We start from the raw sequence: 72,089 nt of genomic DNA on the forward strand, positions 1-72,089 counted from the left end.
TAACTGTTAAAACCCAATTGACAGCTAAACTTTACCAAGTAATTAATTTGCACAAGCCAAAGTGATCTTTTATTCCAGAATGGGTATCACACTTACATTTTTAAAAAGAGAAATTTATACAATGATAATATATACCAGCCACTATGGCACCTGAAAGACATCTCAGTGGCATGGCTCCTCTCCACAATGTTTTAAAGTAGCAGCATTTGAAGGAACTTACCTTTACATTCAGTATAAGGAAGAAAATTTATATTATGTTGGGATATGGATGTTGTGCAATAGTATACATTACTACAAATATGAGTTTGTATGATCCATTTATTTGCAGAAGGTGATTTTTTTTCCACACTAACAAAAATTGATGCAACACAATCTGATCAATGGTATCAAATATATTTTGCAATTCCTCACTGTCAGCCTATTATTTAGAAAGGAATTTACAGGACACTGTATAAATCAACTAATCTTCAAGAACAGTTACCAACTGTTTAATTCACACTTTTTGAGATATACTTTATTGAAATGAGTTCGAGCTTACATTTGTTCTATTTGGCAAAATGTTACAACAATGACTGTAATAAAGCTAAATTCCATTTCAATGCATTTTAAATGTGGGTTAAAAATTAATCTTTTAAATGGCAAAAACAAAAACCTTTTTAAAAAATTGTGTGGACAAAATAAGTCACAGAACAGATTTTATGGATAACACACACACACACACACACACACACACATACACACACACACACACACACTACACCTCACTTTCAAAAATTTGGACTTGTTCCTGTCAATGAATATGGTTATTTAACAAATGGAAGAAACTTCAGAGTTCGTACTGAAAGCTGGTTTAAATAAAAACTCTCTCAAGCAAGTGACCTGTCTGACCGAAGCATTATAATGTGCTGGCTTAAATAATACTTTAATCAAACCCATGTTGCTAGACCATAGGTCACATCTTTCTTCAGAAAAAAAAGTTGTGTGTTCCATTCACAGTTTTTCATTTCAAACACCTTTCAAAGTATACAGAACCAACATAACCACCTCTCATTGCTTTCTGCACATTCTGTTCAAAAATACGTCTGTTGTTCTGCAGCATTTCAGCAGCCTCTTTGTTAAGTGGGTCTTCTGGATTAGGCTCCTGCAAAGAGTTTTAAATTAATAATCTAATTTTGAAATATACTTAAAAATGTAATTCACCTATATCCAAATAATACTTACTAAAAACAAATACTGTAGTCCATAAACAATAGAATTAATAGTTAACACTGGCTTCCAATCTTCTCGCAAAATGTTAAGGCAAACATTCCCTTCCAAGTCAATGTTCGGATGATATACTGGAGTTTCACATTTCACTTTAGGTGGCTCATGAGGATAGTTAGGACCTACTTTAAAGCTAAATACAAATTTTCCTCCCCGATAGAAGCCCTGGAAATAACAATAATAAATGCAACAACAATAGTCATCATATACTTTAAAATTATTAAACCACAAGTTCAAGGCAAATTACACAGGCACAAAGAAATAAAAAGAGGCACAATATATAAAGACCTAAAATATTGTATGGTAAGGTGTGTAGGGACTTCAGAAATTAAGTGACATACATAGCCCCATGCTAAGACCATTGCACAACAAGCGTAGTACACTGTCATAAGAGGGTGTCTGTTCTGGGTTTCCTGCAGGCACAGTTAGGCTGTGGTATGGATAAAAGTTACGTCACAGTGTGGGAGTGAAATGGTGCGGTAACTGATATCGTACTCCAAAGTTCAATTACTGAGACAGTACGATTCTTATAGGTAAAACATCCAAATTTCACAATTCTATTGGTATACGGGCAAAATCAAATTTTGTGTCCAGCACAGCGAAATGGTGCCAACAATTTGACCCAGGTTGCACAGACATCGGTGATGTTGATCCATAATACTGTTCAGATCTTCCACCATGCAATTCCATCCTTTTTTGGAAGACATCTTTATTTGTATATATGACTATAGGGCTTCTTTGTTTTTATTTATTTAATTTACCAGACCAGTATCAAGCACATGCTCATCATCAGCAGTCATATAGCAGATACATAGAAATGATACATAATAAATGGTATGTGCTTTATGTTATGGGAGTTGGAATGATTTTATAATTACATGTATATGTTTGGACTGTTCAGTATGTACTTATAAAGAATTTATGCTTTCTAGCACACACTTTTATGCTTATAAATGAGGCAAATCATACTTTCAAATGTAAGTGGCATATTTTGTTGTCAAAGATGCCAAAAATGTCAAAGGTATCATTTCTTGCATATTTTATCTTTGGTTTTTGTAATATGTGTAATCTCTATATTGTTCTCATCCAATGTTAAAAATGTGCTTGATATAAAAGTACAATGTGTAAATAATAACAGCACAAAGTTCATTACGTTTCATTTTATACTAACTGCATTTCTATATATATTATCATATGGGACTACCTAGAAGGTATATAAATTTAATAGAATATTTGAGAAAAATATCTGTGAATGCTTAAAAATAAAATGTTAAGTACTGAACAGTCAAACACAAAATACACACAACTAAAGATACATTACAACTCCCTAAACATATAGGCTATTGCATTTATTAGGTATTATTTTATGTATCTTCTACAGGACAGCAGAAGACGAGGATGTGCTCGATATGGTCTAATAAATTAAAAAAATATAAAACCAAGCAGCCCTGTCAAGACACACAAAAATGTCAATCATCAAAAATATGAAGGCAGAAAGAGGCTTAGAATACAAAACATGCAATCATTTTGGCAAGCTGACAGAACATCTTGGCATAAAAAGATTTTTCAACAATGAGAATGTTCAAGCAGTGGTTCTCTAATGGCAGATTTCTGTAGCTGAGGTACTGAACTGATTGGTAGAACATTCTTCCTGTTGTTTATAGATACTTGGTGACTATATTAAAAACAGTGTCACGTATTTGGCTCACTTAAGTGCAACACGGCATTCAATAAAAGTTACTTGGTTGCCATAATAATTTTTAGCTTACTTTCTAAAGTTCCCTCATATATTTAAGATTTATCTTAGTGCTGTCTCACAGATTAAAAGCCTCTTCTTTATTTTGTCATAACTATTAATATTCTATGCACTGAATTTGAAGGTACTTATAAAAATGGAAGAAAGATTAGGATTAATGTTAAATCTATAATGATATCATTACAGAAAAAGCAAGACTAGCACAGATAGGAAGGGCTAACAGGAACCAAACCACAGAAAATCTAAATCTGTATGAATACGGGAGAGTTTGAAGCTCCTTCTTCCAAACACAAATCAAGAGCTTTAACCTAAGTGTCTCACTCAGTAGAGAGATTTATGGTTTCATTCTGTGAAAGATAAGGGTTGGGTTGGGTGGTTGTGGGGAAGGAGACCAGACAGTGAGGTCATCAGCCTCATCAGATTGTATTCTCTGTTCCCACTAGGTGGAATACTTGCAATATTTGCCAATTTTCTTTTTATAGTGAACATACAGAGTGGTTATTTATTATATCTTCCCCCTCCTCCAGTTCTGCCATTTCTCTGGTTCTTTTCTTCTTCCTTTCTGCTCTTTCTTCTAACCCTTTCCCCTCAATCCTCTCTGCATCTGTCTCCCTTGGTCCTGTTTTTGTTGCTACTGTTTTGAAACTGCAACAAAGCAAATAGATAATATACTCCAATAAATACTTGCACATCTTTGGCTGAACTTTCTTCCAAAACCCTGAATTCGGGAAACTCAACATCTGGAGAGAGAGAGAGAGAGAGAGAGAGAGAGAGAGAGAGAGAGAGAGAGAGAGAGAGAGAGAGACGGGGGGGAGACAAAACGCTTCTCTTGTTCAGTATGTGTCTCCTTTACTCCTAAATTACTTACAGTTTGCCAGCACTTTTCTTGCAGTGTGTCTCCTTTACTCCTAAATTATTTACATTCTGCCAGAACTTTTCTTGCTATATGAATAAAACAAAGTTAGTACTATTATCTTTTCACTGCGTAGTTGCCAATTCTTAAACATGTGGGCACACTTGAAATCCCTGTTTTTACATTATTTCTATCCTTGATGAAACTGCCCCTGATTTTAAAGCCACCAAAGATCAATCTAGGTACTCAATTTTTGAGGAAACACTTCTAAATTAAAAACTATTATAATCAATCATTCACAAAATCTGAAAGTGGTGAAGGGATTTTATAAACAAAGCTACATTTTTATTCCAGGTAGAATAAAAGAGGATGGATGACTTCTCAAATTTTCTTACTGGTCAACACAAAGCACATTGTGGAGCCCAAAAAATTATTTTAGGAATTCTCCTCCTTGACAATTCGACACCCATCTTCCATTATTGAGACTGATGGAAATACAAATGTTATGTTTGTGTCCATTTTTGTATTGAATGGAGCTGGCTGCCTATCACTTGCTTTGCATGCATTGTGGCAGGCAGTTTTTGCGGTCTTTATCAAATGGCGTGCTCTCATTGTGTGGCACGCACGTACTGAGTGCCCCTGTCGTATGGCTAAGGGAACATAAACTCTATACGGATTTGTCATAACGTAGCAGTACTAATGTAAATGCATTCCAACACTTGCTGGGTCCAATTAAAATTTCTTTTCAGCTGTCAATTTTCTGTGTTTTATGTGCAAAAGGGTGTGCTGTGTACCAGAGTTTCACCAAATATTATCACAGCAATTGAGTATGACCATGTATAACGAAAAGTGATAATCGAATACTGAGTGTTATTGAAGGTCACAGATTTAACTGTGGAACACTAAATTTGCATGAAAGAATAGCTGTTGAAATAAGGCTCACATTTAGTCTGTTGCTGAAATTGCACTGATATTGGGAAACATTTAGGCCAGAACAAATGAAAAAGATTTAGGTTGAGGAGTATGACAACATATTAGAACTACCAATTTAGTTTACAATCAACAAAAAAATACAATCCAGGTACGTACGATGTAGGCTCTTGTGTGCATATCGATTAAATGAACTAACAGGGCATGTTACAGTTGATAATATTAACTGCAATAAATAATAAGAGGAAGGAACTGCAGGGTGTAATGATAAGCAGAAATGGGTGTCATTCACATAAATTTCTATCTGGCAATTATTCAAATAAGTAGGTAAGTCAAAGAAATGTATTTGTGAATAAATTATTTCTAACTTAAATAACAAATAACACATAATGCCACTATATATTTTCTTTGGTTAATTCTTGTACCAAATTCTGCAACTAGCGTTCTCCTGGCTCAGTGCAGTTTCTGTTTGATAAATTACTTATTAATAGACTGTACATAAATGTGCCGCATTAGCTCACGGTCCCAAAAAATTTAAAGACGACACTATAGTTTTAATACTCAAAAACCTGGCTAAGAATACTATAGATAACTTGAGACCATAACACTGCTGAATGTTGATTTTAAAATCTTCACTCATGTCTTAAGCTGATGGCTGAAAGCAGTAACAGGACAATACCAAACAAGTGTCGTGGGGGGGGGGGGGGGGGGGGGGGGAGGAGAGGGATGGTGATAATGATAATAATAATAATAATAATAATAATAATAATAATAATCTTCGTGCTGATATATCATAGCAGCAGTGAAAATCTGCTGAATAAACCGTACCCTGATATCCTTGCACTTCACCAAAGCCTTTGACTGAGTCAGTCACCATTTTTCCACACAACGCAATGAATGAATTTTCGATTTTGCTTCACAGAGGTGATAGGTGATACAAAATATTTTTAAAAATACTACCTATAATTATAAATAATCAGCCAAGCAGCAACACTGAAATAAAAAATTCAGTAAGACATGGTTGTCAGTGTCAGTGACACTTTTTGCAATCGTCAGTGAACTTCTGTTGGCAACTTTGCCCCAACAACTTCAAAGCTTGACAACATATCATCTGCAAGGTTTATGCTGGTGATGTAGGCTTCCTAGCTTTTAACAATAATGAGACAGCAATGACCTCTGTCATTACAAAGACATATGAGATGGTGTCTAGTGCAAAACTGAATATAGATAAGGGAAAATTAACATTTAGCCATTGAAAAGCTGCACAAGTACAAGGATCATTTAGAAAAATTAATAACTTGCAACACCTGTACACCATCTTCCGAAGGAATGGGCCAAATAATTTCTGCAAATTATATGAAATTACTGAACAGCGTACTTGCTTGCATTCAAAATCACAGGATCAGAAAACCCAGCAAATTAAAAAAATGCACTAGGTTAATGTGTCTCTAATACACAAAATTAACTACATGGCACGAGTCCTCCCATCAACTTGTGACATCACCAAATTAATTATGTCAGTGCTATGTCACTTTATAAGCTGCTGTCATATTTTTGAAGTCCAATACAACACGCTGACACTAGCAACCAAACAAGGTGGCTTCAACCTCACCTATGTCTACAAGAAGATGCTTAACAAGTGGAGAAACATGCCTACTAGCCTCAACACACATTTTATATATTAAATAGCTATGGTTAGCCTCATTCCACTTATCAACATCAACCACATACTGAAATGACTATCACATAAAGCATTTTCTTGTTGAATGCAGTTATATGCAAGTGATAACGCCAGATAACAAACTGACGAACATAAAAGAATTATACTACAAATTACTGGAGCACAATGCTGGGAACATATAGCAGAAGAAAAACAAGGGCACAAACTGGCAGGCAATATAGAACAACATTCGTAGTCAACAATTACCAATGGATGCGACGGCCCAGTGGTACACCACAGTCAATCGGAAAATTCCAAAGAATTCCAAACTATACACAATACACCTCACTGGTCCATCCAAGCAACCCACATGTATGCTTATTGACAGTGAAGAACACAGATTTACATGTATAAATACGAAAGCAAAATGGGCCACAATTAGACATAAGTTGGTGAGTATCAAGACTGCACTTCATGCCTTAACAGTGGACTTCCTCAACCCAGACAATGTTTTTTCCCCATAATGAAGAGGAATGCAGTGCACTAGCTAAAATGTCATTCTGATAAAGAATGAATTTGCCAAATTTTTACTCATTGTTTAAAGGGAAAGTTTTAACTAAAAATAATATTAAAGACAAATATCCTTCATGTTAGATAATAGTAAGATATTTAAAACAAAATAATAAAATCACTGGAATGGCAACGTGAATTCATTATTAGAATGTTCTTTAATGAGGAAAATTTTGCTTCAGTGTGTGTCATGAGATGAATGTAATGTACTGATGTTTGTAATACACTCCTGGAAATTGAAATAAGAACACCGTGAATTCATTGTCCCAGGAAGGGGAAACTTTATTGACACATTCCTGGGGTCAGATACATCACATGATCACACTGACAGAACCACAGGCACATAGACACAGGCAACAGAGCATGCACAATGTCGGCACTAGTACAGTGTATATCCACCTTTCGCAGCAATGCAGGCTGCTATTCTCCCATGGAGACGATCGTAGAGATGCTGGATGTAGTCCTGTGGAACGGCTTGCCATGCCATTTCCACCTGGCGCCTCAGTTGGACCAGCGTTCGTGCTGGACGTGCAGACCGCGTGAGACGACGCTTCATCCAGTCCCAAACATGCTCAATGGGGGACAGATCCGGAGATCTTGCTGGCCAGGGTAGTTGACTTACACCTTCTAGAGCACGTTGGGTGGCACGGGATACATGCGGACGTGCATTGTCCTGTTGGAACAGCAAGTTCCCTTGCCGGTCTAAGAATGGTAGAACGATGGGTTCAATGACAGTTTGGATGTACCGTGCACTATTCAGTGTCCCCTCGACGATCACCAGTGGTGTACGGCCAGTGTAGGAGATCGCTCCCCACACCATGATGCCGGGTGTTGGCCCTGTGTGCCTCGGTCGTATGCAGTCCTGATTGTGGTGCTCACCTGCACGGCGCCAAACACGCATACGACCATCATTGGCACCAAGGCAGAAGCGACTCTCATCGCTGAAGACGACACGTCTCCATTCGTCCCTCCATTCACGCCTGTCGTGACACCACTGGAGGCGGGCTGCACGATGTTGGGGCGTGAGCGGAAGACGGCCTAACGGTGTGCGGGACCGTAGCCCAGCTTCATGGAGACGGTTGCGAATGGTCCTCGCCGATACCCCAGGAGCAACAGTGTCCCTAATTTGCTGGGATGTGGCGGTGCGGTCCCCTACGGCACTGCATAGGATCCTACGGTCTTGCCGTGCATCCATGCGTCGCTGCGGTCCGGTCCCAGGTCGACGGGCACGTGCACCTTCCGCCGACCACTGGCGACAACATCGATGTACTGTGGAGACCTCACGCCCCACGTGTTGAGCAATTTGGCGGTACGTCCACCCGGCCTCCCGCATGCCCACTATACGCACTCGCTCAAAGTCCGTCAACTGCACATACGGTTCACGTCCACGCTGTCGCGGCATGCTACCAGTGTTAAAGACTGCGATGGAGCTCCGTATGCCACGGCAAACTGGCTGACACTGACGGCGGCCGTGCACAAATGCTGCGCAGCTAGCGCCATTTGACGGCCAACACCGCGGTTCCTGGTGTGTCCGCTGTGCCGTGCGTGTGATCATTGCTTGTACAGCCCTCTCGCAGTGTCCGGAGCAAGTATGGTGGGTCTGACACACCGGTGTCAATGTGTTCTTTTTTCCATTTCCAGGAGTGTATTTATTGATGTATTGTGTATTGAATATCTAATGTAGATTTTCAAAGATTGTAACCTAAAAGGTTTTTGTCACTCTTACATTGAAAAGACAATCCCGTGAGTATATTTGGGATTCATTGACTAAAAACAGTTTCTGCTTTAGCTGTGCCACTAATTGTAATAGCGCTCACAATATTTCAGCCCTGATGTGCAATTCGCATGTACTGTTACACAACCTGGTCCCATTAGGAAGACTGGAACACCGACCTTTAAATCAGTTTATGATTAGGCACTCCTGACAATTGCAAAGATTTCTTAAATCTCTGGAGGGTATGTTTGTTCAGTATCCATAAATTATCAACAGACAGATATTCTACAATAACTCTTCTACCTGTGACAATTTTTTCATTAATCGGCACCCACAAATTGCCCTTTCACACAACCATTCCTTTATTTCCTCACATTTGCTTGCAGTTCAGGATACATTTTGCTCACCTATTCTTCTGCACTATGAACAACATTATACAATTCACATTCTAATATAATCATGCCATTAGCATCTGTATCAATATGACCTCTGCCAATTTTCAGAACAGCTCCTGCAAACTTTTCTGATTCTGTGTCACTGTGAAGTTGTAGGCGCATACTTCTTGTTGAACTTAATCTTTCAACATGCTGCCATAAGGTTGATGCATTTACTTCATTGAAGTTAAGAGTATCTAAAACTGCCCGTCAATAATATGACAATCCCTCCAATGACAATTTAGTTGTTTTTAATACCTTGCACAGTGTGATTTAACGCTTCCATTGCTCTTGTATAAGAGACTGGACACTCATCTCAACCCACAGCTTACATTGTTGCAACATCTGTCAGTGTTATAAACAGGCATTTCTTCTTGAGCCGTACGTTCACCATCAAGTAGTGTGGCAGCTGTTCCAGAAGAGCCTACTGCAACAGAGCCTTTATTTTTGCAGATTTGGGCTGAGAGGAAATTTAAAAGAATCTTACCAGTTCCTCCCTGAGCATGTAGCAGTCTCAATTTATTGCATAACATCATTAAAAACTGTTGTCTGGTCTGCATTTAGTTGCAGAACGTATTATTCATGGAGTTGCTGCTGCAATGAGTAGTGTCACAGCTCATTTCTCATAATAAACTGCAACCAACTTTTTCATTTCTACCTGGTCTTCTCAATCCACAGTAATAAGATAAATATTTTGAAGTTGTTACGAGCTCTTCACTGTATCTGGCATTAATGGTTTTAAATCTGCACAACGGATATTCAGCTGTGTCATTGTTGTATTTTTTTTGCCACATTTTCTGGGTATTTGAAAGCCAACACGTTGCTACTAATGCAGCGAAAGTCTCTCATTTTGGTCATTGATCTGCACTGCCTGGCCTCCTCCATTGATGGTATTTCAATAAACCTTTTCCCTCACATGCCTATCTGAATGTTTATAATTCCCAAATTTTTTAAAGATCTATAAAAGACATTGGCCCTCGCACAAACCATAACATCATTTTCAAGTAAAAGCTTTCCATGTTGCTGACATGAACGTGAAGCATCTATGGACTTAACGACAGGCCAACTGTGAACATGGATTCTTTGAGCTCAATGTTTCCATTCTTTTCTTGATGTAACCGGCTATATCTCAGCAAATAGAACTTTTGCAAAATCATCTCTTGCACAAATATCAAAAAAACATGGTCAGTGTTGTTTTTGGCAGACTTGATCCCTGCTCGCGAAAATTATTTTCCTTGAAACCCATCTTTCCATCATTCTTTAAGTGAAGATTGAGGTGTGTTATGGTTGGATGTCCTTCGTACAACGCAAAAAAATGAAAGCCTCCACACAGCTTTGTTGCTGTGGACGTAATGGCCAGACTGCATACGAGTACTCTGTCTGCGGGAGTTGCAAGTTCCGTGTTTCTGGAGTTAAAAATAGTGTGATCACTGTCTTTGTTGATATATTTACAAATATATTTTCTAGCACACACTGAACCGCAGGCCTTCACACTGATATGCGCACTGAACAATGCTGACAAAATTCAGGAGTAGGGGACCAAACAACTATATTAACGCCACTAATGTAGCTACTATTCTGAAACTTTATCACTGCATCCAAGCCCTGTCTTCTGGTGCTCTTTGTTGGTACGGGGGATATCTGTTTTCATTGATGGCCTCCGCTTGAAGCCTATGTGGGAACTTTTTCGTACATCACCAATCTTCCAAGCAAGGAGAATGATGGTTGATAAGGTCACATGGACCATGTATATTTTTTACAATAATGTCATGTAGTATCTTGTCAATTAACAAATAAAGCAATGTCATTAATTTGATAAGGTGTCATCTTTTCTTGTAACCAAAGTAAAATATGCAGCTCTTTTGCAGTTCAATAGAACAGATAAAACATTGCACTTCTTGTTTATTTCTTTACTTCAAACTTGAAAACTTGTAACTATTGATTAATTTCTCATGGTTGGGATTCACAGTCATATAATATTTCTTAAAAGGCATCAGTCGCCGTTGACTGTCTAAAATATTTAGTGTTGCTATTGCAATTTTGGCCTTATGGCCATTTTCAAGTAACACTGCAAAGTTACATTCTGTCAGAATATAAAACTATCTGACTTGAGTACATGTCGTCATCAAAATGCAGCCCACATGTAAAGGCACAATGTGTCTGCCTGTCGTACAGCATTAAACAATGCCGTCATAGTGAGCCTTCAAGCATTTCAGAATGCTATAAGAGACACATGATGCTCAGCATCTAAAATGTGTCGGGCTTGTGACTGTCCTACTAACACTCTAGCTCTTAAGGCCAGATGATGTTCTGCATCTAAGTTATAGTGGATCTGAGATTGCTCCGAGATTTGTCAGGTTCCAGTAGCTTACACAGTTTGAGCTTTCTTAGAACTATGAGCTAAACCAGACTTACATTTTCTAGGCATATCATAAAATAAATACTAATAATACTACCTCCCTTAAGGCTTTGCAGACGTAACAGTCTTAACTATGGCTGACGGATTAACCACTGGATTTCACTATGAACGTTCACAATATTTCATCATAAAAACTGTCCAGCTTCACCAGGTGGTGTAGCACTTATTTTTAAAATTTCAGAAACCTTGCTAACAAATATGCATTTTGATTCACACTGTCACAGAATAGGTTTTAAACACTGAGCCACCGACCACTGCATTAGCATAAAAATAACAATAATAAAAAAAATCTGCATACCTACTTCACACTAAGTGGTTGATATTCTTAATTTTCTAAAGAAGCCTATGTTCTTTCTCAGTGTTCAAGCTATCCCCATGCCACATTTCATAAAAATCAGTTCATCAGTAAAATATTAAGCAGACAATGTCACTTCCACACTTATAACATTAGTATGGATTTTAGACCCATGCCTGCTGATGGATGAAAAACAGTGCTAAAAGTTATTACTCTCATAGTACATTACTAGAATGTGACAGTAATGAGTATACAGAAAGTAAAAGCAGTTAAAATTGCTTTGTGTCAATAAAAATACAAGTTAAAACATTACTATACAACTGTAATAATTATTTTCCACTCAAGATTGAATAAATTGCAAATACTGTCTTGTTTGGATTCTGAAAAAAGGCATTGCCCTGGTGACGACGACAATGATGATGATGATGGATGATGCTTTATAAGTTTAAATACATGTTGCTCTGGAATTCAGTAAGTATCTTTAGTAGATGGGCAGTTGAAGGAACAGGTATGACCACAGGGCGCATAAACTTTACCCAGGCACCTTTTTGTTCTAATCAAACTTCACAAACATTTCCCACCCACCACAAACTGTCATACATACATGTAACATACCATCCAGGTTTTAATGTTGTAACTGAAACAGCTGGGATTTCTTCACCTACTTCAAATGCATTAACAGTGAATGCTGCAACATCATTAGAAACTATGCTTACTCTGATCCTGTTTAAACCAAGGGGCGTATCTGACAGATTTCCCTTGTCCTAGAAAATTTTGAGGCAAGCCTTTTCCGCTCAAACTGAACTTATTCAATTCCTTTTTGTGTAACACTAAAAAGTAGATGCCTGAAGCATCATGGCAGAACTTAAACAGATCAATAGGCATCAATATTTGCTCAATTTTTCCTACCATTATCCTCAAATTCTCATTCAGCCTCATTATGAATGCATGATTTGCAATGGTATTATGACGAAGGCAGTTACTAATAGTACAGATGCTGATATTCTGTGGTTCTTTACCACCAAAACAAAATGCAATGGAATGGAATGTGGCTTCTGTTCTCCCAATGAAACCCTTTAACAGGATCTTTAGTGACAGATAAATAGTTCTCAGAAAAATCCATAAAATGATTCGGTACAAAACTACTGCTCATATTCTGTCATTTCTTCTGGATCACATCCTTTGAAAAAATCTACCAAATAAGCTTCCAGGAAAGTATTCACAGTGTTTCAGCATGCAGTCTTTTGATTCTGAATAGCACACTGTTTTCTTGATTAATTCCTTGCAGTCATCATCCTTGATATGAGTTGCAACCAACATCAGTTAGGCATTCTGATGTATTACATACACACATACAGTGTGTACTAGCAGCACCAACTGTAATATACCACTTCATAGAATTTTGAGAACACCAATTCAATACTACATTGCTTACAATGTTGATGAACATTTCTTTCAATGCGTATAGTAGGAGGCATTTCTGCTTATAAACGTTTCCACCATTTACTCTTACTTTTGTATTATCATTTTTGCTCCTGGACAGCTGAGAAAATTTATCATCTTCAAAGAATCTGAGGACTTAATGTTTGATCTTATCATCGAGTCTTTTTCCTTCTCATTTTGTACTAACTGCCAATATGCCATCCTCTATCTTTAGCGGCCTTGCCTGCTTTGCCATTATCGCTGTAACACTAATTCATTTTGTGTTTGTGCTAGGAGCCTGGGTCAAAATTTGAACTTTGTTGGAATGACTAACAATGCACTTTAATTTTTAGTTCATTAATTATTATGTCCATACCCTTACATTTATGACATTACCTCAGCACTTGTCTTTCCACAGCATCAGCAGAGCTCACACCAGTAGCTGCTGCTGCTATAGTCCTACTGATTTAAGGTTGTGGTTTCTAAACTTTCCACCCAGTGTAACCCAATGAAACCCTTTTATCAATTTACTGGAACTTTAAAAGTGAATCTCTATGAGATGCTAGCGAAGCACTCAATATTTAACAAGTGTCAACTGCCGAAGCTCCAACAGATACTACTGAATTAATCGCTATGTAGGAAGTCTCAACTGTGTCTGTTTAATAAGCAGACATTTATTCTTGCTCATCCTGAGGCCAATTGCTGTCTACATCTGGGACAAAGCTTCTGCTCTCCAGGCTTGAAACCTATTAGGAAACAGTTTTAGTCTGTCAACATGAAATGTCAATTGGCTGTAGAAACTCCTTAACTTTACGTTTGTTTTCCAGATGGATAAGAGCAGATATTTTGCATAAATCTAAGCGTAGTTTGGCAAAACCTGCTGCGAGTTATGGTGGGTAGCTAAGAAGACAATAGTTGATCTGTATAGCCAATAACAATGATGTTTTAGTTTCAATTAAGGGAGAAACAAATATTGTACTTTACCATAATATCCTTTAGCATGGTACATAGCACACTGTAATGGAACAGAAGTTTTGCACAAAAACATGAATACATACAAGCATATAATAAATGATTACCCACAAGTGTTGTGTTTCTCTGTATCTATAAAACATCATTTATTACATGCAACCAATGACGCTTCATAAATAAAAGGAAGTAAAATGTGTATGATATTAAAGCAAAAAGTCTTTTATTCAGTTACATAGACCACATTTCCAAGAAAATTGTACATAAAATAGGAACTAAGGAATGCCATAAAATACAAAAATGACAACACCACCACAGTTTTAGTCCCATCAATTTTGACAGTAACTCTATGTTACCGTCAAGTTTCTCACACTCTTTTAAACACATTCCTGTGCACACTTCTCTACAGAAGCTTCTCCATTCTACAACTGTATTCCCATATAATTTAGTTTGTCAGTAATGAAAAAGTTCCTGGGCCTTTTCACCCATAAAAAAGTAACAGAAAATTTTTTGCAAGATTTAACTTTCTTCCCTCAAACCAATAATTTTTGTGAGTGCTGCAAACTCACTCTATGGCCACTCCATTTGCAGCTTCACTACACCCTATCTGTACATTTTGTAAAAGAAATAAGATTCATATCTCCACCACACCTCGACATTTTCTACCGCTCTCTATAAATCCGTGAGGCATATACCACTGAATATTTTCTTCATGTTCTGTAAGGACAAGGTCCCTGTAACGAAGACATTCAGAGGCTGTAGATCAAAACACAAGAAAGTGAAATCGAATTGTCCACTCAAAAGTGTTGTTTTCTCAGGCTAAAAGTAATCTGTCTTGGTATTTCTTGCTGACTACTTATGAGAATACCAAATGCAGCATTAAGACCAATAGTTAGTTGCCTTCTCAGATGATTAGAGACTGACAAAGTCCACACAAAAAAATAAAGTTAATGACTGTAAAAATCTATACTCTTTCAGTCAAGTTTTCCTTTGGGTTGAGGGACATAACCTTCAATTTCCTCAATAAGAAGAATCTAAGCAGCACATAAAGAAATTAGTGGGACTTAAAGTACTACAGCTACATCCTCCGCAAGCCACTGTATAGAGCAAGACAGAGAAAACCCTGTACCACAGCTAGTTGTCTCTCTTCCTGTTCCACTCGCACATAGAGCGAGGGAAAAACTACTGCTATATGCCTCCTTATAAGCCCTAATTTATCATATCTTATCTCTATGATCTCTACGCAAAATGTACGTTGGCGGCAGTAGGATCGTTCTGCAGTCAGCTTCATATGCTGCTTCTCTAAATTTTCTCTGTAGTGTTCTACAAAATGAATGTCTTATACCTCCAGCGGTCCCCACTCGAGCTCCTGATGCATATCCGTAACACCTGCATGGTGATCGAACTTACTGGTAACAAATCTAGCAGCTCTCCTCTGACCTGCTTTAATGTCTTCTTTCACACCGACCTGGTGCGGACCCCGAACACTTCAGCAGTACTCAAGAAGAGGTTGCACTAGCATCCTACAAGTGGTCTCCTTTACAGATGAACCACGCTTTCCTAAAACTCTCCCAAGAAGCGAAATTTAACTACGCAACTTCCCTACCACAATTCTCACAAGCTTGTTCCAGTTCATATCGCTTCGCAACATTATGTCCAGATATTTAGAATGTGTGACTGTGTCAAACAAGTCACTACAAATGCTGCATCTGAATATTATGGGTTTGGTTTTCCTACTCTTCCCAATTAACTTACATTTTTCTACATCAAGAGCCAGCTGCTATTCATCACACCAAACTAAAAATTTTGTCTCCATCATCTTGTATCACCTACAGTTACTTATCTTCGACACCTTCTTGTACACACCAGCTCAGTGAACTATCACAGATTGCTGTCCACCCTGTTCGCCAGGTCATTTATGTATATAGAAAGTAGCAACTGTCCTAACACACTTCCCTGGGCACTCCTGATGTTACCCCTGTCTCCGATGAACAACCACTGCTGATGACAACAGACTGGGTTCTTTAGTTAAGAAGTCTTCGAGCCAGTCACAAGTCTGGGATTAAATGAAACAACAAGTTTACTGTTACCAGTCACTGTTTATCTCCACGAAGCGTTTCAAAGGTTTAAACCTCCATCATCAGGTGGATTTACATTTGTTAATATGACATTTATGTGTGTGTTGTGTTACGATTTTTTGGAGGAACTTGTGGCACTGTCTCCAGTGGTCACAGGTTCCTTTCACTGTCTTAAAACATCACATGTACACTGTCATAATCTGTAAACAAAATTTACAAACAATTTTGTAAACAAAATTTGCAAAATATGACAGTTGGAATCTACATCTACATTTATACTCCGCAAGCCACCCAACGGTGTGTGGTGGAGGGCACTTTACGTGCCACTGTCATTACCTCCCTGTCCTGTTCCAGTCGTGTATGGTTCGCGGGAAGAATGACTGCCGAAAAGCATCCGTGCGCGCTCGAATTTCTCTAATTTTACATTCGTGATCTCCTCGGGAGGTATAAGTAGAGGGAAGCAATATATTCGATACCTTATCCAAAAAAGCACCATCTTGAAACCTGGACAGAAAGCTACACCGCGATGCAGAGTGCCTCTCTTGCAGAGTCTGCCACTTGAGTTTGCTAAACATCTCCATAATGCTATCACGCTTACCAAATAACCCTGTGATGAAACGCGGCGCTCTTCTTTGGATCTTCTCTATCTCCTCCGTCAACTCGACCTGGTACGGATCCCACACTGATGAGCAATACTCAAGTACAGGTCGAACGAGTGTTTTGTAAGCCACTTCCTTTGTTGATGGACTACATTTTTTAAGGACTCTCCCAATGAATCTAAACCTGGTACCCGCCTTACCAACAATTAATTTTATATGATCATTCCACTCCAAATCGTTCCATATGCATACTCCCAGATATTTTACAGAAGTAACTGCTACCAGTGTTTGTTCCGCTATCATATAACTATACAATAAAGGATCCTCCTTTCTATGTATTCACAATACATTACATTTGTCTATGTTAAGGGTCAGTTGCCATTCCCTGCACCAAGTGCCTATCCGCTGCAGATCTTCCTGCATTTTGCTGCAATTTTCTAATGCTGCAACTTCTCTGTATACTACAGCATCATCTGCGAAAAGCCGCATGGAACGTCCGACGCTATCTACTAGGTCATTTATATATATTGTGAACAGCAATGGTCCCGTAACACTCCCCTGTGGCACGCCAGAGGTTACTTTAACGTCTGTAGACGTCTCTCCATTGATAACAACATGCTGTGTTCTGTTTGCTAAAAACTCGTCAATCCAACCCCACAGCTGGTCTGATATTCTGTAGGCTCTTACTTTGTTTATCAGGCGACAGTGCGGAACTGTATCGAACGCATTCCGGAAGTCAAGGAAAATGGCATCTACCTAGGAGCCTGTATCTAATATTTTCTGGGTCTCATGAACAAATAAAGCGAGCAAAAAACATGTTCTAAAATTCTACAACAGATCGACGTCAGAGATATAGGTCTACAGTTTTGCGCATCTGCTCGACGACCCTTCTTGAAGACTGGTACTACCTGTGCTCTTTTCCAATCATTTGGAACCTTCCGTTCCTCTAGAAACTTGCAGTAAACGGCTGTTAGAAGGGGGGCAAGTTCTTTCGCATACTCTGTGTAGAATCAAATCGGTATCCTGTCAGGTCCAGTGGCCTTTCCTCTGTTGAGTGATTTCAGCTGCTTTTCTATTCTTTGGATACTTATTTCGATGTCAGCCATTTTTTCGTTTGTGCGAGGATTTAGAGAAGGAACTGCAGTGCGGTCTTCCTCTGTGAAACAGCTTTGGAAAAAGGTGTTTAGTATTTCAGCTTTACGCGTGTCATCCTCTGTTTCAATGCCATCATCATCCCGGAGTGTATGGATATGCTGCTTCGAGCCACTTACTGATTTAATGTAAGGATTTTCAAGTCGGTACATAGAATTTTACTTTCGAATTCACTGAACGCTTCACGCATAGCCCTACTTACGCTAATTTTGACATCGTTTAGCTTCTGTTTGTCTGAGAGGGTTTGGCTGTGTTTAAACTTGCAGAGAAGCTCTCTTTGCTTTCGCAGTAGTTTCCTAACTTTGTTGTTGAACCACAGTGGGTTTCTCCCGTCCTTCACAGTTTTACTCAGCACGTACCTGTCTAAAACGCATTTTACGATTGCCCTGAACTTTTTCCATAAACACTCAACATTGTCAGTGTCGGAACAGAAATTTTCGTTTTGATGTGTTAGGTAGTCTGAACTCTGCCTTCTATTACTCTTGCTAAACAGATAAACCTTCCTCTCTCTTTTTTTATATTCCTATTTACTTCCATATTCAGGGATGCTGCAACAGCCTTATGATCACTGATTTCCTGCTCTGTACATACAGAGTCGAAAAGTTTGGGTCTGTTTGTTATCAGTAGGTCCAAGATGTTATCTCCACGAGTCGGTTCTCTGTTTAATTGCTCGAGGTAATTTTCGGATAGTGCACTCAGTATAATGTCACTCGATGCTCTGTCCCTACCACCCATCCTAAACATCCGAGTGTCCCAGTCTATAGCTGGTAAATTGGAATCTCCACCTAAGACTATTACATGCTGAGGAAATTTAAGTGAAATGTATTCCAGATTTTCTCTCAGTTGTTCTGCCACTAACACTGCTGAGTCGGGAGATCGGTAAAAGGAGCCAATTATTAACCTAGCTTGGTTGTTGAGTGTAACCTCCACCCATAATAATTCACAGGAACTATACACTTCTACTTCACTACAGGATAAACTACTACCAACAGCGACAAACACGCCACCTCCGGTTGCATGCAATCTATCCTTTCTAAACACAGTCTGTGCCTTTGTAAAAATTTCGGCAGAATTTGTGTCTGGCTTCAGCCAGCTTTCCGTACCTATAACGATTTCAGCTTTGGTGCTTTCTATCAGCGCTAGAAGTTCTGGTACTTTACCAATGCAGCTTCGACATTTTACAATTACAATACCAATTGCTGCTTGGTCCCCGCATGTCCTGACTTTGCCCCACACCCTTTGAGGCTGTTGCCCTTTCTGTACTTGCCCGAGGCCATCTAACCTAAAAAACCGCCCAGTCCATGCCACACAACCCCTGCTACCAGTGTAGCCGCCTGCTGTGTGTAGTGGACTCCTGACCTATCCAGCGGAACCCGAAAACCCATCACCCTACTACGGCGCAAGTCGAGGAATCTGCAGCCCACACGCTCGCAGAACCGTCTCAGCCTCTGATTCAGACCCTCCACTCAGCTCTGTACCAAAGGTCGGCAGTGAGTCCTGTCGACGATGCTGCAGATGGTGAGCTCTGCTTTCATCCTGCTAGCGAGACTGGCAGTCTTCACCAAATCAGATAGCCGCCGGAAGCCAGAGAGGATTTCCCGCCGGTATGCACACGGAGTGAACATTGGTTTTCTTCTCCTCTCTTGCTGCCATATCCCTAAGGGGCCCCATTACGCGCCTGATGTTGGAGCTCCCAACTACCAGTAAGCCCACCCTCTGCAGCCGCCTGTATCTTGCGGACTGATGGGCAACCTCTGGAACAGGACAAGCAGCCATGTCCGGCCGAAAATCAGTATCAGCCGGAGACAGATCCTGAAACCGCTTCGTCAGACAAACTGGAGAGCCTTCCGTTCAGCCCTCCGGAATGTCTTTCGCCCCCTGCCACACCTCGAGACGACCTCCTACTCTACCACGGGTGAGGGGTCAGTCTCAATGTGGACAGTATCCCAGGCAGCCACAGCCGTAGTCCGATCAGGGAATGCGTGGGACGAGCTGGCCGTCCCCGACAAACCCCCATCCGGACCCCCACAGTGATGCCCATTGGCAACAGCCAACACTGCCTGAAGCTGCGAGCGAAGGGATGCCAACTCAGCCCGCATCCGAATCATAAAAAGTAAGACTGGAATTTTGAAAAAATGAGATGGCCCCAGAAACTAATAATAAAAAGAATCAGTAATATAATCTTATTCAGCACAAAAATGTTTAAGTTTCCAAAAGCAGGAGATTGTAAGTTATGAGCACCTTTCATAAAATGTATCCACAAGTTGGTACTTTGGCATGCATGTAGATGCGAACTTGGACCTTTCCTACAGAAAAGGAACCAAAGGAGATATTGAGCTGCAACTCTGTACATACATCTGTTATATCTTTCTAAAGCTTTTGACTGTATGAGTCAAAAATGCACTTGTTGGGTAGGAATCACTTTACAGAATGGGACAAACAATGGGAAACTGGCCAAACTCCTACCTCCAAAACATAAACTGTCTCACCAACATCGAGAAAATTGTAAACAAGGACCATGACTCCAGTGCTTCAAGTAAGAACTTTTCAGGAATAATGTCGTAACACTGCCAGCTTGACAGATAAAGTGCAACCATGTCTATTATCAACTAAAATGAATATGTGCCCCAAAACAACGCAAGCACAGCTCACAAACTCTTTAAGTTATCTAGTTTGGAGGTTATATCAGTGCTATAATGGATGCCATAAAAAATACAAGGATCTCATAGGTTGTGTGGTGACTACTTACTTTAATGACTTGTTTTGATTTACACATCATTAGATTAATCAAGGTTAAGGAGAAAATCTCATTACTTTACTCCACACCTATTTATGACATGTTCTCCTTAATCCTGATTAATCTGGTGATGCACAAGTCGAAACATGTTATTAAAGAAAGTAGTCACCACACAAACTGCGACTTCCATGAATTTTTAGAGTGCCAATTATAGCACTGATATAATTGTCAAATTATGTAAAAATGAGTGCATACCTCTTAAGTGACTTACGTCACAACTGTTATCTATCAGTAATTACTGAAACAAAGCTTAAGTAAATACGAACTTTCTTGGAAAACAAAAGATGCGTCAAAAGTTCAAGTCTACCATCTTGAGTGACAACTCCAAGTCTGCGATATATCTAGATTCTAAATGAAGATGCTCACATTGAATGTTTAGGTTATTTTTATCCCCAAGCTAATGCATGTTTTATCCTGAAAAATACTAACCACAACACTCCTAAACATGTACTTCTATTATTGTGGTAACTGCAGGAGGAAAAAATGATGATGCCTGCAATAAAAGCCTCTATCTTTTAAAAATTAAGAAACAAACTACCTCGCATTGCATAAAAGAAGGTATTTTTAATGTACATGCCATTTAAATTGAACTTGCAAACTGGTCATGTGCAAATACAGAAGTAACACATACAAATTAGCAGAGCTATAAACCCTGTTCAAAATTAGCAAATGTTGCAGTAATTAAAGTAAGCGAATTTTGCAGGGAACGTTATACACAAAAAGGGTTTTTACTTAAACAACCTTGCCAGAAGAGAAATCGCTAATTTTATAATAGGAACTGAAACAAAAAGTACTGGCCCCACAATAGTGCTTAGTTACAAGAAACAAAATCGCTATGGAACAGCTTTTTTTTTTGTGGTTTTAGTGCGCACAACTACAGTGGTCACTAGCGCCCAGACTAAATCATGAATGCACTGCGAGACACAATGTTAAAACAGCAACTAAAAAGGACAACACTATCAAAGGCACATTAACAGGCAAGAGATTAAAAGAAAACAGCATAATCAAATGTCCTTAGACAGGTTAGTCAAGTGGATAAAACGAAGTATGTGAGCAGCTGCTCCTGGGTCATCTGCGAAAATTTCATCCAGAGTAGTTGGCAGGCCAAGATCAATGCACAGTGTATTAAAATTTGGACAGGACGTTAAAATGTGGTGTACTGTCAGCACTTGCCGCATAGGCAGAACGGCGCCGGGGCAGCCGTCAGCAGATGGCAGTGGCTGAACCGGCACTGTGCAATCCATAACCGGGCCAAATTGACCTCCTCCCGCTGATAAGGGCGTGAAGAGGTCGTCCAAGCCGTGGGGAGAGGTTTCTAGGCCTGAAGCTTGTTTTCAGTAAGTGTAGACCAATCGGCATGCCACAGCGATAAAATGCGCTGACAAATTACCCTGCTAAAATCAGATTAAGGCACACAACATAAAGCTGGCCGAGGCTGGAGGACCGCAGCCTTGGCGGCGGCATCTTCAGCTTCGTTCCCAGGGATACCGACATGGCCAGGAACCCACATAAAGGTAACTGGAGAACCATCGTCCACCAGCTGCCGAAGAGAGCATTGGATCCGGTGCACGAAAGGGTGAACCGGATACGGATTGCTGAGGCTCTGGATGGCACCCCGGGAATCAGAGCAGATGACATAAGCAGAATGTCGGTGGCGGCAGATGTAAAAAAACAGCCTGATAAGAGGGCAAATAGCTCAGCTGTGAAGACCGAACAATGGCCATGGAGCCGGTATTTGAAACTGCGTGCCCCGACAATAAAAGAACACTGACACTGTTGTTGGTCTTAGAGCCATTTGTATAAATGAAGACCGTATTAATGAACTTCGAATGAAGTTTGACAAACTGCGAGCGGTATACCGAAGCTGGGGTAACCTCCTCTAGGAGCGAGCTGAGGTCAAAGTGAACACGAACCTGAGCCTGGAGCCAAGGTGGCGTGTGGCTGTCGCCCACTCTAAAGGTGGCAGGGAGTGAAAAATCAAGGTGCTGAAGGAAGCGACGAAAGCAAACTCCAGGGGGTAGCAAGGCAGATACATACAACCCGTATTGACAGTCGAGAGTGTTGGTAATAGCCGACAGGCATACCGACAAAGCAGTATATCGCGCTGGTAGGTTAGCGGCAATTAAACCGGCTTCAGCATGAAGACCCTCGACGGGACTAGCATAGAATGCTCCGATCACAAGACGTAGCCCCCGATGTTGCATAGAGTTGAGGCGGCGTAAGATGGACGCTTGTGCAGAATATACAAAGCTCCCATAATCCAGCTTTGAGCGGACGATCGACCGATATAGGCGAAGTAGGACAGTTCGATCCGCTCCCCACGACGTACAGCTGAGAACAAGGAGGACATTTAGGGAACGGGTACAATGGGCAGCCAAATATGACACATGTGGAGACCAGCTAAGTTTCCTGTCAAATGTAAGATCTAAAAATTTTGTTGTCTCCACGAATTGGACAGCAACGGGACCGAGATGTAAGGACGGCAGGAGAAATTCTTTGTAGCACCAGAAGTTAATACAGACCGTCTTCTCGGCAGAAAATTGGAAGCCACTGGCGATATTCCAGGAGTAAAGACGGTCAAGACAATGCTGAAGACAGTGCTCCAGGAAACATGTACGCTGCGCACTGCAGTAGATGGTAGAATCGTCCACGAAAAGGGAGTCTGATACATCAGCTGGGAGGCAATCCATTATTGGATTGATCGCTATGGCGAAGAGAACGAAGCTCGAAACTGAGCCCTGTGGCACCCCATTCTCCTGGCGAAAGGTGTCTGATAGGACAGAACCCACACGTACCCATAACTGTCGATCCATTAAAAATGCACGAATAAAAAGAGGGAGGTGACCGTGAAGACCCCATGTATGCATGGTGCGGAGAATGCCCACCCTCCAACAGGTGTCTTAAGCCTTCTCCAAATCAAAGAACACAGCCACTGTATGGTGCTTGCGCAAGAAGTTATTCATAATGAAGGTCGACAAGGTAACCAGATGGTCAACAGCAGAGCGGCGCCCACGAAATCCACATTGTACATTGGTAAGTAGGCGTTGAGATTCGAGCAGCCAAACCAAACGAGAGTTAACCATTCGTTCCATCACCTTACAGACACAGCTGGTAAGGGAAATGGATCGATAACTGAAAGGCAAGTGCTTGTCCTCTCCCGACATAGGAATCGGGACAACAATAGATTTCGCGCCAGCATGTGTGAACATCACCCTCAATCCAGATGCGATTATAAGTACGAAGAAGAAAACCTTTACCCGCAGGAGAAAGGTTTTTCAGCATCTGAATATGAATAGAATCAGGCCCCAGAGTGGAGGACCATGACCGGGCAAGTGCACTTTCGAGTTCTCGCATGGTGAATGGGGCATTATAACTTTCATGATTCGAGGAGTGGAAGTTGGGTGGCCTTGCCTCCTCTGCCTGTTTTCGGGGGAGGAAGGCAAGGTGGTAATGAGCGGAGCTCGGAACCTCTGCGAAAAATTGACCGAAGGCATTGGAGACATCCTCAGGGGCCACAAGGACGTCATTCGCGACCGTCAAGCCAGAAACTGGTGAGTGGACCTTAGTGCCAGATAGCCGGCGCATGCTACCCCAGACAACAGAAGAAGGATTAAAACTGTTGAAGGAGCTTGTGAAAGCAGCCCAGCTGGCTTTCTTGCTTTCTTTAATAACACAATGACACTGCGCATGTAATCATTTATCATTAATGCAATTCGCCATTGTAGGGTGGCGTTTAAAGGTGCGTAAAGCATGTCGACGAGCACGTAAAGCGTCTCTACATGCTGCGGTCCACCAGGGGACTGGTACGCGACGTGGAGAAGAAGTAGTATGAGGGATGGAATATTCAGCAGCAGTGAGAATGACTTCCGTGAGGTGTGCGACCTGACTATCGCAGCTTGCGAAGTTTTGATCCTGAAATGTCGCCCTGGAAGAGAAGAGGCCCCAGTCTGCTTTGGTGATGATCCATCTAGTTGAGCATGGAGATGGGGTATGATGCAGGAGATGGATAACAGAAGGGAAGTGGTCGCTCGAATATGTATCAGAAAGAGCGTACCACTCAAACTGGCGTGCAAGTTGGGTAGTACATATAGACAGGTCTAAATGGTAATAGGTATGAGTTGTGTCCGAAAGAAAAGTAGGGGCGCCAATACTGAGGCAGACAAGATTGAGGGGCTGAAAAGTCTGCTAACAGGGAGCCTTTCGAGCAGGATGCTGGAGAGCCCCAAAGGGGATGGTGGGTATTGAAATCTCCAGTCAAAAATGGTGCAGGTAGCTGAGCAATAATTTGCATCATGTCTGCCCTAGTAACGGTAGACGACGATGGAGTGTAAATGGTACAAACATAAAATTTGAAAGTGGGGAGAGTAATTTGGACGGCAACTGCCTGCAGATCGGTGTGCAATGTGATGGGATCGTAGTAGATATCATCCCGGACCAGCAACATAACCCCTCTATGAGCCGGAATACCTGCCATGCACAGAGGCATAGTGTGCTAAGTCAATTCGATCGCATAGGTGTAACTTCGTTTCCTGGAGAGCTACTACGAGCGAACAGTGCAAGCGTAGCAGCAACTTTAAGTCCTCTCGGTTGGAGCGAATGCCGCGAATATTCCAATGAAGAAGTGCCATCGTGAGAAGATAAAGAAAAAGGAGAAGCAAGAAGGGGTCACCTCGAAGGCCGCTGAGGGCCTGGCTTCGAGCGAGCTCTGCTGCCGCTATCAACAGGCAGAGAGTCATCGTCCATTTTTTCAATAGGTTCGTTGGCCACCATGTTAAGATGGCCGGGAGGGGAGCTTCCTCCGCCGGTGAACAGCCAGATGTTTGGCTACCAGGGGTGCGTCCAGGCAAAATGGATGACGGCCTGGGGCGGCAACCGCTGGGTGACGCAGGAGAAGAAACGCGCCGTGGCAGAGAAGGAGAACTTTGCCTCCTATGAGCCTTCTTGGAAGGTCGTTTACTCGAAGTACTGGTCGATGGCTGGGAGTTCGGGGTACGTAAGAAGTCTTCACGGGACGGTTCCTTCTTGAAGGCCAGTGCATCTGACTTCTGGGTCTTAGTCTTGGCAGAAGCTGATGAAGGTGCTTGGGTCTTAGGGGTGACGGGAGGAAGAGGAGACGTTGATCGGGCAATCTTAGCACTGGCCGGATGGACGACCGTAGTGCTAAAGGTCAGATCGCAGGTCTGCATCGACACCTCCCTGGTAGGCCGAGGAGACGCGCGGACAGTACTGTATTTCCCCGTTGGGAGCAGCGTGGGCTTCCTACTAGCAAAAAGCTTGCGAGCAGCCGAGGTGGACACTTTCTCTTTGACCAGAATTTCCTGTATACAGCGTTCATCCTTTTAGATGGGACAGTCACGGGAGGACGCTGCATGGTCACCCTGACAGTTCATGCAACGAGGAGACGGAGGTGGACAGTCACCTTCATGGGCGTCCCTGCCACAAGTGACGCATTTAGCCACATTAGAACAAGACTGGTGGGTGTGATTAAAATGCCGACACTGGTAGCAGCGTGTAGGTGTCGGGATATAGGGGCGAACAGAAATAACATCATAGCCCACTTTGATGCGCGACGGCAACTGAACACTATCGAAGGTCAAGAAAAGTGTCCGGGTCGGCACAAGGTCATTGTTGACCTTTTTCATGACCCTATGGACAGCTGTCACGCCCTGCTCAGAGAGGAAAGACTGAATCTCCTCATCAGTCAATCCGTCGAGTGATCTAGTAGACACCACACCACGTGGCGAATTCAAAGTGCGGTGAGCCTCCACCCGGACAGGGAACGTGTACAGGAGTGAGGCCCAAAGGAGTTTTTGTGCCTGAAAGGTGCTCTCAGTTTCCAACAACAAGGTACCGTTACGCATCCTGGTACAAGACTTGACAGGTCCAGCTATGGCATCTACGCCCTTCTGAATAATGAAAGGGTTGACAGATGAAAAATCCTTTCCGTCCTCAGATCTAGAAACTACGAGGAACTTTGGGGCAGGTGGTAGTACTTTTGTCACTGGTGGCTGGTCAAGTTTCCATTTTTGGGCAGAAGTTGAGAGTGAAGAAGAAGAGAAATCAATTGCGGATGAATCCCCCATGATTGCCAGCATCTCCGATGGCGCACTCTTCCTTGTGGGGATCCTCTCACAGGGCGCTCCCACCTTAGGTGAATGTTTACACCTCAGGTCACGCCTCCCGAGAAACGGACGGAGGGACCAATCGGCATGGTCAGAAGGTGTCAGCTCAGGCAATCACCCTTCCCTGGGCCTGGCCTTTACCAGGGGGTATGCACGGGCCCTCCTAGTCTACCCAGGGCAGGGAATTATGCTTTACCCCATCACCGCCTACGCATGCAAATGCGTGGGTCGGCCTTCAGGCATGCACAGGGAGGAAAGAAGAATAGGAAAAAAAGGGAGAGAAAGGACAGACTGTCTCAAACGCCGAGGCGGAGACCATAGGGTGGACAAGAAGGCAAGGAGAAGGAGGCAAGGAGAAGGAGGCAAGGAGAAGGAGGCAAGGAGAAGGAGGCAAGGAGAAGGAGGCAAGGAGAAGGAGGCAAGGAGAAGGAGGCAAGGAGAAAGAGGCAAGGAGAAGAAGGCAAGGAGAAGAAGGCAAGGAGAAGAAGGCAAGGAGAAGAAGGCAAGGAGAAGAAGGCAAGGTAAAAAGTAAGGAAGACGGTGAGGGAGGGAGAAGGACGGAGGGAGAAGGACAAAGAAAGGAAACAAACAAAGGAAGGAAGAAACCAGAATAAGCGGAAAACCAAAATGACTACAAGCATAAGTCGTTGAACCGTCCGTCTCAGGACACTGGCGCAAACTATCCCCTTGAGGGGGAGGGACTCCTTTTAGTCGCCTCTTACGATAGGCAGGAACACCTCGGGCCTATTCTTACCCCGGACCCGCAGGACGTATGGAACACCTTGTACCCAAAGACAAAAGCAATCTCAAAATACACAGATTATGCAAGTAACATATTTACTTCAGAAAATTTATTATGGCCAAGCTTTCTGTCCCAGGAGGAGTGATAGTAAAAAGTCATCTATGTCCACCTGTCGTGTAGACATCTCAGAAGAAAGAGACATAATGGAGCCACAACGGGCAACCAATACAAAGGTACCATAGGCAATTATGTGGTGTGCCATCTCCGAAAAAATGTTACAAAAAACTTTTCTGCATGTCACCAAAACATGCAATCAATAACAAGCTTGCAGACACTGAACTCTGATCAACAAGAGACCTGAAATATGTCAATGTCATATGCATTACAGAACACTGGCTGAAATCAGACCAAATTTGTTCAGTTAGCATACCGGGTTATACATTAACATCCCACTACTGCAGAAAAAGTCAGAAAGATGATGGAGGCAGTGCCATATTTATAAACAAAATTTGTAAAATATATGTTTTGACCAGCTCTGTTAATTCAATCAAGGTAAGAATGTTTAGCTAGCTGCTACAAAAAAAATTAGAACAAATATAATTATTGCATGCTTTCACTATTCCCCCAACAGGGAATGTGTGTGTTTTTCTCAAAAATCTTGAGATACTCCTAAACAACACACCTTATCAAAACAAAAAAGTACCAAATTTCTGTAGTGACTTTAAATGTTGATTTTCAGTCTCCTGGGCAGGTGAGAGAACCTCTATTGACTCTCTCAAGCTCATCCAGTCTGAAAATTACATTAACGTTCCCTACAAGATGCAAATATCATACCAAAAACCTCAACCAGATGTTTATAAACTGTCTAACAGACAGCAGAACCTTTGGATACAGGTTATAGTGATCACTGTACCCAAGTCCTCTACCTTACAAATGTCATCCTTTCATGCTGCAACAACAAACACACAACTAAAGTTATAAATTAATTGAGAAAATATGAAAACTTTCAATGATTCTTTAGCAGCAAAAAAGGAAATGAAGTATATGAAAGAGATGACAAAAAAACAGGCATCCTCCTGAAATACATTTCTAAATGTCTTCAATATTGCTTTTCGTCTCAAATTTAAATACCCTATATTAATCCCAAACACTAATAAGGGAGATACATTAAGCGATATGTTAAAATCCTTAAGCACAAGCCAGCAAACAGCAAATGTTAACTATGTCGCAATGTTCTAACGATACAAAGGTAGTGTGGAAAATTAAAAGAAATGAAACAAATGAACTATCTAGTGAACATGAAAACAGTACTTTGATCCACAACAACTCTACAGTCACTAATCCACAAAAAGTTGCAAATATATTCACAATTACTATGGAAGTATTATAAAGAAAATATTACAAAACATAAGAAACCCACACCCAACAGAAAAACATAAAATAAAAACTTCTATGGACCCTATATTCTTCTTGGACGTTACTGCTGACGAAATAATACATAGAGCCTGTCCTCTGGAATTTATGACGTTCCAGATTTTATTATTAAAAACTGCATAAACATAATAGCCGTTCCACTTTCTAATGTATACAATTTATTGTTGATCACAGTTACATTTTCTGATTGCTTGGAAGTGGCAAAAGTTATCCCGCTCTATATAGAAGTACATACACTCCTTAAAAAAGAGAGAGAGAGAGAGAGAGAGAGAGAGAGAGAGAGAGAAGTTGGCATCTTCCTAGATCTCTCACAAGTTGTTTAATGTTACAGACCACAAACAACTACTAGACAAGCTGCAGTCTGCTCTTATCTCACAAATGGGAAAAAAATTACAATGTAACACAAAGATCAAGGACATATCAAAATGAACGGTTTTTCTCTGATTACGGCGAAAATGCACAAAGTGTGCCCCACGGCCTTTCTTTACGTAAATGACTTACTGTTGAATGTCAGTGCCAGTACCAGTACAGTCTTTGGAGGTGATACTATAGTCCAATTAAAATTATTTGTTTGTTGATGTCTGTCACTTGCTGCTATAGTGTTGCCACATCAGCTGCCAGCCACTGCTTGGTTATAGGTCACACACACAAACACAGTGGGTCACTTCACAAGTGCTATTAATGTGTAACATGGAGCAATGTTGGCAGTGGATGCTGCAAAGTATGTCGGCAATATGAGATGCCCTGTTGACAGATGATTTAGAGTGACCAGTGACTGAACAGAAACGGATGATACATTTTGTAGCCATGGATTTAAACTTTTATCCTAAACTAATCACAACCTTGGAAGATGCCATTTATCTGAGGAAATGGCAGTCAACAATCTGCAGAAAAACTGAAATCATGATCGCTTTCTTCATGGCGATTAAAGATAACTTCTATGAGCAAACTCAAGATAGAAAGAATTCAGTTTCAGTTTTAAAAGCAAACTAATTTCTTGATATCATTGGCATTCTCATTGGCACTTTAATTTCAAAGATCATTTCACTCATTACCACACCTACGATTATTGTCAAAAATTCAATCATATGGGGTATCTAGCAAAATTTGTGATTGGATTGACAACTTTTTGCTATGGAGGATGCAACATATTATCTTGGAAGTAACTTCGGTGTGCCACAGTGAAGTGTGTTATCCTTGCCGTTCATGTTGTATGTTAATGACCTTGCACATAATATCAACAGTAAAAATCAGGCTTTTTGCAGATGATGCAGTTATCTATAATGAAGTACTATCTGAAAGAAGCTGCATCAATATTCAGTCAGATCTTGATAAGATTTCAACATGGTGAAGAGACTGTCAACTTGCTTGTAATGTTAAAAAATGTAAAATTCTGTACTTCGAATCACAAAAAATTGTAGTGTCCTGTGACTAGAAGTCAATGATTCCCTTTTGGAATTGGCCAGCTCATACAAATACCTGGTTGAAACACTTTGTGGGATGTGAAATGAAATGATTACAAAAATTCAATTGCGGGTAAAGCACATGGTAGACTTCATTTTATTTGTAGAATACTGGGGAAGTGCAATAAATATGCTAAGGAAATTGCTTACAAATCACGTATGCAACCAGTTCTACAATAACGCTCAAGTGTGTGGGAACTGTACCAGATAGGACTAACAGAGGATATTGAGTGTTTGTAAGAGGGCAGCACTTAATTGGAAGACTCTTTAAGGTACAGGGTGTTTCAAAAATGACCGATATATTTGAAACGGCAATAAAAACTAAATGAGCAGCGATAGAAATACACCGTTTGTTGCAATATGCTTGGGACAACAGTACATTTTCAGGCGGACAAACTTTCGAAATTACAGTAGTTACAATTTTCAACAACAGATGGTGCTGCAAGTGATGTGAAAGATATAGAAGACAACGCAGTCTGTGGGTGCGCCATTCTGTACGTCGTCTTTCTGCTGTAAGCGTGTGCTGTTCACAACGTGCAAGCGTGCTGTAGACAACATGGTTTGTTCCTTAGAACAGAGCATTTTTCTGGTGTTGGAATTCCACCGCCTAGAACACAGTGTTGTTGCAACAAGACGAAGTTTTCAACGGAGGTTTAATGTAACCAAAGGACCGAAAAGCGATACAGTAAAGGATCTGTTTGAAAAATTTCAACGGACTGGGAACGTGACGGATGAACGTGCTGGAAAGGTAGGGCGACCGCGTACGGCAACCACAGAGGGCAACGCGCAGCTAGTGCAGCAGGTGATCCGTTCGCCGTGTTGCAGCTGCGGTCCAAATGATGCCAACGTCCACGTATCGACTCATGCGCCAGAGTTTACACCTCTATCCATACAAAATTCAAACACGGCAACCCCTCAGCGCCGCTATCATTGCTGCACGAGAGACATTCGCTAACGATATAGTGCACAGGATTGATGACGGCGATATGCATGTGGGCAGCATTTGGTTTACTGACGAAGCTTATTTTTACCTGGACGGCTTCGTCAATAAACAGAACTGGCACATATGGGGAACCGAAAAGCCCCATGTTGCAGTCCCATCATCCCTGCATCCTCAAAAAGTACTGGTCTGGGCCGCCATTTCTTCCAAAGGAATCATTTGCCCATTTTTCAGATCCGAAACGATTGCTGCATCACGCTATCTGGACATTCTTCGTGAATTTGTGGCGGTACAAACTGCCTTAGACGACACTGCGAACACCTCGTGGTTTATGCAAGATGGTGCCCGGCCACATCGCACGGCCGACGTCTTTAATTTCCTGAATGAATATTTCGATGATCGTGTGATTGCTTTGGGCTATCCAAAACATACAGGAGGCGGCGTGGATTGGCCTCCCTATTCGCCAGACATGAACCCCTGTGACTTCTTTCTGTGGGGACACTTGAAAGACCAGGTGTACCGCCAGAATCCAGAAACAATTGAACAGCTGAAGCAGTACATCTCATCTGCATGTGAAGCCATTCCGCCAGACACGTTGTCAAAGGTTTCGGGTAATTTCATTCAGAGACTACGCCATATTATTGCTACGCATGGTGGATATGTGAAAAATATCGTACTATAGAGTTTCCCAGACCACAGCGCCATCTGTTGTTGAAAATTGTAACTACTGTAATTTCGAAAGTTTGTCTACCTGAAAATGTACTGTTGTCCCAAGCATATTGCAACAAACGGTGTATTTCTATCGCTGCTCGTTTAGTTTTTATTGCCATTTCAAATATACCGGTCATTTTTGAAACACCCTGTAGATGTAAATTATCCCAAGAAACTCTAAAAACAAAGTTTCAAAAAACTGGCTTTAAATGGTGACTCTAGGAATATACTACAATCCCCTAAGCATCACTCACATGGGGATCATGAAGGTAAGATTAGAATAATTACAGCACACACACAGACATTCAAAAAGTCATTCTTCCTGCACTCTATACGTGAATGGAACAGGGAGAAACCCTAGTAACCGATACAATGGGGCGTACCTTCTGCCATGCACCTCACAGTGGTTTACAGAGTGTAGATGTAGATGAAGGCTGATTGTGGTTGACTCAGGCAACTTTCAAATACAAAAACAATTATAGGAAGAAAAATAAGAGTAAATAAAGTTTATGATGATGAGAATAATGCAGCAAAGAATTAGAAGCAGGGAAAAAACCATTACATTTAAACCAATTAACTGAACAGAAATAATAACACTATTTTGATTAGATTCAGAAATTAAAAAAAATTGCAACATTTGATGCGATTCAAACGTGTGATCTACACAGCAGGTCGATTCACTAACCACGGCAATACGCCACAACACTGCTATGTGTGGTTATGTTTAATACATTGGTGACCTAGTTGTAACAACAAATTGCAGCCTTCAAAAATCAGCTTCACGCAATGTCATGCAAAGCTTATCAAATGTGAACCGGTCTAGTCACTGTGATAAATGCATAGGTCACGGTGAATCACATTTTGTGCAGAAGAAGCCAGTAGTGTTTGGTTAGTGCTATGTATGAAATGTGTGTATTTCATTAGCACCACATTTGTGTGTGTGTGTGTGTGTGTGTGTGTGTGTGTGTGTGTGGTTATCATGCATGATTAAATACAAAATGAAAGTGGCATGCCCACAATTCTGGATCCAAACACATCAAGAAATAATGCTAAACAAGGAACTGGAAATGAACTGACCAACTATTAAGGCAGTTTGGAAATGGCGAATGGTTTGGGCATGGCACTGAGTGTTCTGATTGAAGGAAACCAGCTCCAACTTACGAAGTGCCAACTATCAAGTAATTTTAATCTTGCTTCAGTCTCCTGATGCCAACAGAAACGACAATGAACTCTAAGAACATGTAACTGAAAGTACAGGTCAACTCTGATTTGTCTGACAGAATAACCTGAGACTCAACAGAAAGAAAACCATCTTCCTGAACTTCCACATGAGAAACAAGAAATTTATGCTAGATACAAAATTACACTGTTTCGAAACATCCCACATATCAGAAACAAGATTTTTAAACCCATGGATCTGGGACAACTTAAAATGACAGACTTATATCAGCAAAACTTACCGTAACCTGAACAACGTGCACTAAACCTAATGCATTACCTTGTACTGCACAAGCCCAGAGCCTGTTTGCACTGGTTACTGTGCACAATTAGATAGTGTAATGCAGTATGGTATGGTACCATACACACAGCTCAGACAGTCTCCTCACCAAGTAGAGAGTTGTGACAGTAATGAACAGGGCAAAGCCAACTCACAGCTGCCATCCTCCCTTTCAAAAGTCAGCACTTATGCAGTTTAGGGGGGTACATGCGCTGATCACATGAAAAGTAGCTATTTTTGAAGGAAACATATATTTCTGAAGATATAAGCATATATATGCACGGAATACCAAATAAAAATTAATTTCAAAAATTGTGTGTTTCAGTCATATCTGATGTGCGCGTCACCGAAAAAGTACCTATTTCCATATGGATGGAAAAAAAAAAATATCAATTAACTGTCTCAAAAAAATTTTTTTTATCAAAAATGATGTACTGCATATGTATGCACGGAATTTTAAAAAAAAAATTTTTTTTTCAGAAAAAGATGGAATTAATAGCAAAATTTTCTCAAAAAATCATATTTATTTATTTTACACAGATATACATTAAAGTTAGAATCATAGATTAGATAAAACCAGCTACCTGAAGCTAATTTGCAGCATTAGGGTAGATTTTTCGAACATGCTTTATGAAATTGTGGAATGGATTTTCCCCAAAACGCTGACTGGTGAAAGCAGACAGTTAATTTATCTTTTTTTCCATCCATATGAAAATAAGTACTTTTTTGGTATTCCATGTATATATATGCTTATATCTTCAGAAATACATGTTTCCTTAAAAAATAGGTACTTTTCTCGTGATCAGTGCATGTACCACCTAAACTGCGTAAGTGCCCAAACATCACTCATTCTATCTCTTGGCAGTCTCTACACATCAGAAATGTAAAAGTCAGTAAAAAGTAACGTTGCAAAATTCAGCAAAGATCTGAATACCCACGATCATGGTACATGACAGAGAATGAAACAGCATGTTCAAAACAATGTGTGTTCTGGTCTATCTCAGCGCTCACGTATGCACCATAAATCATCGCATCATTACACTATGGATCAAAGCCAAGATCTGCCACTTGTAGATTAAACTGAGCGACAATTGCTACAGCTGAACAGCCACCTGTACCATACTCCCTAAACATGACAATCCGGAAGAACAATGTTAAGTCTATCATAGCATTTTCATTTATTACTAATTTTATTGTACTAGTGTGGGTGGCACAGTATTGATCTCTAGTGCACTTTAATGGGAAACCACTAATACTCTGGCAGAAGACTTACTGGGACAAAGAATGAATGAATAAATAAATAAATATTTGATCATCTGATCTTTTCTTTCTTCTTGTAGGCCTACTTTTACTATATTTTAGCTCACTACCTTAATGCTTGTGCACGTTTTCATATTCAACATTTGTAAATATAGAGCAAATCATATGAAATTATTACCAAAACAATCATCATAAAAAGAAACTTAATAAATGTTATCGTAAGAAACTTTTATCCACACGTTAATATGCTGCAATCCAAGCTATTCGCAGCTAGAAGTGGAATCCAATACTGCAGCAGGCTTAATTCTGTAGTATTTTAATGAAAACAAACTAAAATTAAACACAAATATATCTGTCTATATTGGAGATAATCATTATGGCAGTAAACAGTAACAAAACACTTAATAAAGAAATACACACTCATAACACTAGAGGTAGAGAGAGACCCTACATCATATCTCATACAACAACACTGAGAAAAGCCCTCACTATGCAGGCATAATAAAACTACTGAATTGCTTCCATCCTAATATCTCCAAATTGCCCATTACAAAACTAAAAAGGAAATTAAAATTATGGCTCCTAAACAATCCTGTATATTCAATAGATGAGTTTCTAGATTTAGTACACTCGCATGATGGAAGACCATCCATCTAAAAATATATGTAATCTCAGATCTTAGACTGAGTCACAAACTGTAAATATTTGAATGTCAGATGTGAATACTGTGTCACAAACTGTAGACTCCTTAATCTAAGTATGGCAATAACAAATTTTTTTTAGGTATAGTTCATGTATGTAACTCTGTTCTCTCAACTAAACTTAGAAAAAGTTGTGTAGATAAAAGTGCCAGACAATAATCTGTAACCCTAGTAAGGCTCTCACTTATCCAGAAGGTTGGAACAAAAAAACCCTTTTTTTGTAATCAGTTGATGTTGGACCAAAATAAATAAATAAAAAATTAATGAAGGACCTCATTGGCCTATGAAAAAGGCATGCCAGATTATCTGAGTAGGACCAAATTTATGTCTAGCTCATTCTTCTGTTAGATGATCACATCCAGGCTGTACCAAACCTCAGCAGTAATCATACTGACTATAAAAGCAATAGAATGTCCTGAAATACAAATACCTACGTCACAAACCAATTACACTGAATTTTATGTGTGACTTCAGTCAAAATGACATGCAAGTTCTCCCACATTTTACAAAATTATCTACATACACAAAAAGCAATAGATGTAACAAGAACATTACAATGTACAAAATAACTTCTGATAACCAACAATAACCATAGAGAAAATGTCTTTTACTTCAATAACACACTATTTCTGTGCTGTCAGTTTTAAGTATAAATCACAGAATAGCATCTAAATAATTTCTGCAGAAAACTCTTTGTCTCGATTGCTTTTTAATATAGTGCTTCCACGAAAATCTCTTAGCAGAGATGATGATGCAAATATGACAAAATCTAACAAACTATTCTACTTGCGTGAAAATACTGCCAGTACATATTTTTTCTCGTACCTCATCGGGGCATATAATAAGCTTGAACGTGAGTAAGTCATCCGGATCTGGGAACTCGGTATTGCAGGTTTTTGGAAGATTAAGTTCATTTATATCTGTAATGAACAAATTCAAAATCATATGACAAATATATAAATTTGTAACCACTCACTAAGCATTCAGTATACTTCCACTTATTTCTGTTGTCGTAAGCTTTACAAACACTACAATTCGACAAACCTTTAGTTATTCTTAATTGCGCGGCGGAAGCTTTCTTTTGAGTCCCTGATTTGGGGGCTGCTTCTCCGTCCTTTTTCTGCTGTTTCAAAGAAAACAACTTAATCATTGTCACTTCGGAAAGGTGGTATAAATTTTTCGTAGTTTCACAGCATTCACACGAAAATCCTCAAAAACACTGTCATTCAAATACTATAATTTCTGACAAGGATTTGTTCACTTGCTCAACATGTTCTTGTCGAAAAACAAAAACTATATCGAGTGTAGGCCCGTATGGTCGCTGTTGGGATCAGCGATATTCATTATAACTGCAAGTAAGTTAAGAGGGAACGTCATACTACAGCAGCGATAATGTAAAAAGGGGATTCCAACCACGGCCGAGTTCATCACTGGATTCTGCTAGTGAAGTTCACAATCAACGAATAGATATTCGCTTTCTGATCCAAAACATAAACGCAGCATTTAACGGCGGAGAAAAAATTTATTTTCGTAAGTTTACGAGGCACTGGTGAAACATAACAACTCATGCCACACGAATAAGTAAAAAGGAAAGGATACAGCAAATCACTGCGCCGCATTAAATTCGCAGTACTGTCAACACATAAAATTTATTTCACAGAAACATTAAGTGCTGGGTCCTTTAAGGAATTCAACGGCGAATTTGAAAACGAATCGTCTGTGTGGATTCATAAAAACGTAATGTAAGAAGATTAAAATATATGTATGACTTAGGTAGAAATGGTGGGTCGCGTAAAGCTGAGCGGAAGGCCGATGATTAAAAACAAACCTCAGCACTGACTAAGATAATGTTTTCAGGCGCTGTGATACAACAAAAAGAGATATGCGTTTATGTTATTATATTTTGCATCCACGAAATTGAATGAGAAAGTGATCAAGTTCAATTTTGACCGAGCGTGATGGAGACAATCATACCAACAATCATTAACTAGTTAACTTTGGCGTCATTACATCGAGCTGGAATATTCACCTTGATCATTGTTGCTGGTACGTGACATTTGTATTTAAAGGGTGGTCGTAAAAAAAAGGGCTTTTACCGCAACCTTCCTTCAGGTTAACGCGCGGAACAGCGTTTTAATCAACGCGGAATAACGCCAAGAGGGTTTTATTTCATGCATTCATCCAGGTAAATGCAATATGGCATGAAAGCCTTCGAATAAACAATTCTACTATGGTAAGTAAATTCCAAGTCGACAACTTTAAACAGAAACAGAACATTATAAAACAAGATAAAAATCGAACTTTGTAAAATACATGTTAATAAACAGGCACTAGGAAATTAAATGTTTGTGAGACAGTTGTGTATGAAATTTATGAATGGCATATTTAGCACTGCATTGTGAAAAATACAATGTGTTACAAATTTTGTGTAGTTACGCGTACGTGTTCATCAGTGATGCCTAAGGGAAAAAATTATGAATTGTACAGTTAAAACTGTTGGACTATTTGTTAGTATGTTGTTGGTACACAGTGATATACTTTTAGCTTATGTACATATTATTTCTCGCAACGCTTTATGCTGACTTGTCCAATACCGGTGTTAATACTTTACCTATTTTATTTCAAGTGATGTGTGAACCACTTAAGTACAGTTACCCTAAAGAATGTACAGCATAATGAAAGTTACAGTCATATCAGTATAGAACTAAGCAAGTAAATTAAACACTGTAAAAGATTTTGTGGAAAAGGAATACTATGTCAATTAAAAACAATTCAATAAACCCAAAAGAATATACATCATATGAAGGAGGGAAATAATAGCAGAGAAAATTATGACATTACATTACCATTTGATGTACTACATCTACATCCATACTCTGCAAACCACCATGAAGTGCATGAGCAAAGGTATGTCCCATTGGACCAGTTATTAGAATTTTGTATAAAATATATATTTGAACCGCCAGCTGCTTTTATTTTAAACCCAAACATCTGGCTGTTTCAGACTTAGACCATCTTCACGTATGAGGGTTAAAATTGTTTAAAGCGCCATATTGCATTAACCATTACTTCAGGGTTTCTTCCTGTCCCATTCATGCATGGAATACAGGAAGAATGATTACTTGAGTGCCTCTGGGCGTGCTGTAATTATTTTGATCTTGACTTCACAATCTCTATGTGAGCAACACATAGGTGCTTGTAGTATATTCCTAGAGTCATCATTTGAAACGTTTTTACTAGACTTTATCAGGATAGTTTGTGTCTATCTTCAAGAGTCTGCCAGTTCAGTTTCTTCAGCATCACTATAACACACTCCCATGGATCAAACAAACCTGTTACCATTTGTACTGCCCTTCACTATAAATGTTCAGTATCCCATTAGGATAAAATTTCCCAGTTTCTATCAAATTTTCCTTTGCTGTCTGTCAGACGTGTTATATCACTGGGTAGATGATCAAAGACTTTTGTTGTAGCATTGTGCCCTTTGTGGTAAAGACAACCTTAAAGTTGAGTAATGAATGTCATATTTCCTTCTGGTGTTGTAATTTTGTACCTCATTCTTCCTCTTGAATGGTAGTGGATTATTTGAAACAATCTTCGTAAGGAAATAAATACACTGTGAAGCAGTAATCAGAAAGTCCAACTCCTTAAACAGACATTTACAAGATGATTGTAGGTGAGCACCACATGTTATTCTAACATAACATTTTTGCGCAATGAAGACTTTCTTTGTTAAAGATAAGTTACCTCAGAATATGAATCCATATGATGTTACTGAATTGCAAATGTGCTGAACTAAATTGTTTTAGGAGTTCCAAAATGTATTTTTTTTAACAATTTATTTGTCATTGATATGGATCCCTAAGAATTTTGAAGTTGCCGCCCTATTTATTACTCCCTCACCATTTGTTACACTTACCATTTGTGTAGTACCTCTAGCTGTGCAAAATTAAATATGGGTCTTTTTAAAATTGTGGGTTAGACCATTTGCAGAAAATCAGTCAATGATACTTTTAAGAACTTTACCAATTTTTCTGTGCCTGCATGAATGCTTGAATTGATTACAATGCGAGTGTCACCTGCAAAAAGAACTAATTCTGCTTATTGTATACTAGATGGAAGATTGTTTATGCATATGAGGGACAGTAGTGGACCTAAGATTGAATCCTGGGGAACCACATACATGACCTCTCCCCAGTCAAAATTATGTTCTTGGACTATGTTGCTTGAATTACTAAATACAACTTTGTGTGTCCTTTTGGTTAGATACAATGTTATCCTTTCGTTGGCTATACCAACATTACCATAGAAAGTTAATTTATCTAGGAGAATACTGTGATTCACACAGTCAGATGCCTTGGAGTGGTCACAGAAAATACCAACTGGTGCTATTTTATAATTTAATGCTTGTAAAATTGGTGAGTGAACATGTAAATGGCATTCTTAGTAGAACAAACCTTCTGGAACCCAAACTGTGATATACTATGAATGCGTTTGTTGCTAAGGTGATATACTGTTGTAGAATACATCACCTTCTCAAAAATTTTGGAGAATGATGTCAGCAGTGAAACAATTCAGTAATTATTGACATCTCTTTTATCATGTTTCTCAAAGAGGCATTTAACAGTATCTCTGGAAAAATGCCTTGAGTTAGTTAGTGATGCATTACATATTTCAGATAAGACTGGCCTTGTTACATGGGAAAAAGTTTTAGTATTCTGTTGGAAAAACCATCAAAGCCAGATGAGCTTTTATTTTTGAGATAATGTATAATTTTCTTAATCTGAGAAAGAGAAGTTGGTGTTAGCTGCAAATGATTGAATTTTATAGTGTTACATTTTCAACATACTGCTGTGATTTTGCTCTTGAACTGTCAAAAGTATCCTATTGCCCATTTTTAAGAAAGTTAAAAATATTGAGTACTCCATGTTTGTATATTTATTAACTGATTATTTTTGTATACAATAACCCCAAGTTGTTCATAGATAATAACTTTAAACATCAATACAGTACTAGGAACAAGTAGAATTTTATGGTTCCCACTCACATATTAAAGCTGTTTGCGCAAACCCCAGAATACATGGGCATGAAAATTTACAACACACTAAAAAAGAAAAGTCCTCAGCATGGAGACGGGTCAACTAAAGCAAAAACTACAACAATTGTTGTCACAGATATGTTATTATTCCTTAGAATAATTTCTTAATGAGAATATGACAATCTGAGCAAGAAAGCAAGTGGCTGAAATGTTTTGTTAATTAAGCTTAAAAGTTTTATGCCTAATAAATGACTGTAATAATTATTCTCTCTTTTTGCAGTAATACTGTTGTTAGGCTACACACAGCCTCTGTAAATAATAAATTAATAGCCTAATTACTGTTTCTGTAATACACATAAATTGTAATTGCAGTATTGACGAGTCCCTTGAACATTAAATCTTGTGATTTAACTCTATGTTATGGGACACTAAAAATTCTGCTCCTGATTCAATAAAGTGCTACTATATGTGGACATCACAGATACTATTACTTAAAACTTTTCGAAAGTCATCAAAAAACTGGTTGTGATCCTTTAAAAAAAACGCAGACAACAGTTAAAAAATCTTTGAGGTCAGTTTGCTTGTCTTTGTCTAAAACATTAAGTGCTAAAAGAATCGATGTAGAACTTGGCCAAAAACTGTACACAACATTTCATAAGATTTGTGAACAGAGAACTGTCATCAGTGATAGAAATGAAAGTGATGTAGACGATCCAGAGGTGACATTTCACAAATCTGTACTAAAAAGTCGAAGTGTTGAGGATGCAAATAAAACTTTACATGATTTGGGATGCTCTCCCTTAAAACTTAACTCCATTCCAAATCACAGCAAGGCTTTCATATGGCAAAAGAAGCTAGAAAAAGTGAAGCATGTTTTGGAAAGACAAGTGTGCTGGGCATGAGATTGCAGTCTTGAAGATTTTGACAGTAGAGAAGAAAAATTTGATGATGAAATTGTTAAGAAAGCAAACAATTTTGATTCCATGATATTGTTAATGCAAGAAAAAGTGGTAGTGTAAGAATACCTGAGAAAATTCGAATTTTAACTGTAGATCCACCCTGTATGTCAAAAGAAAACATAATGACAGAATTCAGTGTTGGTGATGCAAATGACCCAGAGGTGACATTTCACGATTCATTACTAAAAAGTCAATGTATTGAGGATGCAAATAAAATGTTACATGATTTGGAGTGCTCTGCCTTAAAACTTCACTCCATTCCAAATCACAGCTAGGCTTCATATGGTAAAAAGAAGCTAGAAAAAATGATTCTGATTCTGAGTACATGGTTCGACAAGCATGGAAATTGAAAACAGAAATGGGTATTTAATCAATTCTTAAACCAAAAAGGGGAAAGTTATTGCTGATGAAGTGGTAAAGGTTGTCACTGATTTCTACCAAAATGATGAATGTACTCGAATGTTACCAGGAGCAAAAGACAAAGTCAGCATTCGGAAGAATGTGTATATGCAAAAAAGACTTATCCTTGCAACTTACAAGAACTGTACGCTTGTTTTAAATGGAAGAATCCGTGTTGTATCCATCAAAATGTAAAACTGCTTTTGGATGCGGAACATGTTGAATAAACATACAAAGAACTTACAAAATTTCTTGTATGTGACTCTGAAAACTACAACTGCATGCTTAATCACTGTGATAATTGTCCCAATGATGACAAACTGTCAGAATTATTAAAACAGAAATTAGCTTACAAAGATATTGATGATGAAATTGAGTTCAGCCAGTGGATAAACACAAATCATCAGGCAGAATTGGTAAAGCAGTCTGCAACTGTTGGTGAATACATAGACTTGTTGGTAACAAAATTACAGGCACTTAAACCACTCTCATTTATATTTAAGTGTCGGTCAAAATCATTGAAAACATTGAAAGCAAAACTAACCCCATAAAAAATAATTCTGCTAATGGACTTTGCTGAAAACTACAGTTTTGTAATTCAGAATGAAATTCAGAGTTGCCACTGGACAAGAAGCAGCTGTACAACCCATCCCATGCATGTTTATGTGGTAAATGAAGAAAGTAAATTGGTAATAGTGAACCACTGCTTTTTAAGTGATGATACAGAAAATGATGTAGGATTTGTAAATGCTGTCCAGAAAAAAATGTTAGGTGGCTGGCAGAGGATTACCCACAAGTGAAGAAAGTGCATGGATGTGCTGTTCAATATAAGAATAGAAAAAGCTTTAAAAATTTGTGTGAGCACAAAAATGAATTTTCTATTGATGCTGAGCATTCTGTTTTTGCTACTAGCCACTGTAAATCTGTGTGTGATGGTTTTGTTATAACGTCAAGTTGAACACATATATTTCATAAACGACACAACACATGTAAGTCACAGAGTGAGTTGACAAAGCAAGACATGTGACCACAGTAACATTCAGATCTGTACTGAGTCCAAGTCTAGCGGCCGCTGGCTGCCTGACTGCTTAGGTGGCGCAGCTGCTGCATGGCTGGCAGGCAGTGCCGCATATAGAGGACGCGCGTAACTGCGTGGCAGCACTTTGAAAGATCGGCGAGTCACAACACTTTCCCCCCCTTTCAATTTTTTGCACTGGTCTTGACGGAGGTGGCCTGTAGATCGATAATGTCCATAGGTGTTGTTTGACTGGCCATAAAGTCTCAAGGAGGAGGCTTCCCGTACGGACAGAAGTGTCCCCGATGGTAACGGGTCGAGATGACAGGTGACGTAGGGGTCGAATCTGCTGGGGCCCAGTGCACCAATCTGCCCGTTGCAGCAAGTCCGGTTGATATAACAGGAGACATGGGCGATGTGTCCGCGTCCGTAGGAGAAGGAGGCGAGTAGAGATGATGGTCATCCTGTTCCTGCATGGGTACGTCTCCTGGTGGCGTCCATTCTTGTGCTGGCACCGATATGATGGTGAGAGGACTGCATTGTAATTAATGAGAGATTCCAGTATCCCGAGCGTCAGGTAGAGCCGAAGCATCATCAGCAGCAGAAGAAGTCAGGAGTTTCCTCATCTGAGCCTTAAATGTGCGGACCAGTCATTCGGCCTCACGGTATTATTGGGGATGGAATGGAGGGGCCGTGACATGCATGACACCGTGACGAGCACAAAAATCCACAAAGTCGGGAACAATAAAAGGAATGTTAGAGTAGGCGTCAGTTACGAGTAGCCAATAAGTACCTAAAAAAGGTCCCGCGAAGTCAGCATGAATACGCTTCCAGGGCTTCTCAGGCGAAGGCCAAGGTGACAAAGATGACTTCGGGGCAGCGGCCTGTGATGCACAAGGGCCGCAGGCAGCAACCATGTGTGCTATTTCAGAGCCAATGCTGGGCCAGTAGACATGACGGGGCGCCAGAGACTTTGTATGAGAGACACCCCAGTGCCCTTGGTGAAGGAGGCGCAAGACCGAAGCACGCAAAGACGCGGTTACCACAACACGCGGCGAAGCATTTTCGGTGGAAAGGAGGATAACACCATCCCTAGCCATGAGGCGGTAACGCAAAGCGTTGTAGTTCCGCAATGGATCAGAAGTCTTTGCGGACGGACGATCTGGTCAACCCTTCTGAATACAGTGTAAAACCCGGGAGAGGGTTGGGACAGAACCCGTAGTAGCTGCCAGCCGGTCCCCTGTGATGGGGAACCTGTCCACAACCCGCTGCTCGGCAACATCCAGGTGGAAACACAAAAGTTCGTCCCTATTGAATGCCAGATCAGGACCCATGAGAAGGCGAAACAGTGCATCAGCATTCACATGTTGAGCCGTCGGCCGGAAATGAATCTCATAATTGAAACGAGACAAGTAAAGAGCCCAACGCTGGAGGCGGTGTGCAACCTTGTCAGGAAGCGACATTGATGGATGGAACAAGGAAGCAAGTGGTTTGTGATCCGTAACAAGATGAAATTTGGATCCATAGAGAAAATAATGGCCAAAGCTAATAATGGCCAAAGCTTCTTTTTCAATTTGAGAATACTTTCGTTGGGCACCCATGAGCGTTTTGGAGGCATAAGCAATGGGTTGTTCGATAGTGTCAGAAAAACAGTGCGCAAGGACTGCACCAACCCCGTATTGAGAGGCGTCCATGGCAAGAACGAGATGCTGGCCAGGTCGATAAGTAGCCAGGCACGGGGCCTGTTTCAGCATAGTCTTCAATTCCTGGAAAGCCGCATCGCATGATGCGGACCAGTGAAAAGGCATGTTTTTATGCAACAGGCGATGCAACGGCTGAGCCACCGAAGCAGCAGACGGTAAAAACCTGTGATAGTATGCTATTTTCCCCGAGAAGGCCTGCAGTTCCAATAACAGATGTAGGGCAAGGAAGGACATCGATCGCAGCAACAGTTTGCTGAAGTGGACGAATACCATCCCGAGAGAGTTGGAACCCCAAGTACATGATAGATGCCTGAAAAAATTTTGATTTCTTAAGATTACACTTAAGACCGGCAGTCTGTAAAACATGAAAAAGTGCGCGGAGTTTCTGAAGATGTTCTTCAGTGGTGGAGCCAGTGACAACAATGTCGTCCAAGTAATTGATACACCCAGGGACAGGGAGCAATAATTGTTCCAAGAATCGCTGAAAGAGAGCAGGGGTGCTGGCAACCCCGAATGGCAATCATTGGTATTGATAGAGGCCGAAAGGTGTGTTAAGGACCAAAAACTGCCGGGAAGCAGCGTCGAGAGGAAGTTGATGATAAGCTTCTGACAGATCAATTTTAGAAGCAGTTTAGTGAGCAGTTCTTCAGGTCCGGGCACAGGGTAAGTGTTGATGAGGCATTGCGCATTTACAGTGGCTTTAAAATCGCCACAGAGACGAATATCACCATTGGGCTTAGCAACGACAACGACAGGAGAGGACCACTCACTGGAAGTGACAGGAAGCAAGACCCCTGAAGTAGTGAGACAATCCAGCTCCCATTTTACCCGATCACGAAGGGCCACAGGAATGGGCCGAGCCCGAAAAAACTTAGGCCGAGCAGTGGGTTTGAGTGTGATATGAGAGAAAAGGGACGAAAATGTCATCGACAAGGAATCCAGTTGAGGATAAGGAATAGCATCAGAGATGATATTGACAGAGTCATCTATGGAGAACCCAAAAACGCGAAAGGCATCGAAACCAAAAAGATTTTCTGCGTTACTCTGGTCGACCACAGATATGGGAACAGTGCAAACGACAGATTTGTAAGATATCTCAGCATTAAATTGTCCCAAGAGAGAAATATTCTGTTTATTGTACGCATGTAACTGCCGAGTGACAGGTGATAGGAGTGGAGAACCCAACTGAAGATACGTCTGAGAATTAATGATAGTGGCAGCAGAACCGGTATCCACCTGCATGCAAACATCCCGACCAAGGATTTGGACTGTGAGGAATAACTTCCCTGAAAGGGAAGAATTGCAATTGACAGATATCACAGAAGCAGAATCAGCATCACGGTCATGAACATCATGTATGCGGTCGGGTTTGCAAACGGAAGACACATGACCCTTCTTTTTGCAATTGTGACACACAGCCCAATGTTGGGGACAATCCTCGTGTGAATGTTTCGTAAAATACCACGGACATGAAGGAAGTTGCCAGGGGTTTTGTTGCAGTTTCTGAGAGGGTTGTTTACGGTTAGGCCGAGGCTGGGCGTGGGAACATACTACATCTACATCTACATTTATACTCCGCAAGCCACCCAACGGTGTGTGGCGGAGGGCACTAACGTGCCACTGTCATTACCTCCCTTTCCTGTTCCAGTAGCGTATGGTTCGCGGGAAGAACGACTGTCTGAAAGCCTCCGTGCACGCTCTAATCTCTCTAATTTTACATTCGTGATCTCCTCGGGAGGTATAAGTAGGGGGAAGCAATATATTCGATACCTCATCCAGAAACGCACCTTCTCGAAACCTGGCGAGCAAGCTACACCGCGATGCAGAGCGCCTCTCTTGCAGAGTCTGCCACTTGAGTTTATTAAACATCTCCGTAACGCTATCATGGTTACCAAATAACCCTGTGACGAAACGCGCCGCTCTTCTTTGGATCTTCTCTATCTCCTCCGTCAAACCGATCTGGTACGGATCCCACACTGATGAGCAATACTCAAGTATAGGTCGAACGAGTGTTTTGTAAGCCACCTCCTTTGTTGATGGACTACATTTTCTAAGCACTCTCCCAATGAATCTCAACCTGCTACCTGCCTTACCAACAATTAATTTTAACAAAGAGATAGAGGAGCTGGCCAGTACTTACCTCAGCTCAGTACAGCCGATAGATACACATAAAACAGAACTGAAAATTTACATTCCTAGCTTTCAGAACTTTGTTCCTTCATCAGGGAGGAGAGAGGGGAAAAAAGGGAAGAAGGGAAAGTGGATTCAGTTACTCACAACCCGCAACTATCCTGCAGACCTTGTCCACAAACAGATTTCCCGAGCAATACATTCCTCCCCGTCCAACAACAATGTTCCTACCCCCAGACCACACAGAAGCATCCCCCTTGTCACCCAATATTATCCTGGCCTCGAAAACATCAACAAATTACTCTGCCAGGGATATGACTTTCTCAAGTCAACCCCTGAAATGAGATCATCCCTTGACAAAATTCTCCCCACACCACCCAGAGTTGCCTTTCGTCGCCCCCCTAACCTCCGTAACATCCTTGTTAAACCCTACAATATTCCCAGACTACCTTCTCTACCCAGCGGTTCCTACCCCTGTATAACCGACCCCGCTACAAAACCTGCCCCATGCATCCCCCCACAACCACCTACTCCAGCCCCGCTACTGGTAAAACATACACAATTCAAGGCAGGGCTACGTGTGAAACTACACATGTCATTTATCAACTGACATGCCTGCACTGCACAGCCTTTTACATCGGCATGACAACAACCAAACTGGCTGAGCGCATGAACGGACACAGACGAACTGTCCGCCTAAGAGATGCCCAATACCCAGTAGCGGAGCATGCCCTCCAGCATAATTCTAGGGACCTAGGAACCTGCTACACCGTATGTGCCATTTGACTTCTCCCACCCAACACCAGTCCCTCTGAACTGCGGAGATGGGAACTTGCACTCCAACACATCCTTTCATCCCGCCATCCCCCTGGACTGAACCTACGTTAAACAACCTCACTCCCATTCACTCTTCAGTCTTCTCCTCTTTCCCTTTCCTCTTTAGCCATTCACGCATCTTTTCATCCTACATAGTTGTGTTTATCTTTATACTATATACCTCTTTACTTCTGTATGCATCCTCTTTGGTTTGAAGCTGGCACAGTACTTACAGTAGAATATCTTTGGCTTCCCTCTGACAACCATGCCTCCATCCTTGCTACCCTCCCTATTTTCCTTTCCCTGTTGCTTCATAACCTGGGTTGTGAGTAACTGAATCCACTTTCCCTTCTTCCCTTTTTTCCCCTCTCTCCTCCCTGATGAAGGAAGAAAGTTCCGAAAGCTAGGAATGTAAATTTTCAGTTCTGTTTTATGTGTATCTATCGGCTGTACTGAGCTGAGGTAAGTACTGGCCAGCCCCTCTATCTCTTTGTTAGTATTTGTTTCACATCTTATATGAGATTTTCCATTAATCATTTAGATCAACAATTAATTTTATATGATCATTCCACTTCAAATCGTTCCGCACGCATACTCCCAGATATTTTACAGAAGTAACTGCTACCAGTTTTTGTTCCGCTATCATATAATCATACAATAAAGGATCCTTCTTTCTATGTATTTGCAATACATTACATTTGTCTAAGTTAAGGGTCAGTTGCCACTCCCTGCACCAAGTGCCTATCCACTGCAGATCTTCCTGCATTTCGCTACAATTTTCTAATGCTGCAACTTCTCTGTATACTACAGCATCATCCGCGAAAAGCCGCATGGAACTTCCGACACTATCTACTAGGTCATTTATATATATTGTGAAAATCAATGGTCCCATAACACTCCCCTGTGGCACGCCAGAGGTTACTTTAACGTCTGTAGACGTCTCTCCATTGATAACAACATGCTGTGTTCTGTTTGCTAAAAACTCTTCAATCCAGCCACACAGCTGGTCTGATATTCCGTAGGCTCTTACTTTGTTTATCAGACGACAGTGCGGAACTGTATCGAAGCCTTCCGGAAGTCAAGAAAAATAGCATCTACCTGGGAGCCTGTATCTAATATTTTCTGGGTCTCATGAACAAATAAAGCGAGTTGGGTCTCACACGATCGCTGTTTCCGGAATCCATGTTGATTCCTAAATAGTAGATTCTGGGTTTCCGAAAACGACATGATACTCGAGCAAAAAACATGTTCTAAAATTCTACAACAGATCGACGTCAGAGATATAGGTCTATAGTTTTGCGCATCTGCTCGACGACCCTTCTTGAAGACTGGGACTAACTGTGCTCTTTTCCAATCATTTGGAACCCTCCGTTCCTCTAGAGACTTGCGGTACATGGCTGTTAGAAGGGGGGCAAGTTCTTTCGCGTACTCTGTGTAGAATCGAATTGGTATCCCGTCAGGTCCAGTGGACTTTCCTCTATTGAGTGATTCCAGTTGCTTTTCTATTCCTTGGACACTTACTTCGATGTCAGCCATTTTTTCGTTTGTGCGAGGATTTAGAGAAGGAACTGCAGTGCGGTCTTCCTCTGTGAAACAGCTTTGGAAAAAGGTGTTTAGTATTTCAGCTTTACACGTGTCATCCTCTGTTTCAATGCCATCATCATCCCGTAGTGTCTGGATATGCTGTTTCGAGCCACTTACTGATTTAACGTAAGACCAGAACTTCCTAGGATTTTCTGTCAAGTCGGTACATAGAATTTTACTTTCGAATTCACTGAACGCTTCACGCATAGCCCTCCTTACGCTAACTTTGACATCATTTAGCTTCTGTTTGTCTGAGAGGTTTTGGCTGCGTTTAAACTTGGAGTGGAACTCCCTTTGCTTTCGCAGTAGTTTTCTAACTTTGTTGTTGTACCACGGTGGGTTTTTCCCGTCCCTCACAGTTTTACTCGGCACGTACCTGTCTAAGACGCATTTTACGATTGCCTTGAACTTTTTCCATAAACACTCAACATTGTCAGTGTCGGAACAGAAATTTTCATTTTGATCTGTTAGGTAGTCTGAAATCTGCCTTCTATTACTCTCGCTAAACAGATAAACCTTCCTCCCTTTTTTAATATTCCTATTAACTTCCATATTCAGGGATGCTGCAATGGCCTTATGATCACTGATTCCCTGTTCTGTACATACAGAGTCGAAAAGTTCGGGTCTGTTTGTTATCAGTAGGTCCAAGATGTTATCTCCACGAGTCGGTTCTCTGTTTAATTGCTCGAGGTAATTTTCGGATAGTGCACTCAGTATAATGTCACTCGATGCTCTGTCCCTACCACCCGTCCTAAACATCTGAGTGTCCCAGTCTATACCTTTTAAATTGAAATCTCCACCTAAGACTGTAACATGCTGAGAAAATTTATGTGAAATGTATTCCAAATTTTCTCTCAGTTGTTCTGCCACTAATGCTGCTGAGTCGGGAGGTCGGTAAAAGGAGCCAATTATTGACCTAGTTCGGTTGTTGAGTGTAACCTCCACCCATAATAATTCACAGGAACTATCCACTTCTACTTCACTACAGGATAAACTACTACTAACAGCGACGAACACTCCACCACCGGTTGCATGCAATCTATCCTTTCTAAACACCGTCTGTACCTTTGTAAAAATTTCGGCAGAACTTATCTCTGGCTTAAGCCAGCTTTCTGTACCTATAACGATTTCAGCTTTGGTGCTTTCTATCAGCGCTTGAAGTTCTGGTACTTTACCAACGCAGCTTCGACAGTTGACAATTACAATACCGATTGCTGCTTGGTCCCCGCATGTCCTGACTTTGCCCTGCACCCGTTGAGGCTGTTGCCCTTTCTGTACTTGCCCAAGGCCATTTAACCTAAAAAACCGCCCAGCCCATGCCACACAACCCCTGCTACCCGTGTAGCCGCTTGTTGCGTGTAGTGGACTCCTGACCTATCCAGCGGAACCCGAAACCCCACCACCCTATGGCGCAAATCGAGGAATCTGCAGCCCACACGGTCGCAGAACCGTCTCAGCCTCTGATTCAGACCTTCCACTCGGCTCTGTACCAAAGGTCCGCAGTCAGTCCTGTGTACTGCGGCCATGTCGTCCGGCGGGGACACGCCGCACGCGTCGTCAACAGCGCATAGAGGCTGTATTTCCCCAACGTCACCCTATGCCTCTATTTGCGCTCCAGCAGCGCTAGAAATTTCAAAAGACTGCGCGATGGATAGGACTTCATCTAGAGTTGGATTTGCCAACTGAAGGGCACGTTGCCTCACTTCTTTGTCGGGTGCCGACCGGATTAATAGCATGCCGTACCATGGAATCTGCGTAGGATTCTTTGTGAGCGTCAGTAACAAATTGACACTTTCGACTGAGGCCGTGAAGCTTAGCAGCTCAAGAGTGATAGGATTGATTCGATTGTTTTTGACAGTGATAAAAGGCAACACAAGAAGCTACCACATGCATTTGCTTATCTTTCAAAGGAGCCAATTGCGACTACAATCGATACATTTGAGGTGAAATCCATGAAAGGAACAGAGACTTACATGTTTGTTCATCTGTGACATGAAAAGCCAAGAAGTGCTGTTGAAGACGTTTTTCGTAATCGGACCAGTCTTTCGCCGTCTCATCGTAAGGAGGAAAAGGAAGTATAGACAATGACGAGAAACGGCCCGCATTGGATGCCGTGACGAAATCGAGAATTGCTGATGTGAGAAGCGTTTGCTGTTCAATGAGACCTTGCAATAGTTGCTCTAAAGTAGCCATGGATCTGTGGGTCAATGATGAAAAGGAAAAATCCACTGCCTTGTCGCCAATTGTCAAGTTGAACACATATATTTCATAAACGACACAACACATGTAAGTCACAGAGCAAGTTGACAAAGCAAGATATGTGAACACGGTAACATTCAAATCCGCTCTGAGTCCAAGTCTGGCGGCCGCTGGCTGCCTGGCCGCTTAGGTGGCGCGGCTGTTGCATGGCTGGCAGGCAGCGCCACATATAGAGGACGCGCGTAACTGCGCGGCGGCACTTTGAAAGATTGGCGAGTCACAACAGGTTTGGGGGAAACTATAAAACGTGTTTTGAGAAGAGTTAGTCTTCAACTTGCGGTTGATGCACAAATAACAATTGCATCTGGTGTTTATGATTTCTGCAAAGCTAAGATTGAAAAATGTTTTTTCACTACTTAGAGAAAGTAATTGTAGATTTCCTACACAAGAACTCGAGAAGAGATTTTCGACAACCCGCATAATACCTGGTACCAGAAATTTTCACCATTATAAACCACTTTTTTGTGATTCTTTAGAGATTAGAAGAGAAACTTCTTCTGAGAAGCTTTCTTTGATTTTTTCATACATTGAAAATGCCCCTAATGGACATGCACTCATCCTCAACAGGCTTCTTTTGTAGCAGCTGTATTGTTATAACTTCAAGTTGAACAAATATATTTCAAGAACGGCACAGTACATGAAAGTCACAGATCAAGTAAACAGAGTAAGACGTGTGTCACTTTAACAGTCAAATCACAACTGAGTCCGAGTCTAGCGGCTGCTGGCTGCTTAGGTGGCACTGCTGCTGCGTGGTTGGCAGACAGCGCCACATGTAGAGGACGTGCGTAACTGCACAGTGGCACTTTGAAAGACCGGCGAGTCACAACATGTATATAATGACAGGTAATATTTTGCCTTTGTCAGAAATGTCTGTGATGAATAAGGACACGTTGAACTACTTTTTCTCCACACACCTGGACCAGCAGTGTCATTCTTTCGGCCTGAGAAGGAAGACTCTTGTTTTGTGCCTTTGAAAAACATTTCATGTGCTGTTGGTATGCCTGAATCAACATCATTAGGCAGAATGTATTACTTTAATGAAAAAAATATGAAGTTAACAGAATGTAGTTTGTCACAGTGCCGGATATGCTCTTAAGAAGTTTCATTGATAGTTTCAGGGATATTCACTGCTGAACATGTATGTTTTAAATAAACATTAGTGTGGCTAGGTTAATTGTTGTTTAAAGGTGCTAATTTGGCACCCTAAATAGTTAACCCATGCAATGAAAATGTTTGAATTAAATTTGTAACTTTTGACTCTGTACTTTCATGAGGCAGCCTTATTATAGGGTGTCAATCTGCATAATCTGATTTGAATGATCTTCTGAACAATGGTGTGATATATGTTGAAGGAACATCCAATGTCTATCAAAACTCGGGGTGCTTCCCCCTTCTTATTTCTTTTTAAAAAAATAACATCAGAGTTTTGGTAAATCTTTTATTAGCTGTCAGAAAGTATTTAACATATTTAAATATGCTAGTTTGGACCACAACAGCTTTTGAAGTGTGCAACTGCTGCAGGATCCCTACATGTTCTTGCCAAAACATACATATCCCTTTTCCTTTTACAAGATACTTCAATCCCTCTAGTGATCCATAGTTTTTTACGTGGTTGTTTAGTGTCATTTCTGAATAGCTTGTGCAAAAGCTATTTTCAAATAATGATATGAATTTATGATGGACTATATTAAATTTTATAGTAGCATTTGGCTCATTATAAGTTACATCCCATGTCATCTCCTTTAAACTATTCTTAAAAACATTCACCTGGAGTCACTAATTATTCTATTTAATTTCCATTGATGAGTATCCATAGTGTAAGGTGCTATGTTATTTATGCTAACTAATTGTGCACCATGATCAGAGGGAGTATCTGTCACTGGGTTCTCAGTTATTTTCTTACTTTGTGCTTCAACAAAGAAAACATTATCAACTAGTGCCCTAATGTCTTGATCCACACGTGTTGGAAAATTAATTACTGAGACCAAATTATAGGATCCAAATAAGGTTTCCATATCATTGTTCCTACCAGAATCCTTTACAAAATCAACATTGAAGTCATCACAGATTATTAACTGCTTGCTGCTGTCTGACAGATAGCACAGTAAGGAATCCAGATTCCTCATAAATAATTCAAAATTTCTCACTGGGGATCTGTATACTGTTACAATGAAAAGTGAACTATTTTTCAGCATTAATTCACCTTCACACACTTCTATGTGCTGATCACTACAAAATATACTCGTCTCAATGTTTATGAACTTCCCGTGTGTCTTAGTGTATCTCACAACTTCTCCTTTTCCCCTATGTTCTTTCTGCATGAGTAAGCTGCACTAGTGTAATCTTTCATATGTAACTTATCTATTCGATTTGTAAGCAATCTCCTTCATAGACTGATTGCACTTCCCCAGTATAATACCAATAAACCAAAGTCTATCGCCTGCTTCACCCACAGCTGAGCCTTTGTGATCATTCCATGTCATATCCCACAGAGTGTTACACACAGGTATTTATATGTGTTGGCTGATACCAACTGTGACTCATTTATGTTATAGTCATATGATACTACTTTTTTCATTTTATGAAGTGTACAGTTTTACATTTTTGAACATTTAAAGCCAGTTACCAATCTCTGCACTACTTTGAAATTATACCAAGATTTCACTGAATATTTAGGCAGCTTCTTTCAGACAATGCTTCATTACAGATAACTGCATCAATTGCAAAAGGTCTTAAGATCAATATTGTCTTCAAGGTCATTAATATATAATATACACATTTACCTGGGATACACCTGAAGTTACTTATATGGCTTACAATGACTCTCCATACTCCCCACCCCTACCACAACCACCAAAACGTACTAAGTCCAGTCACAAATTTTGCTTGATACCGCATGTGATCAAGCTTTTAACAATAAGCATAGATGTGGTACTGAGTCAAATGCTTTTCAGAAATCAAGAAATACTGCATCCACCTGTCTACAGCCTTTTCCCACAAATTTCGACAGCCATTTTTTTCAGTGGGCCCAACCAATCACTCACATTGTAGAATCAGTTTAGCATGATGTGTTAGAGAGCTGCAACCTAGATTGATGTTATGTTCTGAATTGTTTTTATGGCATCAGGAAGCTTGTAGTACAATCTAATACCTGAGATGTATCTTTTTGCGCAATGGCCTTATTGTTACATAACTTTGTGTTGCATGGGTGGAGACTGGAATTAATTATGAACTTTACCTTACTTGATTTTGTGCTGAATGTAGAGACAAAGCAAAGGTAGCTTGTTTAGTTTGGCAAGTAGTTGTCTGGAGGGTGTTAATCTGGAACTTTTTTGTAATTATTCTTACAGCCTTTGCTTGTTAGGTGAAAACTGATATTTATAGTTGAAAATTGTTTGATATTGTAGGTGAAAACTGTTTGATGTTTGTTTCATTGTGTGCAGTTGTAGAGTAGAAATGTGAAAAAAGCTGCTCTGTCACATTCTGTGTTTCACATTTTCTTAGATTGAATAGAGCAAAGCAAACTAAAGTACAGCATGTTTGTAAGATGTAATTCATCAGCATCCCAGTCAAGATTTCCACCCTGGTGCAAACCCGAGAAAAATGATTTCTTGCTTAAATTTTGGTTTCTGAAAATGTATAAAATAGTTTTTCGATTGAATTACAGTCATCAAATTTGAGTGGGACCAGTTTTTTATATACCCCAGAAGTGGGCTAGTAGTAATTGGCAGTGCCCAATTAACATCTTTTATTAAAACACTTGTCATCAGCAATGTTATATGTGCACTATTTGTAGGGACCATAATTCCGTTAACATAAATGAGAAATAGGAGGTGTCCTAAGACACTTGCTATGGAACATCCACTGTTGCTGTTTTGATGTCCAATTCTGAACTTAATTATTTGATTTTGACTGTTAGTTGACATTATTTCCACTACCTAGTTCTTGTTTTCAAGATAAGACAAACGGTTTTTTTTACTATCCCCTTCCCCTATGCCAATTTTTTCAAACATTTCCAATAAGATATTGTGCTGCCCTGTATCAGATTCCTTCTACAAATCAAAATTTATCATAAAGCATTTAATAATGAATCTGTCAACAGTTGCAGTACTTATGTTTGGAGACTAGTTTCAAACCCTACAGGTTCATTTCCACCATAGTGCTATTGTTCTAGCCCAATCCATTAAAATTATCTCCTATAGCTGTTTCTGTACCTTTACAGTAACATAGGGAGGATGTCCAAATTTTCCAGAAAATTTGATACTCTGTTTTCCATTATCACTTCTGAGAAGGCTGGCATTAATGATAGCAGGTATGAAGTTACCCAGCTACAAGGTCCAGGCCATTTTTGTACAGTGGGCTTGTTTGAGAAACTTTTAAATCATTAGGAGAAGTGTCCTGTAAAAAAGATATATTTATAATGCATAGCAGAGGTTTGGAAATTGCAGTTGTTCTGCCAATTAGAATAGAAACTGATGCCTCATCCAAGCCAGATGACATTTCATTTCTCAGTCTCGTTATTACTGCTATAAGCTCATGTGTGAGATTAATTCATTCATTCATCCATTATGTTCCATAGATCCCACAAGAAGGAGAACATTATAGAATGTGTAAAGAGTCCAGCTATACATTAGTGTAAGACAAAGACATCATAGTAAATTAATCTGTATACTGTATGAACAATAAACTATCTCTATATTACTTAATGCTATTCATATTTATGCCATCTAAATTTGACCAAGTAAATTAGTGAGGAAGCTACTACTTTTTAAATAGCTGCTGCTATCTTAGTTTTACTATATAACTGCTGTTTATTTGCTATTCAACATCATTGACCTAGCGTAGATATTCACTGTTATCAAGTTACTGAAATTTTTGGCACAATGTTTAAGTATCTTTATTGGAATACTTCTGTACAGTCATCTGTGTAATTAACATACTTCTGAACCCTTATTAAGTTTCCTTGATAATCTCTCAAGTTTATGCTATTTTGGTCTCATCTTTTTGATTGTTGCAATATTATGAAAAGCAAAGTTGCCACTCACCATACAGCAGAGATGCAGAGTTGCAGATAGGTACAACAAAAAGACTGTCACAAATAAGCTTTCGGCCAGTAGTGCCTTTGTCAAAACTAGACAACAAACCTACACACACACACACACACACACACACACATGACTGCAGTCTCTGGCAACTGAAGCCACACTGAGCAGCAGCACCAGTGCATGATGGGAGTGGTAACTGGGTGGGGGTAAGGAGGAGTCTGGGACAGGGAGGGGGAGGTATAGTAGAGGAGGCATGGGCCAGTGAAGTGCTGCTCGGGAGCGTGCAGAGATGAGGTGGAGAGATGATGTAGGGGAGTTATGTGCAGTTGGGAGGTTAGACAGAGGGCAAGGGAGAGGTGAGGAAGGGAAGGAAGCAGAAAAGGAGAGAAGTAAAAAGACTGAGTGCGATGGTGGAATGAGGGCTGTGTAGTGCTGGAGTTGGAACAGGGAAGGGACTGAATCGGTGAGGACAATGACTAATGAAAGTTGAGGCCAGGAGGGTTATGGGAACATAGGATATATTGCAGGGACATTTCCCATATGTGCAGTTCAGAAAAGCTCGTGTTGGTGGGAAGGATCCATATGGCACAGGCTGTGAAGCCGCCATCGAAATGAAGGATGTTGTGTTAGGCAGCATGTTCAGCAACAGGATGGTCCTCTTGTTTCTAGTCCACAGTTTGTCGGTTGCCATTCATGTGGACAGACAGCTTGTTGGTTGTCATGTCCACACAGAATGCAGCACAGTGATTGCAGCTTCAGTTGCTCCATTGCAGGGTGGTACTGAGTTATGTGGGAAATGCTCCTCTCTGGTTGGATGGTGAGACTTTGGGAGGTGATGGGCAACGGAGGAGATAAGGCACAGTAGATTTGTTTTTGTACACAGTTGGCTGATAATTATGGTCTGTTAAGGCTTCAGTAAGACCATCGGTGTATTTCGAAGGGACCGCTCGTCATTGCAGATGCAATGACCATGGGTGGCTAGGCTGTATGGAAGGGTCTTCCTGGTATGGAACGGGTGGCAGCTCTTGAAGTGGTGGTATTGCTAGTGGTTAGTAGGTTTGATATGGATATAGGTACTGATGTAGCCATCTTTGAGGTCATGGTCAACATCTAGGAAGGTTGCTTGTTGGGTTGAGTAGGACCAAGTGAAGCAAATGAGGGAGAAGCTGTTGAGGTTCTGGAGGAGTTTGGATAGGTGTTTTCACCCAGATCGCAAAGGTGTCATCAATGAATCTGAACCAGGTGAGGAGTTTCGTTTGTAAACACCCAGAATCCTAAACCTCTCACCTGGTTCAGATTCATTAATAACATCTTTATGATCTGGATCAAGGTTGAGGACACCCTATCCACATTCTTCCAGAACCTCAGCAGCTTCTCACCCATTTGCTTCACCTGGTCCTACTCAGCCCAACAAGCCACCTTCCTAGATGTTGACTTCTACCACAAAGATGGCTACATCAGTGCCTCCGTCCATATCAAATCTACCAACTACTAGCAATACATCCACTACGACAGCTGCCGCCTGTTCCATACCAAGAAGTCCCTTTCGTATAGCCTAGCCATCCATGGTCGTTGCATCAGCAGTTATGAGTGGTCCCTCTCAAAATATACCGAGTGTCTCCCTGAATCCTTCACAGACTCTAATGATCCTCACAACCTTGTACAAAAACAAATCTGCCATGCCTAATCTTTCCAGTCTCCCACCACCCCCCAAAGTCTAACCATCCAGTCACAGAGGAGCATTCCCCTCTTAACTCAGTAGCACCCAGGGCTGGAGCAGCTGAATTACATTCTCCGCCAGGGTTTCAACTATCTCTCGTCATGCCCTGAAATGAGAAATGTCCTGCCCACTATCCTTCCCATCTCTCCCTCAGCGGTATTCTGCAATCCACTGAACCTACACATAAACTCGTCAATCCCTACACAACCCCTGCACCCAACCTCTTACCACATGGCTCATATCCCTGTAAGAGACCTAGATGCAAAACCTGTCCCATACATCCTCCCACCACCACCTACTCCAGTCCAGTCACAAACATCACGTATCCTATCAAAGGCAGGGCTACATGTAAAACCAGTCATGTGATCTACAAGCTAAGCTGCAACTACTGTGCTCCATTCTATGTAGGCATGGCAACCAACAAGCTGCCTGTCCGCATGAATGGCCACTGACAAACTGTGGACAAAAAGCAAGTGGACCACCCTGTTGCTGAGCAAGCTTTCCCAGCATGACATCCTTCATTCTCATTCCAGCACTACACAGCCTTCATTCCACAATCACACTCAGTATTTTTACATCTTTCTTTTTCTGCTAGCCCCCCCTCTTCCACATCCCCCCTGCCCACCGTCTAACTTCCAGACTGCACATAGCTGCCCTACACCCTGTTTCCACCTCATTCCTGTGTGCTCTCCAGCAGCACTTCACTGCCCCCACCTCTCCCTTACTGTACCTCCCCCTCCCTGCCCTAGTCTCCTCCTTACCCCCACCCGGTCGTCACTCCCATTATGCACTGGCGCTACTGCTCACAGTGCCAGAGGCTGCAATCATGTGTGTGTGAGTTGTGTGTGTGTGTGTGTGTGTGTGTGTGTGTGTGTGTGTGTGTGTGTGTGAGTGGCTGTCGTCTATTTTTGATGATGGCATTACTGACGGAAAGCTTATTTGTGACAGTGACTCAGCATCTCCACTATATGGTGAGTGGCAACTTTCCTTTTCATAATATTATTACATTCCAGCCTAGATTTTCCATTGTTTACTTTTTGTGTGTCTCATTTCTTATGATATTCCACATGGCCTTTGATTATTTCGTGCAAATTTCATTATTACATCTACATCCACATCTATACTTTGCAGACCAACATGAAGTGCATGACAAAGGGCGCTCCCGTTGTACTAGTTATTAGGGTTTCTTCCCATTCTGTTCATGTATGGAGTGTTAACTTTGCTTTCATAATCACTTTTTTATGTTTTGCTATATGTTCAATAACTTGAGTCTTTCCCTATTTTGTAGGCTTATTTAGGCGTTTCAGTGATTTTAGGTGTGACAGTGTTTGAACTGAGATTCTCATACCCTATGCTCTCCACTGTTTTTTGTGTCCTGTTGATAGTTTGATTTTAGTTTTTAGGAAAATACATTTCAAAAAGACAGTTGAATATCACTAAGAACACACTGAGTGATATAAGTTGTTGATTGTAAGTGTACCTGTTTCCGTGTTTCTAAATATTGTAAGGAAGGTTACAGCAGAATGTAAATAATGCAGGAGTAAAGAGGACCACTCAACAAAAAGCAGAATAGTTGAGGAATCAGCAGGCACACACAAAAGACAATGAAAACTTGTTAGTTTTCAGAAAAAAAATAAAAAATTAAATGAATGTACGGCATCATTGGCTGGGAGTCCCCATCTGGGTTACGTTCGGCTGCCAAATGTGTCATCTTTCATTCGGTGCCACATTGGGTGACTTGCATGGAGGTGATGAGGATGAAAGGATGATGAGGACACCACAACACCCAGTCCCCGAGCGGAGAAAATCTCCAACCCAGCCGGGAATCGAACCCGGGCCCGCTTGCATGGGAGGTGAACTTGTACCACCCAGCTAAGCAAGCGGACAGCTTTCAGAAGAAATCCTTTGATAAGCCTTAGTATACACACACACACACACACACACACACACACACACACACACATCTGTGCCGCTACACTGTCGACAGGAGACAGAATATGGCTGGTTGGGTGGTTAGGAAAAGAAAGAAGTGGGAAGCAGGAAGAAGGATTGGAAATGGATAGCTAGTGGCTTGGAGGGAGAAAGTAAGTGTGGTGGCCAGGAATGCAGGAGGGAGGAGTAGCAGGTGCATGTGCTATGCATGTGATACACAGGGGCTGGTGGTGAGGCGCAATGCATAAAGAAGATGGCATGGGTTGGGAGCAAACCTACTAACCACCAGCAATACCTCCACTTCGACAGCTGCCACCTGTTTCATACCAAGAAGTCCCTTCTGTACAGCCTAGCCACTCATGGTCATCGCATCTGCAGTGACGGGCAGCCCCTCTCTAAATATACTGAGGGTCTCACTGAAGCCTTCACTGACCTTAATTAAGGAGATAGGAGAAGAATGATGAGGACACCACAACACCCAGTCCCCGAGCGGAGAAAATCTCCAACCCAGCCGGGAATCGAACCCGGGCCCGCTTGCATGGGAGGTGAACTTGTTACCACCCAGCTAAGCATCTGAAGCCTTCACTGACCTTGTAAAAAAACAAATCTCCCGTGCCTTATATTTCCAGTCTCCCACCCCTTCCTAAATTCCCGACCTTATAATCCTACCTGCAGACAAAGGCTCAAGGTCTGGTGTCACCCAGAGAATGTTCACCCCCTCCCCCCCCCCCCCCCCCCCCCCTGCCGGTCACATAAAGCACCAGGTGACCAGACTATCAGAGATCTGAAGTGGCACAAGCGGGTAAGCGAGGCGAGGACAGCCCCAGTCACTCAGAGTGGCGCGGCGACGGCGACAGATGTGCCGAAACTGCAACTGTGCGCACACGCCAATTAAAATAGTTCTGAACCACAAGGATTACATGGCAGAAGGACTCCATCAGTTGTCAGATACTTCCACCTACAAACCATGCCACAGTGATCCCATTCCAGCAATCCAGCAGGAGCTCCAGTCACTACTCAAATCCTTAGCCCCATCCCAGAACCTCTCCCCAGAGTCCATCTCTCTACTTACCCCTACCATTCCCCGCACTCCCTCCTTCTACATGCTTCCTAAAGTCCATAAACCCAACCACCCAGGATGCCCCATTGTGGCTGGTTATTGTGCCCCCACTGAGAGAATCTCTGCTCTCGTAGACCAACACCTTCAACCTATTACGCGGAACCTACCCTCCTATATAAAAGATACCAACCATTTCCTTGACTGACTCTCCACTGTTCCTTTCCCTTTACCACACAGTGCGCTGCTCGTCACCAGCTCCCTGTACACTAACATTCATAATGCCCATGGCCTTACTGCTATTCAACACTACCTTTCCAGATGCCCTATGGATTCCAAACCAACAACCTCCTTCCTAGTCTCCATGACCAACTATATCCTCACCCACAATTACTTCTCCTTTGAAGGCATTACCTACAAACAAATCCACTGTACGGCAATGGGCACCCGCATAGCACCATCCTATGCCAACCTATTCATGGGCCATCTAGAGGAATCCTTCCTAAAAACCCAGAATCCTAAACCCCTCACATGGTTCAGATTCATTGATGACATCTTTGCTATCTGGATTGAAGGTGAGGACACCTTATTCACATTCCTCCAAAAGCTCAACTACTTCTCTCCCATTTGCCTCACCTGTTCCTACTTGACTCAACAAGCCACCTTCTTAGATGTTGACCTCCACCTCAGAGATGGCTACATCAGTACTTCCGTCCATATCAAACCTACGAATCACAAGCAATACCTCCACTTCGACGCTGCCATCTGTTTCATACCAAGAAGTCCCTTCCGTACAGCCTAGCCACCCGTGGTCGTCACATCTGCAGTGATGAGCAGTCCCTCTCTAAATATACCGAGGGTCTCACTGATTCCTTCATTGACCGTATTTATCGTCCCATCCTTGTACAAAAACAAATCTCCTGTGCCTTATCTTTCCAGTCTCCCACCACCACCCAAAGTCCCACAGTCCGGCAACAGAGGAGCATTCCCCTCGTAACTTAGTACCATCTGGGACTGGAGCAGCTGAATTACTTTCTCTGGCAGGGTTTCGATTACCTCTCGTCGTGCCCTGAAATGACAAAATGTCCTACACACTATCCATCCCACCCCTCCTACCGTGGTATTTCTTCGTCCACCGAGCCTACACAATATACTCGTCCATCCTGACACAATGCCTGCTCCCAATCCGTTACCTCATGGCTCATACCCCTGTAATAGACCTAGATGCAAGACCTGTCCCATACATCCTATCACCAGCTACTCCAGCCCGGTTACTAACATCACCTACCACATCAAGGCAGGGATACCTGTGAAACCAGTCATGTGATTTACAAGCTAAGCTGCAACCACTGTGCTGCATTCTATGTAGGCATGACAACCAGCAAGCTGTCTGTCCACATGAATGGCCACTGACAAACTGTGGCCAAAAAACAAGTGGACCACCCTGTAGCTGAACACGCTGCCAAACATGATACTACTCATCTCAATGACTGCTTCACAGCCTATGCCATATGGATCCTTCCCACCAACACCAGCTTTTCTGAATTGTGCAGGTGGGAACTTTCCCTACAACATATCCTACGTTCCCGTAACCCTCCTGGTCTCAACCTTCATTACTCACTGTCCTCACCCATCCAGACCCTCCCTGTTCTCGTTCCAGCTCTACACAGCCATCATTTCACCGCCACACCCTGTCTTTTAAGTTATTTTTATTTTTATATGTCTCCTTTCCGCTATTTACCCCCTCCCCCCTCCGTAACTTCTCTCGTACCCTCCGTCTATACTGAAACACTTCACTGTCCTCTACTCCCACCATACTATTCCTCCCCTCCCCTCCCCAGCCTCCTCCATACCCCCACCCAGTCGCAGCTCCCACCATGAAGTGGTGCTGCTGCTCGTAGTGTAGTTTAAGCTCTCTGAGACTGCATATGTGTGTGCGAGTTGCGCTTCCGTGAGTGTGTGTTTGCATGTGTGTCTACAACTGATGAAGGCCTTAATGGCCGAAAGCTGTGATTGTGTGACTCTTTTTATTGTGCCGATCGTGACTCAGCATCTCTGCTATATGGTGAGTAGAAACTTTCCTTCTCGCGTATTATTACATTCCATCCTGGATTTTCCATTGTTTGATTTTTGCCTGACGGCTTTTCTTTGATCCTAACTCTGTGCTGTTTTCCTTTGCAACTACTTTCTTTTGCATTACTATACTCAATGTCCATCCTTCTTTCTTTTCTTTCCTGTGTTTCTCTTGTTGCCTTACGAACCGCACTGCACGCTCTACTTATGAGTCACACTCTATCAACGGCCTCTGCCGCATGCAACAGACGGCCTCAAGACCACGCTGATAGTTGGTGCAGCGTCTTATGTCCCACATTACTCCTGTCAATATAATTAAGTCTATACCTTCAAACTGATCAGTCTCCCTGTGTCACTTCCCGTATTTTTGCGTGTTATCTCCCGCACTTTTCCGGTGCCACATGATCTTACATCTCGAACACCTCCCCACTCTTTCTCCATTCTATCCCTGTTCGCACACACTAAATCCACCTGATCCAGTCACATCTGCCGTCCCCCTTCTATGCTTATCCGCCCTCAAACCTGCTACCCACAGTAATATACATATATGTATTAATGATTAGTTATTCTCTACTTTGACCTTTGTGATTTCTCACCAATTTTAATGAGTTTTCGCCCTCCACTGTTGTCGCCTTCCTCAGATTTCATCCCTTTTTTCCGCCCGTGCACTCATTTCGTACTTTTCACATGTATTTGGGTGTATTTTTGCATAATTTTTCTGATGTAATTCAAGTTTCTTACGTATTTTTTCGCATTTTTGCAACACCATGGATCCTTGCTCCTTCCTTGTGTGTCAATACAGAAAAGTTTCCTTAGCCCTAGCCAGATCCCAGTCCCACATACTGTTCCTGCATTGTTGCTTGGCTCATGAAATCCCCCCTAATGGCCTTACCATAAAATTACCCATCTCTGGTTGCCACCCTTCCTTCCATAATGAGCCCCACCTGCTCAAATTACGCCAATCCTTAGCCCTGACCAACACAGTCGTGCAAAATCATATCAACCAAGCCCAATCCTCCTTGCAGTACCTTCACTTCATCTGCAAAACTCTCCAGCTATGTAATCCCAAATTCCTGGAACCCATACACACATTGAAACTCTTGCCCTGCAGGAACTTGAGCAACATGCACAACGCCACCTCAAAAAGCTCTCCATCCTTCTCACAACCTCCAAACCTCCCCCTCATAGCTAACAAATCCTGTCTCGCAGACTTTACTACACTTACCCCACCCTCCAAAACTCCCTCCCACCACCCGCAACACATTCCTGAACCTTTCCTCCAGAAGCCTTAGTCCCACAGAAATATCAGTCCTTTCCAAAGGCCTCACCTTTTGCCCCACTCCCAAATTCAACCATGCAGGACTAATTAAAGACCTTCTCTCCTTCTCCCAGTCCCTACAGCGGAAAAATTATCCTCGAACCTTGTCTCACCATCATTCCCCAAATCCCTCAACATGCATACTAACCTTACATCTGCAGAAAGAACCGCAGTCCACCATCTAAAAACTGATCCCCATCTTATAATCCTACCTGCAGACAAATGCTCCACCAGTGTAGTTTTGAACCGCAAGGATTACGTGGCAGAAGGACTCCATCAGCTGTCAGATACTTCCACATACAAACCATGCCACAGTGATCCCATTCCTGCAATCCAGCAGGATCTCCAATCACTACTCAAATCCTTAGGCCCATACCAGAACCTCTCCCCAGAGTCCATCTCTCTACTTACCCCTACCACTCCCCGCACTCCCTCCTTCTACATGTTTCCTAAAGTACATAAACCCAACCACCCAGGACGCCCCATTGTGGCTGGTTACTGTGCCCCCACTGAGAGAATCTCTGCTTTCGTAGACCAACACCTTCAACCTATTACGCGGAACCTATCCTCCTATATAAAAGATACCAACCATTACCTTGACTGACTCTCCACTGTTCCTTTCCCTTTACCACACAGTGCCCTGCTTGTCGCCAGCTCCCTGTACACTAACATTCATAATGCCCATGGCCTTACTGCTAACGAACACTACCTTTCCAGGTGCCCTATGGATTCCAAACCAACAACCTCCTTCCTAGTCTCCATGACCAACTATATCCTCACCCACAATTACTTCTCCTTTGAAGGCATTACCTACAAACAAATCCACTGTACGGCAATGGGCACCCGCATAGCACCATCCTATGCTAACCTATTCATGGGCCATCTAGAGGAATCCTTCCTAAAAACCCAGAATCCTAAACCCCTCACCTGGTTCAGATTCATTGATGACATCTTTGCTATCTGGATTGAAGGTGAGGACACCTTATTCACATTCCTCCAGAACCTTAACTACTTCTCCCCCATTTGCCTCACCTGGTCCTACTCAGACCAACAAGCCACTTTCCTAGATGTTGACCTCCACTTCAGAGATGGCTACATCAGTACCTCCGTCCATATCAAACATACTAACCACAAGCTGTACCTCAACTTCTACGCTGCCACCCGTTTCATACCAAGAAGTCCCTTTCGTACAGCCTAGCCACCCGTGGTCGTCACATCTGCAGTGATGAGCAGTCCCTTCTAAATATACTGAGGGTCTCACTGATGCCTTCACTGAATGTAATTATCGTCCCTTCCTTGCACAAAAACAAATCTCCCGTGCCTTATCTTTCCAGTCTCCCACCACCACCCAAAGTCGCACAGTCCGGTCACAGAGGAGCATTCCCCTCGTAACTCAGTACCATCCAGGACTGGAGCAACTGAATTACATTCTCTGGCAGGGTTTCGATTACCTCTCATCGTGCCCTGAAATTAGAAATGTCCTACCCACTATCCTTCCCACCCCTCCTACCATGGTATTCCTTCGTCCACCGAACCTACACAATATCGTTACACAACGCCTGCTCCCAATCCATTACCTCATGGCTCATACCCCTGTAATAGACCTAGATGCAAGACCTGTCCCATACATCCTCCTATCACCATCTAAACTGCAAGACTTCACTGTCCGCCACTCCCACCATACTGTCCCTCCCCCTCCCCGCCCCAGCCTCCTCCTTACCCCCACCCATTTGCCACTCCCATCATGCATTGGTGCTGCTGCTTGTAGTGTAGTGTCAACTCTCTGAGACAGCAGACATGTGTGCAAGTTGCGCTTGCGTGAGCGTGTGTGTGCGTGTGTGTAAGTGTGTCTACTGCTGACAAAGGCCTTAATGGCTGAAAGCTATGATTGTGTGAATCTTTTTATTGTGCCTATCGTGACTCAGCATCTCCGCAATATGGTGAGTAGCTACTTTCCTTCTTTCGTATTGTTACATTCCTCTTTCCTTCTTTCGTATTGTTACATTCCTGTATTTTCCATTATTTGAACCATCAGTTTAATAATAAGTCACAGTTGTAAAATACTGACGGGTCCTATGCTATATGATACAAGACAGATTGAAGAAAGTCAAACCTACATTTAGCTATTGTATATTTAGAGAAAGCTTCTGACATTGTCTTCTGGACTAGACTCTTTGAAGTTTTGAAATGAGCTGGGCTAAAGTACAGGGACCAAAAGATCAGTTATAACTTGTACAGAAGCGAGACTGCAGTTGTAAAGAGTTAGACATGAAAGACAAGAAGTAATGTTGGAGGGAGTGAGACAAGGTTGTAGTCTATCCCCAGCGTTATTATTAATATGTACATTGAGCAAGCACTGAAGGAAACCAAGGAGAAATTTGGAAAGGGAATTATAGCTCAGGAAGATAGATAGTTTCTTCAAAAAAGGTTATGAGATGAATATCAACAAAAGTAAAATGAGGGAAATGGAATGTAGTCAAATCAGATCAGGTGATGCTGAGGAAATGAGTTCAGGCAATGAGGCACAAAAAGTAGCAGATGAGTCTTGCTATTTAGGCAGCAAAATAACTGATGATGGTGGAAGTGGAGAGGATATAAAAGGCTGATTGGATTTAGCAAGAGAAAAATTTCTGAAAAGAAGGAATTGTTTACATTTAATTCACTGAAGTGCCAAAGAAACTGGTATTGGCATGTGTATTCAAGTACAGAGATATGTAAACAGGCAGATAGGGCACTGTGGTTGGAAATGTGTATATGAGACAACAAGTGTCTGGTGCAGTTGTTAGATTGGTTACTGCTGCTACAATGGCAGGTTGTCAAGATCTAAGTGAGTTTGAACATGGTTTTATAGTGAGTGCATGAGCGATGGGACACAGCATCTCCAAGGTAGTGATGAAGTGGGGATTTTCCCACACAACCATTTCATGAGTGCACCGTGAATATCAGGAATCTGGTAAAGCATTAAATCTCCGACATCGCTGTGGCTGGAAAAAGATTGTGCAAGAACAGGACCGACGACGACTAAAGAGAAACGTTCAACATCACAGAAGTGCAACCCTTCCAAAATTGCTGGAGATTTCAAAACTGGACCATCAACTCGTGTCAGCGTTTGAACCATTCAACAAAACATCATCAATATGGGCTTGTGAACCCTTGATGACTGCACAAAACAAAGCTTTACTCCTTGCCTGGGCGCTCCAGCAGGACAATGTGCATCCCAAACGTCCAAAATTACTACGGAGTGGCTCCAGGAACACTCTTCTGAATTTAAACATTTCTGCTGGCCACCAAAGTCCCCAGACGTGAACATTATTGAGCATATCTGGGATGCCTTGCAATGTGCTGTTTAGAAGAGATCTCCATCCCTCATACTCTTACAGATTTATGGACAGTCCTGCAGGATTCATGGTGCCAGTTCCCTCCAGCACTACTGCAGACATTAGTCGAGTCCACGCCACATCGTGTTACAGCACTGCTGCGTGCTCGCAGGGCCCTACATGATATTAGGCAAGTGTACCAGTTTCTTTGGCTCTTCAGTGTATAAATTTAAGTATTAGTAGTTGTATGGAGTATAGCCTTGTATGGAACAGAAAAGTGGATGATAAGCAATTCAGAAAGAAGAATAGAAGCTTTTGAAATGTGGTACTGTTGAAGAATGTTGAAGATTAGATAGGTGGATCAAATTAATAATGAGGAGGTACTCAATTGGATTAAGAAAGAAAGAAGTAAATGACTCAACTTGATTAACAGAAGGGATTGTTTGATAGGACACAACACAAGAAATTAAGAAATTGTCAATTTCGTGATGGAGGGAAGTGCAGGGTAAAAATTTTAGAGCAAAACCTTGGCGTGGATGCAGTAAGCAGGTCCAACATTGACTTGCGCTATATCATAGTGTACCTTTTGTACAACATTTTTTTATGGACCAATAAAATTTTATACAAATTACAGTTTTCTGTCTTGTTAATGGAAATCTTAGGCTTATAATTGACAGCTGAGTTTGCACCTGTCTCTCTTACCATAATTTCATAGTTTGCTGTATAAGTAAGAAAAGAGCTGTGCTGGAACCGTGTATTCAGCTGGCATAATACAGCTGTGCGGATTTGTACATATCTGTCTGTGTACTGTGGCCTGAAAAGGATTCTTATATGTAGTAATGAGAACTCCATCAGTTGTATTTACTGATTTTATGTATATGCAGCTGTTTTTGGTGTTACAATATGCTTTCTTCAGGCCTCTTTACAACTGTGGGCGATTACAGTGATATCAGCAAGAATTGCCATACTTTCTGTAGAAGGTCCAAAAAACATTTGTGTCTGCCAAACTTATTGGATGGCATACGGCCACAGCATATCATCTCAACTGCCACAATACCCACCACAGATGATACGAAGTTTTGTGGGCAGTGATGTTTCCTGGGTCTTCTGCAAAAAAAGTGGTGATCATTCCCAGTAACAACATGATCATCTAGAGTCACAGAGGGGCCAAAAGATGGTGTATCGTAAAACCAATACCAGTTGTGTATAAATAAAACCAATAAATGCAGTTGATGGTGTTGTTGTTCCTACATATAAAATACAGTAACAATTGTTTTGCCAATACCCATCAGAAAGATGGATGTAGAGAGAGTGAAAAAAGATATGACCAAAAGTTTGCGAAGTTCTCAGTATTTTTTATGTGCCTTTTGACATCTCATTGCTTCTACTGTTTGGTGAGTTGTTTCCTTTAACCTTAAAATATTCATTGAATACTATGTAAGATTTATGCTCCGCACACATAACGTCACCATTCTGCTACCTTAATTACTTTTACTTCATGTAATATTTATATGTTTCTTTTTTTTTAGAGTGTAATGCTTCTGTTGCAACTGTTGCCCAATCTGCATGCAGTTGTCTGCATATTGAAAATCTAGAATACTATTTCCCATGTTTTGGTCTGAAATTAAAAAGCTGGTGACTTGTACCGTACGGGACAAACAACAAATATCTGATTCTGGATTTAAGTGACTCCAAGATACAGCTTTGTGTTACATGTACATGTAGCTTTCAAGCTTGATAGAATGATTTGCCTTAACCCTTTCATTAGTTATGATTATTTCAGTTTTTTCTTGAGAGTATCCCAAAGAGCATGATTTTGATGTTTCATATGTTTCTCATTCAGCTTGCAAGTGACACTTCTTCAGAGGAAGATATAGTTGCAAGTTTGACATGCACAGCTAACATCAGTGAGTGACTATTCCTTGTATAACTAACAGGATAATAAAATGGCGTTGTTCAAAGAGTGGTCACAATTAAACTGTAATGAGCATATTCCACCAATAGGTATCGCTGGCACTGTACCACAGTCATACAAATGGCCCAAAGTATGGTAATTAACATTTTCCCTTCTGCCCCACAAACATTGGTCATAAAACTTTTTCTTTATTTCATTTCATTTGCAAACACGATATATCTGAATAAATCACACTCACTCCATATATATCATTAAAAAATGCATGGCAGAGGATAGGTCCAAAGCATGCTCATAGATGTTGACCTCAAGATATTAAGCTAATTTTTTTAAATGCCTGATAACTCACAATTTGTGGCATTGCTGATCCATTCTCATGAGAGAAAAAATGGTCAGCGACCATGCATTTTACATTTCTTCCTATTAGCCTGATGCCCTCCACAGATCCAACATGTTGTGGATTCCACACAGTATTTGAATATATTCACACTCATGAAAAACTAAATGAGTGACAGATACTGTTTTGGGCAAAGAGTGTTGCAGATGGAGTAGTTCAGCATGTTGCATGACAATCAAGTGTAGTAGAGGTAAAATGAACAAATTTAGCTCATTTGACCACAACAATTTAAAGTTTTTCTACATAAATTTTATATGTAATAAAACATCATCTGGAAGTCACAGAAATTGAACATATGAATGTAGATGGATACACGTTATTATCACAATATTGTAGAGGTAAAAGACAGAGCTGCAGAATGAATGTAGTTATAGTTGATACAGCTACTAGTAAAATTAAATACTGCAGCTCCCAAGAAACTAGTGATATTAAAGAAATTGTGTTTAAGGTCTTCGATCAAAGTATCAAAAGCTTAATAAGTAAAAAAAACTTCTCATTTCCTTTCAGGTTAATGAACAGGGCAGTGAAGTGTTGATGGAGAACACACAGGGATGAGGTGGAAAGAGAGTGTAGGGCAGTAGGGCAGCTATGTGCTGTCTGGAGGTTAGACGGAGGGCAGAGGAGAGGGGGGGAAGAGGAGGGGGGGGGAGTAGCGGAAAAAGAGAAAAATAAAAAGATTGGGTGTGAAGGAGAAATGACAGCTGTGTAGTGCTGGAATGGGGACAGAGAAGGAGCTGGATGGGTGAGGACGATGTAAGTTGAAGCCAGGAGGGTTACGGGAGCATAGGATGTATTGCAGGGAAAGTTCCCACCTGCATATATTGCAGGGAAAGTACCCACCCGCACAATTCAGAAAAGCTGGTGTTGGTGGGAAAGATCCATAATGCACAGGCTGTGAAGCAGTCATTGAAATGAAAGATACCATGATTGGCAGTGTGTTCAGCAACAGGGTGGTCCACTTGATTCTTGGTCACAGTGTGTCAGTGACCACTCATGCGGACAGAAAGCTTGTTGGTTGTCATGCCTACATAGAATACAGCACAGTGGTTGCAGCTTAGCTTGTAAATCACATGACTGGTTTCACAGGTAGCCTTGCGTTTGATGGGATAGGTGATGTTAGTGACCAGACTGGAGTAGGTGGTGGTGGGAGGACGTATGGGACAGGTCTTGCATCTAGGTCTCACATTAATATGAGCCATGAGGTAAGGGGATGGGAGCAGGGGTTGTGTAAGGATGGACGGGTATATTGTGGAGGTTTGGTGGACGGCAGAATACCACTGTGGGAGGCGTGGGAAGGACAGTGGGCAGGAAATTTCTCTTTTCAGGGCACGACGAGAGGTAATCGAATTCTTGCCAGAGAACGTAATTCAGTTGCCCCAGTCGTGGGTGATACTGAGTTACAAGGGGAACTTTGTGGCTGGACAGTGGGACTTGGGAGGTGGTGGGAGACTGGAAAGATAAGGCACGGGAGATTTGTTTTTGTACAAGGTTGGGAGGATAATTACGGTCAGTGAAGGCTTTAGTGAGATCCTCGGTATATTTCAAGAGGGACTGCTGGTCATTGCAGATGCAATGACTATAGGTGGCTAGGCTGTATGGAAGGGCCTTGTTGGTATTGAATGGGTGGCAGCTG

General features: G+C 41.4%; 1 protein-coding gene across 1 annotated transcript; it reads right to left on the bottom strand.

The window, feature by feature from the left end:
* Window positions 1-300: 300 nt before the first annotated feature.
* On the bottom strand, window positions 301-37,144 carry LOC124795025 (NEDD8-conjugating enzyme Ubc12). The gene is made up of 4 exons (XM_047258795.1): window positions 36,827-37,144; window positions 36,608-36,702; window positions 1,222-1,428; window positions 301-1,141 (listed from the first exon to the last, which is right to left on the bottom strand). Exons 1-4 carry the CDS (start codon window positions 36,930-36,932, stop codon window positions 1,001-1,003), a joined length of 549 nt encoding a protein of 182 aa, XP_047114751.1. The 5' UTR covers window positions 36,933-37,144; the 3' UTR covers window positions 301-1,000.
* Window positions 37,145-72,089: the final 34,945 nt, after the last annotated feature.

This window comes from Schistocerca piceifrons, chromosome 4, assembly GCF_021461385.2.
Source record: "Schistocerca piceifrons isolate TAMUIC-IGC-003096 chromosome 4, iqSchPice1.1, whole genome shotgun sequence".
Classification (NCBI taxonomy): Eukaryota; Metazoa; Arthropoda; class Insecta; order Orthoptera; family Acrididae; genus Schistocerca; species Schistocerca piceifrons.

Coding starts and splice junctions, on each gene's coding strand:
- LOC124795025 (XM_047258795.1), bottom strand. CDS start 36,932: ATGATTAAGTTGTTTTCTTTGAAACAGCAGAAAAAGGACGGAGAAGCA. Junction 36,703..36,826: donor GCAATTAAGAATAACTAAAG/GTTTGTCGAATT, acceptor TGTTCATTACAG/ATATAAATGAACTTAATCTT. Junction 1,429..36,607: donor TTATTATATGCCCCGATGAG/GTACGAGAAAAA, acceptor TGTTATTTCCAG/GGCTTCTATCGGGGAGGAAA.